Here is a 72089-nt window from a genome sequence, read left to right as displayed (position 1 = left end):
AAAATGGAGATAAGCAAGATTCTAGATGTAATGTTCAAAACACTAATTATAAGGGTACTCAATGATATTAGAATTTCAACAAAGATATAGGAAATATAAAAATAGAGATTAAAAAAAAATAAAGAAAATCAACAGAAGAAATGATCCAAACAGAGAATCAAATCAGCTATTTGATAGATAAAGTAGCAAAAAATACCCTACAAAATAACAAAAAGAATTTTAAAAGTGAAAATTGTTTAAGGGATCTCTGGGACAACATCAAGCATACCAATATTTATATTATAAGAGTACCAGAAGGAGAAAAGATAGAGAGCAAGGAATTGAAAATCTGTTTGAAGAAATAATGATGGAAATTTTTCATAACCTGGCAAAGAAAACAAGTGGACAAGTCCAAGGAGCACAGGGAGTCTCAGACAAGATAAACCCAAAGAGGCCCACATTAAGACACATCATAATTAAAATGCCAAAGGTTAAAGACAAGAATATAACTTTAAAAGCAACAAGAGAAAAGCATTAGATACCTGCAAGAGAGCTCCCAAAAGAATGTCAACTGATTTCTCAACATAAACTTTGCAGACCAGAAGGGACTGGCACAAAACGTTCAAGGCGATAAAAAGCTAAGACCTGCAACCAAGATTAATTTACCCAAGAAAAATATCATTTAGAATCTAAAACAAATAAAGAGCTTCTCAGACAAGATAGAACTAAAGGAGTTCATTACTACAAAACCAGTAGTTGAAGAAATGTTAAAGGGACACTTTTAAAAATAAAAAAAAAAGATATTAAAGATAAATAGCAATAACTACCTGGTACATTCATAAACAATTTATTTAAATGTAATTGGATTAAATGTTCCAATCAAAGGGTATAAGGTTGCTGAATGGATAAGAAAAGAAGACCCTAATATATGCAGTCTACAAAAGAGTCAATTCAAATCAAAAGACACATTTACACTGAAAGAAAATCAATAGAAAAAGTTGTGTGTTTTTTTGTTTTTGTTTTTTTGTTTTTTTATGAAAATGGAAACCAAAAATGCTGGGGTAGCAATATTTATATTATACAAAATAGACTTTAAAACAAATGTTATAACAAGAGACAAAGAAAAACAAAACACTATTGAAAAGCATATGCATCCATATGTTCACTGTAACATTATTTACAATAGCCTAAGTATGGAAGCAACCTGTGTCCATAAGTAGATAAATGGATAAAGAAGATTATAATCAGCTCTAAAAATGATAGAAATCTTTCCATCTGCAACAACTTGGATAGGCCTAGAGGGTATTGTGCTGAGTGAAGGTAAGACAAGCAGAGAAAGACAAATGCCAGATGATTTCATTTATATGTGGAATCTAAAAAAATAAGCAAGCAAACAAAATAGAAACAAACTCATGGATACAGAGAATATTTTGAAGGTGGTAGGAGAAGGGGTAAAAAGAGGGAGGGATTAAGAAGTACAAATTGGCAGTTACAAAATACTCTTTGGGTTATAAAGTACACCTTAGGGAATCTAGTCAATCATATTGTAACTAGAGGCCCAGTGCATGAAATTCATGTACTAGGCAGGGATCCCTCAGCCCGGATTGTGAGGGGGTAAAAACCCACCAGTGCACCATCAGGGCTGGGAAGGAACGTGGGTGGTTGGCCAGCTGGGGAGGGACCACAGGAGGGGTTCGGGGCATATCTGGCCTTTCTCTCTCAGTCCCAATCGGCCAGACAAGCTAACCTACCACTAGGAGCATCTGGCCCCTGGTGGTCAATGCATGTCATAGCAACTATTCAACCAGTCGATTGCCCTCTGGTGTTCAGTACATGTCATAGCAAGCAGTTGAACAGCCTTAGCATATCACTAGCATATTATGCTTTGATTGCTTGAACAGCTGACATGATGACCGGACACTTAGCATATTAGGCTTTTATTATATACTAGAGGCCCAGTACATGAAATTTGTGCATGGGAGATGAGGTCGGTCTTTCAGCCTTGCCTGCACCCTCTCCATCCGGGACCACTGGCTCCTAACCACTCACCTGTCTGCCTGCCTGATCACCCCTAACCAACTCTGCCTGCTAGCTGATGCCCCTAACTGCTTCCCTGCCAGTCTGCTCACCACTAATTGCTCTCCCCTGCCAGCTTGATCAACCCTAACTGCTGCCACGCTGCGATGTGTGTCCTGGGTATTAGTATCTGGCTCTGTTTTCTCTCCTGTCAGAGTCTGGAGCACACTTCAGGACCCAGAGTCAACTACCCATCCACCTATGTGTGCCTAGATATCATGCAAGACCCAGAACTGGTCAGCCCCACCCCATTGGGCAAGACCCAGACCCAGCCACACACACCCCCATCAAACCCTACCAGCACATCACAGCCCAAACTGGGGCCAGGTGGAGACACAGTGTCAGTCAAATCCCTGGCCAGCACTAGGCTAGGATGCAGTCTCTTGCTGATTAGTCATTACTGTGTGACAGTGTGATGACCATTTGCTTATTAGCCTTTTATTACTATCCTAGCTAATAAAAGGGTAATATGCAAATTGATTGTCACTCCAACACACAAGATGGCCACCCCCATGTGGGCACAAGATGGTTACAACAAAGATGGCTGGCAGGGGAGGGTAGATGTGGGCAATCAGGCCTACAGAGGAGGGTAGTTAAGGGTGACCAGGCCTGTAGGGGAGGGTAGTTGGGGGCAACCAGGTCAGAAGGGGAGGGCAGTTGGAGACACCAGGCCTGGAGGGGGGGCAGTTGGGGGGATCAGGCCAGCAGAGGAGGACAGTTGAGGATGACCAGTCCAGCAGGGGAAGGAAGTTAGGGGTGATTGAGCTGGCAGGGGAGGGCAGTTATGGGCAATCGAGCTGGCAGGGGAGCAGTTAGGTATCGATCACACTGGCAGGGGAATGGTTAGGGGTGATCAAGTTGGCAGGCAGAAGTGGTTAAGGGCAATCAGGCAGACAGGCATGCAAGTGGTTGGGAGCCAGCAGTCCTGGATTGTGAGAGGAATGTCTGACTGCCCATTTAAACCGGCAGTCAAACACTAATCAAGGGGTCCCAGATTAGAGAGGGTGCTGAGAGATACCCCCATCCACGTGCACCGGGCCTTTAGTAGATAATAATAAAAGAAGCCTAATGTGCTAATTAGAACAGATATCTTTCCAGGTGTCCTAATGGACAAAAGCTGGGGCTGTGAGGGAAGCCGGGTCCCAAGTGCCAGAGAGAAGCTGGTGCTGGCAGTCAGGGGGAAAAAGACTTATTCTTGCACAAATTTTGTGCATCAGGCCTCTAGTATAGGATAACTATATATGGGTATTTGATATATCACAGTGATCACTTCATAAGTTATATAAATGTCTAATCATTACGTTGTACACCAGAAACTAATATAACATCATATGGAAACTATAATTGAAAAATAAAAATTACTTAGAATCTTGGAGAAGGCTTTCTGTGAAACTTGGAACCAGACCTGATAGAAGATAGGCTGCCTGCCTGCTTCATGGAGGGGTACAATCAGGACACTTCTGAGTGTGGCAGGAAAAATTGGCTGGTGCTAAAACTAACTGCCATGTCCATAGAGAAGAACTGATTCTAGGGTGATATTGATGGCAACAGACAGCAAAGCAGGAAAGAATAAATTGCTTATTCCTTTTTCCTTTTAGTCTCCTCTAGCAAAGAACCACACAGGGATCAACATGGCATAAAGAAGTGTGATGTACAGAGTCTCAACTCCAATGTCCCAAATCAGAGTAAGGCAGGTGAGTCTATGCTAAGAGCCAATATCCAATAACCAACACAACATCTGAAGTAAAAGTAGTGTGGTTTTACAGCTGAGCATATCCTACTTAATAAAAGAGTAATATGCAAATTAACCATGACTCCACTACACCCACCAGCCACACCCATCAGCCAATCAGAGCGAGTATACAAATAAACCCAACCAAGATGGCTGCCACCACAGAGAGCAGGAGGGGGGCTTAGGTTTCTCAGGCAATGGAGGAAGCCAAGCTCTCTGCCTGCTCTTGCCGGCCTAAGCCTCCACCCAAGGCTACAAAGTTTCCATTATATCAATAGAAGGTAAACAAATCCAAACAGAAATGGCTGCAGCCACGGAGCTGGAAAGAGCGTGAGGCTAGTGTTGCTCCTGGCAATGGAGGAAGCAAAGCTTTCTGCATACCCTGATTGGCCCAGGCCTCCACTCCAGGCTTCAAAGTTTCAATTATAGAAGATACATAAATTCCAACAGAAATGGCTGCCAGTCATGGATCGAGCAGGAGACTTAGCTCAACTCGAGGCTACAAAGTTTCAATTGCAGAAGATAAATATATCCCAGATACCAGAGCCTCCACTTGGGTCACCAGGAGGCGTGGCTGGCCAGCAAACCATTACAGGCCCCTCACGTAGGCCACCCCATGCCCCAAGGAAACCCCAACCCTGATCTGGGACAACCCTTCAGGGCAAACCAGCTGACCCCACCCATGCACCAGGCCTCTATTCTTTCTAATTAAAGAGTAATATGCAGATTGACCATCACTCCAACACACAATATGGCTGCCCCCATGTGGTTAAAGATCTTGCCCCTATGTGGACACAAGATGGCCACCACAAGATGGCTAGCAGGGGAGGGCAGTTGGGAACACCATGCCTGCAAGGGAGGGCAGTTGAGAGATATCAGGCCTGCAAGGGAGGGCAGTTGGAGGTGGTCAACCCTGCAGGGGAGGGCAGTTAGGGGTGACCAGACCAGCATAAGAGGGAAGTTGGGGACAAACAGGCTTTCAGGGGAGCAGTTAGACATCAATCAGGCTGGCATGGGAGTGGATAGGGGGTATTCAGGCTGGCAGGCAGAGTGGTTAGGGGCAATCAGGAAGGCAGGCAGGTGAGCAGTTGGGAGCCAGCAGTCCTGGATTGTGAAAAGGATGCCCAACTGCCCACCAGGATTGGGCCTAAATGGGCAGTCGGACATCCCTTGAGTGGTCCCAGATTGGAGAGGGTACAAGCTGGGCTGAGGGACACTCCCTCACCCCCGTGCATGAATTTTATGCACTGGGCCTCTAGTATTTAAATAATTGCAAAAAGGGATTGTCTGGGCATAAGACAATAGGACATAAATCAGGAAATCAGTTAAGAGTCAATGTGTGATATTGGATTTAGGAGAGCTGATGATAGAAACTAGACAACTAAAATCATTTGTCACCATGGCACTGATGATTCATCTGTAAAATTCCTTTGTGAAAGCTTTTAGTACTTTGAAAGGAGTACTTATTTAGCCAAGTAAATAACTCCTCTGAAAGAAATTGAACCTTAAGCCAAAAAAGAGAACAGGTTTATCTCCTATTAACACAGAAACTCTGTTCAACATGTTGAAATTACTACTTCAGGGTGCTGAAGCTTTTAGATGTCTACATCCTTTCTCCTATCTTAGAAACAGAGCAGTGATTTTATTCCTCCAGTTATATTTGGAATACCACTTTAGAGACATTAAGTGAAGGAGATTTCTTGCTCTGATTTTCCTAAACACAGAACTCTACTAGTAGTCTCAGTATGTCTGGGCAGGATCACATATTGGAACAGTATGTTCTATCCTCTATGGCCTGGAGATTCTTACATTTGCATCAGAAAATAAATCACACATTCAAATGCCATATTGCTCTGTTTCCTTCCTAATTATATGCCCATTACTTTTTTAATCATAGCTCTCCTTAACTGCTGGAAAGAGAAGTGAATGGAGACTTCTACATCCTACTGTGATTGAAATTTTATAGCTATGCTTGACTGTCAGATTTCATTCCATTGGGCAGAAAAGTGATATTTCCTAGTAATCAATATATTTTACATTTTTCTGGAACACACACACACACACAGTAAGTAAAATAAACTTCTGTAAAAAGGGCCAAAGACCAATAAAATAAGAATATTGTCAGAAAACATGAAATGAATATATAGCAGCATAAGAATCAGATGCATATGTAGTGTATTTAGAAATGTTAGGAGCACAAAAATAAAGTGTAAAGAAATCATAGCCTGCCTCATACACTCACGTAAGAGTGGAATGAGTCATAGCAACAATTGGGTAGTGACTCAAATAGTAATTTAAATGGAAATTTGGAAATAAGAAAATGAAAAGAGGAGATGACAACTCTGTAAACCTTGATTATCTGTTCCTGCAAAACTAGTGGACCTTGGTGTGGTTAATTAACCTCTAACAATGAACAATTACTGGGTATCTCTGCACATCAGTGTGATGAGATTTTCCTCTCATTCTAAGGTGGGTAAAAAAAATAGATCTGTACTGGGTCTCTTCAACCCACTGCTTCCTAAAGGTTCTGAAATTTCTTTTTTGGGGATTATAAACCCATAGACATAGCTAATTAAAGGGCAGAATCACTCTAAAAGATTGGTTACTTATTAATAGTCCTGATAAACAAAAACAGAAACCACATTTAACCACAGTTGATAGTTTCTGGAAAGAATTTCTTCTAAATCACTAAGTTCTCAAAAACATATATAAAAAAGATTATCCCGGGCTTCTTCATCAAACAGTAGTCTATGTTTCAGCCCTTGCAGGATGTAGCATGACTGTGGAGAAAATCAAAAGCATAAAATGGATGCATACAATCATTTGTCTCCTTCAAAAACATGGAAGGTTACATCTTGGGGGCGGGGGCGGGGGGAACGAGGGAAGGGAAGGGTTCCTAGGTGTGTTCTCCAATGAGATCACTGTCTCTGGCTGTAAGTGTACTTCTAGCTGAAGGAATTACAAAGGAAGATCGAATTGCCTTCTCCCAGAAGAAATGTAAGATGATCCTTGGGAAGAGAAGAATTATCTTGAAGAGGTAGCTGATGGCTAGAAGGTGTTTTGTTCCTATACCCTGGACACTGAGGCCTGAAACAGACTATTTGGGCAATTGGTTCATTAAACTCCTGCCTATGGATTCTTGAAAACATTCTTCTCTTGGCTTCTGTGTCATTCTTATACTACAGATATTTCCCAGCACTTCACATTTTCCTATATCCATGAAGGATGGACTGCTCCAAAGTCAGGTCTTCGATTTTCATTCTATCCCATGAGTTTAAATAAATACCAAAGGCAACACTTCCAAGTTTGCCTTATCTCCCTCCTAATATTCACATGCAATCCCTATTCAATATATCTACTTGGATAAGAGATATCTTAAATATATATAAATAGAATTCTATAGCTCTTCTACTCTTTTTCCAATCTGTTCTTAAGGCATCCCAGTCTCAGTAAATTATACTATCCTTACTCAAAACCTAGTCGTTACTTGTCACCTTATAATCAATCCAACTCTAAATACCATGTATGTCCCCAAATCCCCCCATTACCACTGCTCTCCTTCTGATTCTAGCATTACCATTACCCCCAGATGAGGCCTGTGATCTTAAAATGATCTCACTGCTTTCACTCTTGAATATCTATAGCCTACTCATGATGCAACTCTTCCTGAATGGTTATTTAAAAAATAAATCAGCCAACCTGCATGGCTCAGTGGTTGAGCATCTATGAACCAGGAAGGAGGTCATGGCTTGGTTCACAGTCAAGGCACATCCCCAGGTTGCTGGCTTGATTCCCAGGAGGAGATATGCAGCCAATTAATGATTCTCTCTCATCACTGATGTTTCAATCTCTCTCACCCTCTTCGTTCCTTTCTGAAATAAGTAAAAAATATATTAAAAAATATATATAAATCAAATGACACCACTCTTACTTAAAGCTAGCCAATGACTGTGTGCCATTCTAATGAGTAAAATTCATACTAATTTTATAGTTTGTAAAACTCTATATACGTCCCTTCCCTTCCCCTCTAGCCTTACCTCACATTTCTTCCTCCTTTGACTTTACTACATTCAAGTTCCATAGTCTTCTGTTTTTTCCTCAAAACCTCCAAGCACACATATATTCTTTGGCCTTGACATTAGAACACTTTTACCCTCAGATCTTTGTGTGGCTACTTTCCTGTTTTCATTCATGTCTCATTTTAAAAGTCACTTCAGACTTAATTTAAGAGATCCTATAAAAACAGAATTACTGGATAGAAAGATTACTGGGAACACTGTAATTGATTTAAAAAATGTAATCTGTAATGTATGACCTCTTCAGACTTAAGCTAAGAGATCCTATAAAAACAGAATCACTGGGCAGAAAGAAGCTTTTTAACATCTTGTCCTTAGGAGCAAAACTTTGGGTCCCTGAAGAGCCCAGAAAACATTTGTTACACATGAGGCTGAACCTCTGAAAAACTTCCTTATCTTGAAAAGTCTTCAGAAAGTGCTATTACAAAAGTGTCATAATCTTTGCTATTTCTGGAAAAAGACTGAACCCAGATAAATGCATGTTTATATCACTTCAAGTTTAGACTCTACTTCTTTTCATGAAGAGCAGAAATACTGAACAGGGTGATATGTTGGAAGTGCACAAATAAATTGGCCTGAACCTCAAGACTGGACAGCCCTATATCCAGGCCTAGATAAGATGGACACTTGTTCTGAGAACCACGAAGCCAAGCAGCCCTCATCTGAGCAGTGACAATACTAGTATAGCTCAGTTCACTGCAGAATAGAACCATTCTAACAAAAGTAGTTCCTGTGCACTTCTAACATATCACTCTATTCAGTGTTTCTGCTTTCATGAAAAGAAATTGTTTATTTATCTGTTTTACCTATTTGTTTACTTAATTACTTATTTATATATTTCTGTCTCGTTACTTAATGCAAACTTCAGCCAAAACCGGTTTGGCTCAGTGGATAGAGCGTCGGTCTGCGAACTGAAGGGTCCCAAGTTCAATTCTGGTCAAGGGCATGTACATTGGTTGCGGGCACATCACCAGTAGGGGGTGTGCAAGAGGCAGCTGGTTGATGTTTCTCCCTCATTGATATTTCTAGCTCTCTATCCCTCTCCCTTTCTCTCTATAAAAAATCAATAAAATATATTTTTAAAAAATAAAATAAATAAAATAATAAATTAATTAATAAATAAATGCAAACTCCAAGGAGCAAGAACTGTATCTCTCTGGTTCACTGCTGAATCTGTAATGTCCAGAACAATGATTAGGATGTAATGGGTGAAATATATGCTGAATTCATCAATGAGTATTCTGAATTTACAAAAAAGAGGCATACCAAACTACTATAGTAGACATGAAGCCCATATTTTTTAAAATCCTGATTAAATAAAAAATTAAAATAGAGAAATATTGTTTGGAGCAAGTGTGACAAAAAACATCCTAAAGGCTATCTGACATAATGCAAGGTTTGAATATTATAAATAGTGTGTCTGTGTGTGTGTGTGGGGGGGGATACAGTAAAAAGAAGAATGAAATGAGAGAATTCAACTTTATCTAAATAAGAACTTGATCAACTAATAAGCTGCTATTTTTCCAAGAAGGCAAGTCCAATCAATAGCCATTTCCTATATTCCAATATTATGTCTAATATAGTTGAACTAACATTGTTGGGTTCACTTTAAGCCATAGCAAGACACATGTAATTGCTACTTTGACAAATTGCTCAGTTTTGACTAAAAACTACCTCTGCTAACATTTTCTATGTGTACCATAACTTTAGTAATGCATTTTAGTCATTTAATCATTTCTAGCCATGATACACCAATTCTATCTTTCTGGTGGAAAGGATAGAGAAATGATTGGAGAAAAGAACTTCTTGCTCTAGAACACTAACATTCTATGGATTACCAGAAAAAAGATGAACTCTGGAGTGTTACTAACCTAGAATTTTCTTGAAGATTAGAGGCCCGTTGCACGAAGACTCGTGCAATAGGCCTTCCTCCTCCTGGCTGCAGGCACTGGTTTTCCTCTGGCACCTGGGACCTGGGCCACAGCGGACCCAAGCCTTCAGCCTCAGCGAAGCCACGCCTTCATCCTTCAGGCTTGGCTCTGGCTGTAGTGGAGCCTTGTTCTTTATTCTTCAGTCTTCAGTCTTCATTTGCCTGCATATGCAAATTAACCACCATCTTTGTTGGGTTACTCACCAGCACTTGAGTGCATACTCACTCCTGATTGACTGGTGGGTATCAGGGAGGTATGGTAAATTTGCATCTTTCTCTTTTATTAGTGTAAATAAGCCAATTAGAATAATTTTGTTCAACTGATATCTTCTGATGGACAATAAAATAAGAACATTAAAATATTAAAAAGCATTCATTAAAAACATATTTTATGACTATATAAGAAAATGGTCATAACACAATATATAATACCATGATATGAATGCTATAAATGCTATTTTTATACTCTTCTGTATTTTTAAATTTCCCTAAAAAAATACTATTTTACAAAGAAAAATTAGATTTAAATATTTTAGATTTTTAAAGATCTGGAGAAATATTTATTGTTAAATGAAGAACTTTATTTTATAAATTAAAAACATAACTTTGGATACAGGGAAAACTCAGAATTTGCCCTTTGATGTAATTCCCAATAGCAAACACTGAAATGGGAAGGAGCTTGATAGTCTAAAGAACAGCAGATGTGAATACTCTCCTCCACTGAATTAGCCTGTGAATTTTTACCATCTGCTTGCAGAAACAAAGTTTGCATATGCCAAGGTGATGTGTGGAGTGAGGAAGAGATGCAGAAGAATGCAGGTGTGAAAAAGTTACTTAATTTATTAAAATATGATTATTGTGTTTCTCATTTTTATACACTGTTTATGAATGGTGTGAGGAGAATAAAGGTTTGTTAACTCTTTGATAATAGTTTATTAGCCTTTTCTTACTATTGAATGAAAAAAAAATGTGACCTCAGAAAGAAAGTGAATGAAAGAAATCTCATTAACCCCCTTATTTGAGACTTGAGAAAATTAAATTACTTGTCAAAATTATTCAACTTTGTTGGTCTTTGCCGCTTATCACAGACTGTTTTATAGCCGTGTCAATGTCTGCAAATAAAATGTGTTGTTTTTAAGAAAGTGTACTTTTAAAATGCTTTTAGTTCTATTGACAGTTTTTCATGTTGAATTTATTTAAGCCACCTATTTTGTATTCAAGCAGATGTTCATGAAATATTTATATTGAGTTTATATAGCTTATAATTGTATGTATTACAGGTAGTTTTAGATGAATCTGCAAATCTCATTTTATTCTCACTTAAATAAATGTACCCAGAATAATATTTAAATTACAATTACACATTTAATAAATATATATATAGTAACGTTAACAACTCCTGCACTTTCAATCATTGATAGGAAAATATAATCTGGAATGCTTTGGTTTTGCCTCTAGTAGAAAATGCAAGTGCTATAACTTTTTGTTAGCAGTCTATCTCTGCGTGGTGTTTTCTACTTATGTTTATTTTTGAGATACCCTTCCATCCCTTGTCAGTTCAGTGCTTTACTGCCTCTGTATCTATCTTTTTGTTCATCAGGTTATAATGTTATTTATTTTCCATTAACAAGTGAGATGATGTGGTATTTTTCTTTCATTGTGTGGCTTATTTAATGTAAAATAATGCTCTCCATGTCCATCCATGCTGCTGCAAATGGTAAAAATGCCTTCTTTGTTATAACAGTATTCTATTCCATTGTGAAGGTGTACCACAGTTTTATAATCCACTCATCTGTTGATGGGCAGTTAGGCTGTTTCCAAATATTAGCTATGGTGAATTGTGCTGCTATGAACATAGGGGTGCATATATCCTTTCTAATTGATGTTTCTAATTTCTTGGGATATATTCCTAGAAGTGGGATTACTGGGTCAAATGGGAGTTCCATTTTTAGTTTTTTGAGGAAACTCCATATTGTTCTCCACAGTGGCTGCACCAGAATGCATTCCCACCAGCAGTGCATGAGTATTCCTTTTTCTCCGCATCCTCGCCAGCACTTGTCATTTGTTGATTTGTTAATGATTGCCATTCTGACAGATGTGAGATGGTACCATACTGTCCTTTTGATTTGCATCTCTCAGATAATTAGTGACTTTGAGCATGTTTTCATACGCCTCTTGGCCTTCCTTCTGTCTTCTTTCAAAAAGATTCTATTTAGGTCTATTGCCATTTTTTAATTGGATCATTTATCTTCCTTTTATTAAGCTGTATAAGTTGCCTGTAGTGATTAAGATTAAACCTTTATCAGTGATAACATTTGCAAATATGTTATCCCATACAATGGGCTTTCTTGTTGTTTTGTTGATGGTTTCTTTTGCTGTTCAAAAGTTTTTATTTTTATGTAGTCCCATTTGTTTATTTCCTCTAGTATTTTATGGTTTCCCGTCTTATTTTTAAGTCCTATAGCCATTTTGAGTTTGTTTCTGTGTATGGTGTAAGTTGGTAATCTAGTTTCATTTTTTTGCATGTATCTGTCCAATTTTCCCAACACCATTTATTGAAGAGATTGTCTTGACTCCATTTTGTGTTCATGCCTCCTTTGTCAAATATTAATTTGAGCATAGAGGTTTGGGTCAATATGTGGGTTCTTTATTCTGTTCCATTGGTCTATATGTTTGTTCTTATTCCAGGACCAGGCTGTTTTGAGAACAGTGGTTTTATAATACAGCTTGAAATCTGGTATTGAGATTCTACCTACTTTGTTCTTTCTCAGGATTGCAGGGGCTATTCGGGTTTTTTTTTTTTATTGCAGATGAATTTTTGGAGAGTTCTTTCTAGGTCTGTGAAATATGCCTTTGGTATTTTAATGGGGAGTGCATTGAATCTATAGATTGCTTTGAGTAGTATGGGCATTTTAATAATGTTGATTCTATCAATCCATGAGATTGGTATGTTCTTCCATCTGTTTATGTCTTCCTTTATCTCTTTTTTCAATGTTCTGTAGTTTTCCGTGTATAGTTTTTTTTTTTTTTTTACCTCCTTTGTTAAGTTTATTCCTAGGCATCTTAATTTTTTTGGTGTGATGGTAAATGTGATTGGTTTTTTTGTCTCTCTTTCTGTAAGTTCTCTATTGGTATATAGAAATGCCATAGATTTCTTGGCATTAATTTTGTATTCTGCTACATTGCCAAATTCTTTCATTACATTTAATAGTTTTCTGATGGAGTCTTTAGGGTTTTTAAGTACAATATAATGTCATTGAAAATAAGGACAGCTTTACTTCTTATTTTCCAATTTGGATGTCTTTTATTTCTTCTTCTTCTTCACTAATTGCAAAGGCTAATACTTCTAGTTCTATGTGAACAGGAATGGTGAGAGTGGGCATCCCTGTCTTATTTCTATTCTTAGGGGAAATGGTTTTAGTTTTTGCCAATAAGTATGATGTTGGCTGTGGGTTTGTCATGCATTGCTTTTATTATGATGAGGTGTGGATCCTACTATTTCCATCTTACTGAGAGTTTTTATGAAGAAAGGGTGTTGGATTCTGTCAAGTGCTTTTTCAGCATCAATTGATATGACTATGTGATTTTTATGTGATGTATCATGTTTATTGATTTGTGAATGTTGTACCATCCTTGCATCCCTGGGATAAATTCTACTTGGTCATGGTGTATGATCTTTCTAATGTACTGCTGTTTCCGATTTGCTAGAATTTTGTTGAGGATTTTGGCATCTATGTTCATGAGGGATATTGGCCTGTAATTTTCTTTCATTGTGTTGTCTTTACTGTTTTTGGTATTAAGGTGATGCTGGTTACATAGAATGAGCTTGGAAGTGTTCCTTCCTGTTGAATTTTTTGGAATAGTCTGAGGTGGATGGGTTTTATTTCTTTTTTGAGTGTTTGTTAAAACTCCCCTATGAAGCTGTCTGGCCCAGAGTTTTGTTTGCTGGAAGCTTTTTGATGACTGCTTCATTTTTGTCCATAGTTATTGGCCTATTGAGATGTTTACATTATCCTGATTGAGTTTTGGAAGGTTGTATTTTTCTAGGAATATGTCCATTTCTTCCAGGTTGTCCACTTTGTTGAAATAGAGTTGGCCATAGTATTTTTTTTTTAACAATCTTTTGCATTTTGGTGGGTCTGTTGTTATTTCTCTTCTTTCATTTCTGATTTTGTTGATTTGGGTCCTCTCTCTGCTTCTTGGTCAGCCTGGCTAGAGGTTCATCAATCTTGTTTATCCTTTCAAAGAACCAGCTCTTGGTTTTATTCATCTTTTGTATTTTTTTCCCCTTCTATGTCATTCATTTCTGCTCTGATCTTTATTATTTCCTTCCTTCTGCTTACACTGGGATTTTCTTGTTGCTCTCTTTCTAATTATTTGAGTTGTATGGTTAGGTAATTTATTACCATTGTTTCATGTTTTTTGCAGTAGGCTTGTAGAGTATGAACTTCCCTCTCAGGACTGCTTTCACTATATCCCATAGATTTTGGATTGTTGTGTTTTAATTGTCATTTGTTGCCATGATGTTTTTTATTTTTTCTTTGATCTCTCTGGTAACCCAGTCATTGTTTAATAGAATGCTGTTTAGTCTCCATGTGTTTGATTTTTTTTTATTATTTTTATTGTAGTTGATTTCCAATATTATGCCACTATAATCTGAGAAGATGTTTGATATGATTTCTATCTTACTGAATTTGAGGAGACTTTGCCTATGGCCCAACATATGGTCTATCTTTAAAAATCACCCATGTGCCCTTGAGAAGACTGTATATTCTGTGGCTTTGGGGTGAAATGTTCTGAAGATGCCAATTAATTCTATCTGGTCTAGTGAGTCATTTAGGATTGATATTTCTTTGCTGATTTTTTGTTTAGAGGATTTGTCCAATGGTGATAGTGGGATATTAAAGTCTCCTAATATGATTGTATTGCTGTCAATCTCTCCTTTGATATCCTTCAGGAGTTGTGTGGGTGTTTTGGTTTTTTTTTGTTTGTTTGTGGTTTTGTTTTTTTTTTTGTGTGTGTGTGTGTGTGTGTGTGTGTTTTGTTTTGTTTTTTTAAATATATTTGGGTGTTCCTGTGTTGGGTGCGTATATGTTTATCAGAATTATTTCTTCTTGTTGGATTGTTCCCTTTAGTATTATGTAGTGGCCTTACTTATCTATTTTTATGCCCTTCACTTTGAGATCAGATATAAGTATTGAAACCCCCACTTTTTTTCATGTCCATTCGCCTAAAAAACCTTTTTCCATCCCTTCACTGTCAGTCTGTGTGCATCCTTTTCTGAGGTAGGTTTCTTATAGACAGAAGTTTTATGGGCCATGTTTTCTTATCCAATCCATTACCCTATGTCTTTTGATTGGGGCATTTAACCCATTTACATTTAAAGTTATTATTGATAGGTACTTGTTTGTCACCATTTTTATTCTTTTCCCCTGTGTTCCTTCTTCACTTCCTATTTCTTTCTTTCTTTTCTTTCTTTTTTTTTTTTTTTCCAGCAGACCCTTTAACATTTTTTGAATTGCTGGTTTGGTGATAATAAACTCCCTCAGTCCTTTTTTGTCTGTGAAGTTTCTGATTTCACCCTCTATTTTGATTGATAGCTTTGCTGGGTACAGTATTCTTAGATTCAGAGCCTTCGTTTGCATGACTTTGTATATTTCATTCCATTCCTTTCTGGCTTAATGTGTTTTTGTTGAGAAATCAGTGGCTAGTCTGATGGGGGATCCTTTGTAGGTAACTTTCTGTCTCTCTCTGGCTGCTTTTAAGATTCTTACTTTGTCCTTGGTGTTTGATAATTTAATTATAATGTGCCTTGGTGTTGGTCTTTTGGGGTTCATTTTGCTTGGGACTCTGTGAGCTTTTGGGATTTGTGTTTTTTTCTTCTCTATATCAAGAAAGTTTCTTGTCATTATTTCTTAAAACAGATTTTCTATTCCTTACTCAGTTTCCTTTCCTTCTGGCACTCCTATTATGCAGATGTTGTTTTGTATGTGTTGTCCCAAAGTTCTCTTGTGCTCTCCTTCTGCTTTTTATTTATTTTTTTCTAGAAGCTGCTCTACTTGGGTATTTATTCCTACCTTCTCTTCTACCTCACTGATGAGGTCCTCTGCTTCTTCTAGTCTACTTTTGATGCTTTCTATGGAGTTCTTTACATCAGCAATTATATTTTTCATTATTTTTGGTTCTTCTTCATTTCCTCTTGGTTCTTACACATATTGTTGAATTTCTTTTCATCCACCTTAAAATCATTTCTCTGAATTCTTTCTCTGACAGGTTGCTTGCTTCCATTTCATTTACTTCCTTTTCTGGTAATGCCTGCTTTTCTTTCATATGCTGGCTGTTTCTTTGTCTCCCCATGCTCTCTCTTCTCCAGGTGTCTGGTTATGTAGTTCTCTCTCTCCTTTTTGTGTGGGAGTGTAGAGCTCCTCTGAATCCACGTGCTTGTGGCACTTGGGGACCAGTGTTCTTGAGTTTGCAGCTGTTCAGTGGGTGTGATAGTTGTAGATTCCATGGGTTTCTCAGTTTCCTGATAATATCCACTTTTCCTTCAAGATGGTGTGGTCTCAGCATTTGAGCAATTCCCTTTTGGAGGGGACCCAGCAGCAGTGGGGGCTGCTTGGTCAGGGGAGCCCTGTCCCAGAGTCCCCCACAGTCTCTTGGAGTATAGCCCTCCCTCAACTCACCAACAAACACTCCCCATGCGACCACACACTCCCTCTTTGCTTTCTTACTCACACACTATCTTGCAGTCTGCCTTCTGTTGGCAGCCATCTTCGAACTGTCTACTTTATTCCTTATATTTTTTAATAATCTGTAGTGAACATATATGTTAGTGTTTGGCCAGTGATAAGGGCTGTGAAAGAATTCACAACTGAGAGAAAAGATAGGTGCAGGGAAGAAATTTATTTTGCTTTCCATTGGAGGAAAGAACTGAGTATTTCTAGTCAATAAATGGCAAGGAAGAAAGAGTGGTTTCTACTTTTATTTTACTTATTTATTTTTCTTAAATCTTTATTGATGGAAGTATTACATATGTCCCCTTTTCTCCCATTGCCCACCCCATGCCCTAGGCCTTCAACAACCTATCATCTGTGTCCATGGGTTATGCATATATACATGCATGTTCTTTAGTTGATCTTTTCCTACCCACCCAGCCTTCCACCCACTCACCCACTTTTAAAGAATGAGCTGTTGTTGTTGCTAAGCGACATGGAAGGGAGGGGGATTGTGTTGAAGTAGACCAGATCCCAGAGGTTTTCTCTGAAACATTGCAATTTCTTTGCTTTCTAAGAGACTATCTGGCAGATGTTCTAAAAAGGTATCTTATCAGTATTTTCCCCAAGCCTATAAAAGAAGCTTGGAACAAAAGTTATAAAGAGTTCTGAAAATCTTATCTTAAAGGGAGTGGGGAAGGAAACTTTCTACTAATTAAAGACACCTTGATGTGAATTAACATCCCCTTCCCCCAGTTGAAACTGTAGGGAGAAGGGAGATGCAAAAATGCAATCTTAAGGGTATAATATTATCTCTTCTCACTATTTGAATAGAGGAGCCAGCAATCTAGAGGTTTAATTACCAGATGCTTCTCATAAATTGTGGAAGGCCATAACAAAGAAAAGGCAGACCTCTTTCTGTCTTTACAATGTTTATATACAGAAGAGTAAAATTATTAAACATTTTCAAAATTCTTAAAGCAACTCTGCAGCTATTCACTGAAAACTCAGACATCTTTGTATAATTATTCCAGAGTTGCCTCAAACTAACACACCCTGCTGTCTCCCCCAGGTCTGACAAATCAGAGATCAGATGGTTCATTATATTAAAAATATCTCTGAGGACTTTTGTTTACCTACTTCAGAAACTGAAATGCCAATCCTTGCCAAAAAGGATGTGTAAAAGCTGGTCACTTAAAGTATATCATTCTAATAATCCTCATAACCTTCTAATAATTCTCATAATATATTCTAATAACCTTCTAAATCCAATTATCTCTGGAAAATTTAAATCTGTATTTTTATCACTTTAAAAACATGATTTCATAACATTACATTCAGCAGTCATTTTGGTACCATCTGACAAACAACTTGAACTCTTATAGTTGATATTTTTAGAATATCTCTTTTCCAACAGCTTTCCAGGCTTCACTGTTATGCCTTTTGGGTTAAAATATGGCAGAAAAGCCTGTCAGTTTTTGTTCAGAGAAGAACAACTAAAGCAGAAGTCACTGTGAGTGATCAGTTTGTCAAACTTGTCATCAATTCTGGTGGAAAAGGGGAAATTTGAAAACCCATCACAGAGTTAGTCAACATTAGGGAAAGAAATGTTCCAAATGGTTGGTGTCACTGAAGGACATTTGGAAACAGTATAGTATCCTGGTAATGAGACTCAGAATTTTATGAGTTTGGAATCTTATTGTGGGTGGGTTCTTATCTCATGAAGTTTGAAGAAGAAATTCCTGAACTAAAATATTTTTTTTAAGCATAGAAGTATAGAAGTTTATTGCAAGCTTATACAAACTCTCCCTAGGGAGTGGTCCCCAAAGGAGACCCCCTGAGGAGGGATTCTCAAATGAGAAAAACCTTCTCTCTCTCCCTCTCTCTCTCTCTCTCTCTCTCTCTCTCTCTCTCTCTCTCTCTCTCTCAAAAAAAAAAAAAAATCTACTCCTCTGAGTCTCTGTCTACTGTTTTATATATGCTGGTAGCTTCTTTGTCTGAACCTAATACTTTCTAATTGGACCCTTCCTTAATTTATGTTTCTGTGCTCTCCTAATTGGTCATTTTCCTTTATTCCTTACATGGTATCCATTCCAAAGTTTCAAATCTCAAGTGGTGCCCCACTCTTCATCTTCTTCTTCCCCTTATTTTGTAACATTTCTCCTTCCTTTGTGAATGTAAAATAAGCAATCTGGTGTCTTGGAGCTGTCTCTGTCTGTTATGTATGTCTTCCTCTCCCATGGACCCCCCTTCCCTAAAACTGCCATTCCTGTCTCTAAAATTCCTTTCAGTGGGAATAAAAACTGGAAGTCCATATGAAACCTCTCTCAATTATGGCTTGTCTATCCAGATTAACCTCTAAGAATTCAATATTCACATACATTAAAGGAAGATGAAATTAATATTAATGCCAATGGAATTATGTGAGGCTCATCATCTGTGTTCAACATATTCAGGAAGTACAATAAATATTTAAAAAGGAGGGGGGAAAAACGTTTAAAAAAGTACATAACTTGGTGTTTATTTAAATTCACTCTATTGACTTCCCACGTTTTTAGATTTTTTAAAAAGTATTAATTATATTTATAAATCTTTTAAGTTCAGTAAAAAAATAAACAACAACAAAAAACAATATATTTGCAGTCTGGAAAAAATATTTGTCTCTAAAAGATCATCTATTGAAGTCATGCATGTAAAATCCAACAATTCAAAATTTTGAAGTTAAAAATAACAAAATCAAGTAGGCTACTCAAATTGAAAAGGGGGAAATGCTGCTCAACGAAGATAAGGTCCAAGTAAGGAGAGAGACAACTCCTTCAACACACTTTTTCATCTCTCACCTCTCCCGATACCTACCACTTCTCACCCAAGGTGGGAGAAATGGAGAGGGGAACAGAGGTACTCCAGGGAGACTTAAAAAGTTTTCATTCGCTTTTATCAAGAGCAGGAAGCATGGTAGACCATGGAAATGGTACCATCCTTTGGTTGTAGTAAAAAAGGGGGGCACTTAAAAATGAAAGGGCAATTTTGGAAAAAGTAAGTGAACTGGCTGTGTCTATACCAAGAAAGAAAATAGGGGAATTCCAATTTCTACATCTTACAAGTTAAAGATTGCATATTGTGGACCCTGAGAAAGAAGATAACTTCTAAGAAGGGCTCCTGGTGGCTAACTGGGATAAAATTAAAAAAAAAAAAAAAAGCCAAGTAGCCATTTCTAAATAGGTCCCTTTCACAGAAGCCTCCACAAAACTCCCTGCTTCCTGCACAGAATTGCATTCTATTATAGCACTGTGTTTCTGCCATCTGAGCCAGTCCTTATAAACGAGTTCCTGAAATCTTATTTCAACCAATGGAACTCTGACTTTCCCCATCCATTGGAGCTTTATAGCTAAATTCCAGTCAGCATATTCACAAACTCATCCAAACAGACCCATTCTGACCAATCAGGAGAGTGCCTTTGGACCAATCTAACTTAGCCAAGGTCACATAGTAAGTGGCGGTAACATAATTCAAACCCAAGGCTCATACTCTATCAATTTGCTATATTATTCCATAAGGTTATTTTAAAACAACATGCTAATTAAGGAAAGAATTTACTTCTAATAGTATAATAATATTTTAACAATTTTTCAAGAACACTGTAAGTGGATGAAGTATTGAATCTTTTTGTGGTAGCTGTAGATAAAAATGTATGAAAACAGAAAGAGATGTGTTGTGTGTGTGTGTGTGTGTGTGTGTGTGTGTGTTTGTGTGTGTGTGTGTGTGTGTGCACGCGCGAGCTTATTAACATCTGTTTTCAAGACAATTACAACACATATAGAAAGCTCTACCTGGTGTAGTTCAGTCGTAGACATTGGCCCAAGCATGGAAAGCATTCTGGTTCATTTCCCAGTCAAGTGTACATACATGGCTTGCTTTTCATTCCCTGACCCAGAAAGGGCACATGTGGGAGGCAACCAATCCATGTGTCTCTCACATTGATGTTTCTCTTTCTTTATCTCTCTCCCCTACTCTCTATAAAAAAACTAAAAAATAAAAAAAGTCAATGAAAAAATATTCTCAAGTGAAGGTTAACAAAAAACAAAAAGAAAAAAGAAAGTGCCCTGTTATCCAGAATAAGAATGCCCCAAGCTAGTAGCTCTTGGTAATTGCTATTTAATAGCCTTCAAAATGACTAAAAAACTATCTCTTTCGTTACCTGACTACCCAAGCTTTTGTTAAAGATTTTTGGGATCCATTTATGTAGAGTGTTTGTTAACACAGTAAATAAGTACCCCAGGGATTTGTTAAGTAGCTTAAAGATAACTTTTATATCTTTGCACCATGCATACAAATTTCTTATGAATAACATTTTAAGTCTAATTTGATCATATATATTGTTCCCAGAGCTTTGGCTTAAAATTTTGTAGACAAAGAAAAGGACTGACCTGTATATTTCTTGCTCACATAAAATGTTATCATTCATCGGCAGAGTTCATGCTGCACCCAGTTGTTCAAGGAGCCTGCAATATGGGACTTTCAAAAGTCATCAAGGGCACTGAAATCCAGCTGAAAGTTAGGAGAAAAGAGAACATTGAGAATCACATAAGAGGTTTATATGGATCAGGCTTGAAAGTGGAATATAACTTTTCCACTCACATTTCACTGCATGATTCAGCAACTTGGCCTTAAATCTTCCTGGCTTGAAGCTTCTAAGCAAAATCTCTAAATAAATGTTAACAGAGGCATTACTAGTAAAGATCCCTGGCACCGTGTCGTTACATACTTTAGCAAACAAACTGAGAGAAAGAATGTGCAAAATATTTTCAAGTCTGTACACGGTATAAAATACTGATAAGTTAATTCCTTTTTGCTTTGGAATAAAAACACAGAAAAACTCATTCTTTTTATAATTGCACCTAAATTGCTGTTAAAATGTTACATATTATCAGAAAATGGTCTCTTTGAGTAATATTATGTTTTAAAATAATTATTAAAAGTGATATGTGTATAAATTCAAAGCATAAGCCCTATAATGAGCCAGGGTATGGTAGCTAATGTTTCAGTATAGGAATCTATAAAATGGTGAATTAAATAAAAACATTTTAGTGTCTGTTGAAGGAATAATGGTCATTAAAATCTGAACTTCAGGGAAAACCTGGGCATTACTGAACACTTTGCTAAGTCATCAGGCCAGTAGGCAGCTATGAACAAAGGCTCACAATATATTGAAGATCATTGTAAAGTATTCTGAACATAAAAATAGAACATTAGCCTACTCCTACACAACATGGCACAAGTTACCTTGAATTTTGCTCTACTTGTTGAAGATAATATCCAAAGCTGAAACTGTTATTTAAACCAATCATTTTATAAATAAAAATATTAAGAGAAATGCAACTTTTACATTCCCTTAATGTTGCTCATCCTATTAGGTGACTCATACATATTTATAGCTTCATGCATAATCTGTGTGTGTGTGTGTGTGTGTGTGTGTGTCCCAGATGCACATACATTCCTCACAGACTCGCTCTGTTCAGTCTAAGCTGCTGGACAAAATTAAGTTCCTCTAATTCAAGACTAGAATTGCCAGATGCTCAAAAGAAACATCTGTTCCTGAAGACCACAGGTGATAACAATTTTAAAAAGCAGAATAATTTTACATAATGAAGTAAATTCAACAAATGTGCAAATATAGCTCATCTATTTTATTTCAAAGACACTAATTCATAAGGAGAAATAATGAATTAGTAAGATTGACTATTATGTTGTAGGAGTCTGTTTCTGTTTTTAGAGGTGTGTATCAGACAATAGATTATTTTTATCAATTTTACTGTGAGGGAGTAGATCATGGCAAAGTATCAACAAAAACAAATTTCACTTATATTCCAATTTTGCCTTGGTTTGTCTATACATGACTAGGGTGGTAAAAATCACCCATCCTGCTCTTTGGTCATAAATATGGTACACTCACCTTCATCAAAGCCAACTAAAGCCAATGCAGAAAAGTATTGCAAAGCATCACTAAATTAAAAACTTAGCCCTAGCTGGTCTTGCTTAGTTGATAGAGCATTGGCTTGCAGACTGGGGGTGAAGGGTTCTGGGTTCGATTCCTGTCAGGGGCAGTCTGGGTTGTGGGCTCAATCCCCACTTAGGGGCATGCAGGAGGTAGTCATCAGTGATTATCTCATCATTGATGTATTTATTTCTCTCTTCCTCTCCCTCTCTAAAATCAATATATCTTTTGGGGGGAAAAACCTTGAATTTTGTGGTGGAATATTTTCTGGTTTGGCTGTTCAGAAATAAACCAGAACGTGCAAAGTTTCTAAGTTGCAAATACTAGGGAATGGATATTCTTTGAGTCAATGCAGTGTTTCCTAAAAATTCTTGGTTCACAGTACCTTCCAGTGTGCTGATGGTACAGCTGTGTCAAGTAGCTTCACAATCACTGTCCTCAACAGCCTGGCTCCTTCTACTGGGAACTCTGACTCTTGGCCACCCCAGCAGCATTGCCTTACTTGCAGCGCTTATATTAGCCCTGCTTGTATTCTTGAACTAGTGCCTGCTTTCCACAGACCCTGCCCTCCTCAACTTCAGCCTTCCCACTCTTTTTTTTTTTTTTTTTTTTTTTTTTGCTTTGAAACTGCCTACAGTGACTCTGGTTATTTGTTTATTTTAAGACTAAAAAAATGGCAGCTACTCTAATCACATATATTTTCTTTTTCCAGAAATTTTGTCTCATGTCCAATACCGTACCTGTATTGTCTGTCATTTTTCTCTTAGTTCTCTAATGTTTCCTTCAGTCTCTCAGAGATTTTGTGTCAGGTCTTCCTATTAATTATCTATTTAAAAAAAAAAATCTTAATCCTAGCATTCCTCCTACTTTCAGGCTGCAAATATCTTTCCATTGCCCCACCCCCACCCCTGCCTAGAAATCCATGATTTAAAAAAAAAAAAAAAATCCTAGTGATCTTCCTTCTGGCTTGACATCCCAGAATTCTTAGAATTCTTGAATCTACTAGACATATGGAAAAAATACTGTCATACTACCTCCTCCTTTTCCTCTTCCTTCTTCTCCCCTTCCTCTTCCTCCTTTTTTTTCTCCTCTTCTCTCCTCTTCTCTCCTCCCCTCTCCTCCTCCTCTTCCTCCTCCTCCTCCTCCTCCTCCTCCTCCTCTTCTTCTTCTCTTCTTCTTCTTCTTCCTCTTCTTCTTCTTCTTCTTCTGCTTCTTCTTCTTCTTCTTCTTCTTCTTCTTCTTCTTCTTCTTCTTCTTCTTCTTCTTCTTCTTCTTCTTCTCCTTCTCCTTCTCCTTCTCCTTCTCCTTCTCCTTCTCCTTCTCCTTCTCCTTCTCTCTCCCTCTTCCTCTCCCTCTCCCTCTCTCTCTCCTTCCCCCATGCTCCACATCCACCTCCACATATTAACACAGAGAAATGTTTCTTCAATTGTTAATCAATATGCACTCAAAACATAGTGCACTAATGAGAATTTTTTTAGTTTTATTTTATTCTCTGAGAACTACATGTTTAAAAATGTTGAAAAACATTAAAGTTATAAAGAAAAAAATAGAATAATCTTGTATCCTTTATAAGATCACATTAAGTGAAAACAAGGATCATATTTAATAATGAATACACTGAAATATTTTTAGTGTCCAGACCCAATATTAAGGATATTTGAGGTAATGAACTTATTTCACTAAATGTGAGCTCAAGTCATACCTTTCAGACACTATGTCTGTTGTACAAAGTTCTGGGGCAGGACCTGATAAGGGAGGATCAGTGGGAGGATCTAATTCACTTAGCTAAGAATGGACCAGAGATCAAAGACTCTTTGCAAACAGGTTCATCTATGTATGCACAGCCTTGTTGAGGCTCTTTTTATTAGCACCTTCAGATGATCTTCATAGTTGCCATATAAAATCATCAAAGGTAAAGGTGAAATGAAGAGAACTCTCCTCTTGAGGTTCAACATCAGAGTTTTAGGATATAGACTACAAACTTCCAAGCATATTCTCCTTGATAAAACACACACAAACACACACATACACACACACACACACACACACACACACACACACACACAGAGTTGTTGGTTTGAAAACTGGTCCCCATACACAGAAGAAAAGGAGAAGCCTAAAAAAGAAGCTGAACATTCCAGATTGGTAGGTATCAAAACTTACTTGTTTTGGGTAGCAGAAAAATTAGTAGATCTCCACACTTGCCTGCCAAATCTTAAAAGTTTATGTACAGGCCTTCAATGAGTTCAGTGATGTACACCATCCAGATGGGCTCAAAAACATATTATCGTAAGCCGTGTCCTTGAGGCAATTTCTAGTGTAGGGGAGGCATCTGAGCACACATTCCAAGAATGGGAAGGGGTGAGGCCTCTCAGATTTCCCATTCAAGGGTCAACCTGAAGTCACATTCTCTTGATGACCTCTGCCAACACAGTTGCTTTTATTTATTTATTTTTAAAAATATGTTTTTATTGATTTTTAGAGAGAAAGGGAGAGATAGAGAGATAGAAACATTCATAAGAAAGAAACATCATTGATGGGCTGCCTCCTGCATGCCTCCTATTAGGGATCAAGCCCCCAAGCTTTGCATGTGCCCTGACAGGGAATCAAACCAATTACGATATTTGACCTCTTGATTTATGGGTCAACATTCAACTACTGAGCTACATGGGCCAGGCTACTTTTATTATTTTTTTCAATTATAGTTTACATTCAATAATATTTTGTATTATTTCCAAGTGGATACCACAATTATAAGACAAGTATGTACTTTACAGAGTGTTCCCTTTGATATGGTAAGTACCCACCTGGGCCCATGTATAGTTATTATAATGTTATTGACTATATTCCCTATGCTGTACTTTTTACATCCTCATGATTATTTTGTAACTACCAATTTGTACTTCTTCTTTTTTAAAAATATATTTTATGGATTTATTTTTTTACCGAGAGGAAGGGAGAGGGATAAAGAGAAACATCGATGGGAGAGAAACATTGATCAGCTGCCTCCTGCACACCTCCTACTGGGGATACCAAGGTACATGCTCTGACTGGAATCGAACCTGGGACCCTTCAGTCTGCAGGCTCTATGCTCTGTCCACTGAGCCAAACCAGTTAGGGCCCAATTTGTACTTCTTAATCCCTTCATCTTTTTCATCCAGCCCCTCAATCCTCCTTCTGTCTATCAACCATCAGTCTGTTCTCTGTTACCTATGAGTTTGTTTCTATTGTGTGTTTTATTTTGTTGTTTAAATTCCACATATAAAAAACCTGTGAAAAGTGCTATAATCAGTAAGTCAACAAACACCAGTTACTTTTGAATCTATACTTGTGTCCAGAACCACTCTGATAACTTACATCCTATCTCATTTTACTGGCACCTGAAATCTCTAAGAGTTTGGTCGGCAAGCTCTTGGAAATGACAAAGACCAGCCTGACTCCCATTAAATTTCCCTGACATGATGTAGTACAGTATTATGAAAGCAGACCATACCCGAATTTAAACCTGATGGGCACTAGAAGATGCCCAGAATACAAAGATAAGTCACATGGGGTCTTTTCTCATAAAGATTGTCTACTATAATGGTTCTCAACTTTTACCTTTCTTACACATAAAAGGGAAAGCTGTTTAAAATGTGGGTTATTGCCCTCCATCTCAAGTCCTGGTGGACATTTTTAATAAATCTTTCTCAGTAATGCTATTCAAGGATCATACTCAGTAATGTACTAACTTAATTGGAGGAATCTGAAAAAAAAAAAAAAAGGGAGAAGGGGCGAGGGGGGAATGATGATGAACAGGGCAAAATAAAATATCTTATACCAGAATTATATGCAGTTATACCTGCCTTGTGTATACATGACATGTAATCTTTAGCTCATATCCACAATTGGTAATCACATATAAAATTTACACATTTGTTTTTTATTTGCAGACTTGCTGAAGAAAAGTCATGCTTGTGCATACAACTTCTGAGGTCAACTTGTGGATTCCTGATTGAAAATGCACAACTCAGAGTAATATACAAACATGATAATGGAGAAAGAGCTATTAGTCAGATTTATTATTTTTCTCTTCTCTTTTTCTACTGACAGAAAGAGTGGCAGTGACACATCTCAGTTATATATGGTTACCATAGTAACAGAAATCATGATTACCAGGGAACATTGCTGCAAAAAACAATAAAATAACAATTCAGTGGAGGTCAGAGGCACAAATTCACTGAATCTACAAACAAACAAGACAGCTGCTCAATCCATTCAACAAGAATTTTGCAGTTGCAATTGTGAGGTAAGTAAAAGAACAGTGAAATAAAACCAAGTGTTTCATTCCTGCTTAATGACTCCAAATGCTCAGAGGTCCTTTGGACCTGGACTTTGAAATTGCTAAACCAAGAATTCTTGGTAGAAAAAGGCAAGACAATAGCCTAAAATGTTTGTAATGCAGGGACTCAAAAATAAAAATTCAGAAATAGAGTGAAATTCTTAAATCTGACACCTTGTGATCCAAATAGATTTACATATAGGGTTATCTATTGAAAAGAAAGCTGGACTTCATTGTTCAAGTTATCTAACAAAACAATTTCTGTCCTTCTAAAAGGACAGCTTAATTCTTTCTTTCTTTCTTTCTTTCTTTCTTTCTTTCTTTCTTTCTTTCTTCCTTCCTTCCTTCCTTCCTTCCTTCCTTCCTTCCTTCCTTCCTTCCTTCCTTCCTTTCTTTCTGGTTAAAATAAAAGAAGAATTTATTTATTTATTTATTTATTTATTTATAAACTTTTATTGTTTAGATTATTATAAATGTTTCTCCTTTTTCCCCCATAGCTCCCCTCCACCTGGTTCCCACCCCACCACATGCCCTTACCCCCTCACCTACTGCCCTTGTCCATAGATGTAAGATTTTTGTCCAATCTCTTCCCACACTCCCCACACACCCTTCCCCAAAAAATTGTCAGTCCACTCCCTTTCTATGCCCCTGATTCTATTATATTCACCAGTTTATTTTGTTCATCAGATTTTTTATTCACTTGATTTTTAGATTCACTTGCTGTCACTTTGTTGTTCATAATTTTTATCTTTACCTTTTTCTTAAAGAATACCCTTTAGCATTTTATATAATACTGGTTTGGTGGTGATGAACTCCTTTAGCTTTTTCTTGTATGTGAAGCTTTTGATCTGACCTTCAATTCTGAATGACAGCTTTGCTGGGTAGAGTAATCTTGGTTGTAGGTTCTTGCCATCCATCACTTTGAATATTTCTTGCCACTCCCATCTTGTCTGCATAGTTTCTGTTGAGAAATCATCTGACAATCATATGGGTGCTCCCTTACAGGTAACTAACAGTTTTTCTCTTGCTGCTTGTAAGATTTTCTCTTTGTCTTTTGCCCTTGGCATTTTAATTATTATATGATGTGTCTTGGTGTGGTCCTCTTTGAATTCCTCTTGTTTGGGTTCTCAGCACTTCCTGGATTTGTAAGTCTATTTCTTTCACCAGGTGGGGGAAGTTTTCTGTTATTATTTCTTCAAATATGTTTTTAATCTCTCTCTCTCTCTCTCTCTCTCTCTCTCTCTCTCTCTCTCTCTCTCTCTCTCTTATAGTATCCCCATAATTCAGATGTTGGTACGTTTGAAGTTGTCCCAGAGGCTACTTACACTATCTTCATATTTTTGGATTCTTCTTTCTTTTTGCTCTTCCAGTTGGGAGTTTTTTGCTTCTTCATATTTCAAATCTTTGACTTGATTCTTGGGATCCTCTAATCTAGAATCCTCTAGTCTAGTGTTGAATTTCTGTATATTATTTTTTATTGCAGTCAGTGTATGCTTAATTTCTGACTGGTCCTTTTCCTTTTTTTTTTTTTTTTTTTTTTTTTTTTTTTTTTTTTTTTTTTTTTTTTTCTTTTTTTTTTTTTTTTTATTGGCATTCTCACTAAGATCCTTGAAGGTCTTACTAAGTTCCTTGGAGGTTTATAGAAGATTCTTGAGTAACCTTATAACTGTGGTTCTGAATTCTATATCTAGTAGTTTGCTTTCCTCCATTTCTTTCATTTGTGACACATTTATTTGTCTCCACATTTTGGCTGCTTCCCTGTGTTGATAAAGTAGCCTTGAGTGGTAGGTGTTCTATAGAGCCCAGTGGCTCAGCCTCCCCAAACACCTGAGGTGGACACTCTTGGTGTACCCCTTTGTGGGCTGTGTGCATGGTCTTATTGTGGTTAAGCCTTGATTGCTGTTGGTATCACTGGGAGGAACTGACCTCCAGGCCATTTGGTTATGAGGACCATATGTGTCTACAATGGAAGAACTGCTGTGCTAGAGACACCCTTATGGGGCAGCACTTGCTTCAGTGGGGCTTTTGTGCTCAATGAGTCTGTCCCTTGAGTGTGTCACTTATGGATGTGAAGAGTTGTACGTAATATGATATAGTCTTACACTGACCACTGGGTACACTGGCTCTTGGATCTCCAAGGAGGTGCAAAGCCAGCACCTCCTGAGGCCACCCTGTAGGAGCTACAGAGAGATCTACAGATTCCTCCTTTTTGCTTGTGGTTTGAAAGTGCCCAGATGAGGCCCAGCTGTGAAGCAAGGCAGGCTAGGCCTTCTTTTGGAAGTTTTGGAGCTTTCTGACCCAGATGCAGTTTGTTAGATTTTAGGCTGCAAAAGGACAGGCCATTCATATGCAAAAGCTTCTGTGCACAGCTTGGGTAGGATTGTAAATTGGGTGGAGTGGGGTCTCAGTGAATCACTAGGTGGAGCAAACAGCAATGGCTGACAGTAATTTCTGCACTGGAGAGATCCCCAAGACTCTTTGTCCTGTGCCCCCACACAGGAACAATGATCTCTATGAGCACCTTTGAGAGAAATCTGCCCTCGCATTCTGGCCCAATGTCAGACAGTCCAGTTTCTCCCCATATGAGTCTGGGTCCCCACAGTCTTGCTTAGAACTGGAGTTCAGAATAATTGGGAGCTTGTATCTCCCTCCAGATTGAAAAACAACAACAACACACCCAACTGCCAGCCCGTTTCATGTGCGCCTCCATACCTCTGCACCTCCTACCAATCTCAATGCGCTTTTTTCTCTTTTTCTGGTTGTAGAACTTCCATTCAGTCAGCTTTCCCATGGTTTTGGATGATTGTTGTTTTGTTTTTTAGTTGTAGTTTTGATGTGGTTGTGAGAGGCTGTAAGTACAGGTATTTACCTATGCTGCTATCATGGTTCTCCTCCTAATTATTTCTTATTTTAAACATTGATTTGAGAGAGAGAGGAAGGAAAAAGTAAAGAGAAGGAGATACACATATACATTGAGGTTACAGAGAACCATCTATAGGTTGCCTCCAGTAAGCACCCGGACCAGCTTGTGCAGGAGGCAACCAATTGATGTGTTTCTATAACATTGATGTTTCTCTCTGTCTTTCCTTCTCTCTCCATTCTCTCTAAAAAATCAATGGAAAAATATCCTAGGCTAAGGATTAAAAAAAGATAAGTATAGCTACCTTGCTTTGTTTAAGGGATGCACCAGCTGACAATCCACCCAGCAGACCGTAGTGGTTCCTCTTTCTCCATGTTCTATTCAGCACTTGAACATTATCCACATAATTAATTTTTGGGTGTAAAGTATACAGTATCTCACTGAATTTGATTTTACTGATTTCTATTGGAAATTAATATTTATCATATACTTGGTCTTTTTAGTTTCCCCTTATGAAGATTATTATTTGATTCCTTTGTAATTTTTACTTTTACTTTTCTTACTTTTTTTCTTGCAAATTTATAGATACTACAGGCCTGGTAAATGAAATTCAGGGGGGGGGGCAAAGGGGAGTTGTCCCTCAGCCCAGCCTGCACCCTCTCCAATCTGGAAACCCTTGGGGGATGTCTGACTGCCAGTTTAGACCCGATCCCTGTAGACATCCCTCTCACAATCCAGGACTGCTGGCTCCCAACCACTTGTCTGCCTGCCTGCCTGATTGCCCCTAATCACTTCTGCTTGCAAGCCTGATCACCCCCTAACTACTCCCCTGCCAGCCTGATCAATGCCTTATTGCTCCCTTGCCAGCCCTATTGCCTCCAACTGCTGTCCTCTGCCAGCCTGGTCACCCCCTGATGGCCTGGCCACCCCTAACTGCCCTCCCTTCCCTGCAAGCTCAGTTGCCCCCAACTGCTCTCCCCTGCTGGCTTGATCACCCACAACTATCCTCCCCTGTCAGCCATCTTGTGGCAGCCATCTTGTGATGACATGGTGGTGGCGATCTTGTGATGACCTGGGCATGCCCATCTTGTGACCACATGGTGGTGGCCATCATGTGAGGGTGTGATGGTCAATTTGCAAATTACCTCTATTATATAGGATTGCTTTTATTTTTCTAGCTATAAATTTTTTGTTGATTATAGACATAGCAAAAATCTTACAGCTTATCATGGTATGCTTTATCAATCAGAATTTATATATAAAAATATAGACAAATCCATCAATCTCCCCTTTACCTTATATTTTTTACTCTCCACTTTGAGAGTCTTATTTCAAAAATTGTAACCATCTTAAAGTCACAGAAATATTCTGTTTTTTTTTATTTGACTTTGCAGTTTTACTTTTCATATTTTAGTTTACTTTGCAGTTTATATTTATGCATGAGATAAGATTGTGAGAAAGAGATTCAACCTTACTTTTTATTCATAAAATGAGTCCCCTTTAACAAAACAAGTTATAAAATTTCCATATTTTCCCACTATCTATGATGACACATCTATCTTATAATAAGTTTTCATTATTCTTGGGCCTGTATCTATCATGTAACATTCATCCTTTTGTCTGTTTCTACACAGTAACACTGTTTTAATTAAAATAGCTTTTCTTCTAATGACTTTCTCAGAATTATATTTATTCATGAATTTAGTCTTCAGAGAACTTCAAAGTAAATTTGTCTATTTGCCCAGGAAATACTGAGGTGATTTTCCATGGAATAGCATTAAATAGTTAAATCAGAGGTGCAAACTTTTTCTGTAAAAGCCAAATAGTAAATATTTTAGGCTTTGTAGACCATACAGTCTGTATTGCAAATACTCACCTCCGCGGTTGTGGAACAAAAACCACTTAACATATGTATAAATAAAGAGTATGAGTATTTTCCTATAAAACTTTACTTACAAAAGGAGAAAGTGTACTGGATGTGATCTGCAGGTTTTAGTTTACTAATACCTAATATAGATTAAAGTGAGGACAATTAATACCTATACAATGTTAATTATTGTTGTTGGGTTTTTTCAAGCTGACAATGATCTTTAAAAATTTATCCCTAAAAGATTTTTAAAAATTTATCCCTAAAAGACTTTGTATGCTTTATTACTTTTTGTAATTCCTAGACAATTCATAAGATATTTTGTGGTTGATATTGTTATTGTAAATTGAATCTTATTTTTTTTAAGTACACTTAGTTACTACTGGTCTAGGAAAACACTAATAATGTTGCATATTGTTATGGTATTACAAAACCCTTTGGGAACTTATTAGCTGAATGGATGTTTTTATGATTCTTTCGAGGTTTTATATGTTAAAGATATCACCTGTAAATAATTATTCTATCTACTTCTTTCTAAATCTTATGGCTTTAAATTATTTTATTTATTTAATTAGTTGGGACCTCTAGTTCCATGCTGAACTGTAGCAGTGATAGCAGAGATACTTTTTTTTTTAACTGAAATTATACATAAAAGTCTAAATTTTATAAAGAATCACCACATGTGCTTTGTAGTTTGAGTGATAGCCAATACTAAATTAAGGTAGTTTCTTTTTTTAAAAAAAAAATATTTTTTTTATTGATTTTTTTACAAAGAGGAAGGAAGAGGGATAGAGAGCTAGAAACATCGATAAGAGAGAAACATTGACCAGCTGTCTCCGGCACACCCCCTACTGGGGATGTGTCCACAACCAATGCACATGCCCTTGACCGGAATATAACCCGGGACCCCTCAGTCCACAGACTAACGCTCTATCCACTGAGTCAAACTGGTTTGGGCTAAGGTAGTTTATGTTCCTAGTTATCTGGGAGTTTTCATAGTAAATGTGTGTTAAACACTAGCAAATGTTTTTGGTTTTTTTTTCTGCATCAGTGAGTTTATTTTTTAGTTTATTAATGTGGTGAATTATGCTGATAGATATTTCTGATATTCAACCATCCTTACCTTTTTTGAAAGAATCATTATGATATATTAATTTAAGCAAAGTATATAATTTAGAAAGATACTATCTTTACTTAGAAAAATGTGTACCTGCTTCTAAGTGGTATTGACTTAAAATTATCTTTTTTTAACTTTTTATTGAATTTATTGGAGTGACATTGATTAATAACATTATGTAGGTAAGTGTACATTTCTATAACACATCATTTATGTATGTTGTATTGTGTGTTCACCACCTGAAGTCAAGTTTCATTCCATCACCATTTATACCCCCTTTACCCTTTTCTAATCTCCGACAATCCCCATTTCCTCTGGTAATCACTATATTGTTGTCTGTATCTATGAGGTTTGTTTGTTTGTTTATTTATTTATTTATTTTTGCAGAGAGGAAGGGAGAGAGAGAGAGAGTTAGAAACATTGATGAGAGAGTCATTGATCAGCTGCCTCCTGCACACCCCCTACTGGGAATGTGCCGGCAACCAAGGAGCAGGTCCTTGACTGGAATCTAACCTCGAACCCTTCAGTACGCAGGCTGATGCTGTATCCACTGAGCCAAACCAGTTAGGGCTTTGAGATTTTTTTTAAAAATTGTCTTTTAGTATCAAGTTGTACTAGTCTCATAAAATGAAGTAGATCACTTCGTAAAGTATATAAATGACTAATTACTATGTTGAAACTAATATAACATTTCATGTCAATTGTAATTTAAAAATAAATTATTTAAAAAGTAAAAAATAAGCCAAAACCGGCCTGCAGACTGGAAGGTCCCGGGTTCGATTCCGATCAAGGGCATGTACCTTGGTTGCGGGCACATCCCCAGTAGGGTGTGCAAGAGGCAGCTGATCAATGATTCTCTCTCATGGATGTTTCTAACTCTCTATCCCTCTCTCTTCCTCTCTGTGAAAAATCAAGAGAATATATTTTTTTTGAAAGTGAAAAATAAAATGAGTTAAGCATTTTTTCCTGTTCTTTGAGGCAATCTAAAAACAAAAAACAAAACAATTTTTTCTTTGAAGTTTATAAAATGAATCAGAAAAGCTATTTGGACCCAGAAGTGAGTGATGAGGAATATTTTATAGAGAATAAATGATTATCATTTGATTTCTGCTATCACAATTTAATATATAGTTTCCATTTCTTCCTCTGTCAAATCTAACATGTTATAAAATTTATATATTTATTCTGGGTTTTTCAATTTCATAGCACTTTTTTTTCAAAATATTCTTTAATTCTTTATAAAATCATCATAAATGTAGTTATACCCCTCTTTTCACTTAATTTTTGTTTTCTCTTTTATAATTAGTCTTACCAGGAATCTTATTACTTTTTTTTAATAAATCAGCTATTGTCTCAAATTTTCCTATTTTTTTTTATTTTTGTTTTTCTATAATTTGTTAATTTCTGCCTCTATCATTGTTATCTTTCCTTCTTATTAACTTAATTTACACTGTCGTCTTTATACTAGCTTCTTAAATATCTTTGTAGTTTCTTTCTTGTCATCTACTACCCTGTTTCAACGAAAATAAGACAGTGTCTTATATTAATTTTTGCTCCCAAAGATGCATTAGGTCTTATTTTCAGGGGATGTCTTATTTTTCCATGAAGAAGAATATGGTACACATTTATTGTTAAATGAAAATAAAGGAAACTTATTACCTGTATATGGTACGGTAGTACGGTAGTTGTCAACAAAAACCAGACAAACTGTGAATCCTACAGTATCAAGAATTTACTCATTTAGCCGGGACCGGTTTGGCTCAGTGGATAGAGCATCGGCCTGCGAACTGAAAGGTCCCGGGTTCGATTCCAGGCAAGGGCATGTACCTTGGTTGCGGGCACATTCCCGGTAGGGGGTGTGCAAGAGGCAGCTGGTCGATTTTTCTCTCTCATCGACATTTCTATCTCTATATCTCTCTTCCTCTCTGTGAAAAATCAATAAAATATATTTTAAAAAAAAAAGAAGAAGAAGAAGAATTTACTCACTTATTCAATGACTATCATGTCATCATCTTCTGGAACATCATCATAACAATCCAATTCCTGAATTTCCTGGTGAATTTCTTGTGACTCCATTTCTTTCAGAATCAGTGGACCAAATCTCTTATGTTTAGCAATAGCACTGTCTTTAAATGAGTACTTCTTGTCAAGGTAGCCTGCTCGCAGTGCATTTGCAATGCAACTGTCTGTGATTTTCTCCCATGAATTCTTCACCCAAGTCACAACTTCTTGCAGTTTAGGTTCCACAAAGTTTCCACACTGATTTCTCTCCATTCTATTTTCAATGTAGTCATTAATTTCCATGTGCAAATTGTCTTTGAATGGCTTGTTTATTGCAATATCAAGAGTGTGGAGATAGGCCATCTTTCCTGCAGGAATCATTATCTGATCTATTTTTCTTTTTTGAAGAAATGTCTTCATGTCCTTAGCGCAGTGAATGCTGGCTGCATCCCAGACTAGCACACCTCTTTGGCTCCCTCGCATAACAAGCAGCAGCATTAAATTGACCCACTTCCTTATAACTGCTTGTGTGGCCCAGGCTTTATCAGTTTCAAGAATAAAAACACCCAAAACATGTTCAATCTTTTCCTTCTTGCCCTCAGAAATGATTAAAGGTGGGATTTTAGTGCCATCCAGATGAACTGGCAAAATGCAGGAAACACGTGCACTTTCATAAGCAGTGGAGGGAATGTACACTAAGGAGGCAACCTGCTGTTCAATTGTTTGAGATGATTGGCCCATAAACACTGCAGTTTCATCCATAGCAATCATGTTGGAAAGATTGTATTTAGAGAAGTCAGCATCATCAATAAAGGACTTGAATGCAAGTGCTCACTTAATAACCTGAGTATCTTCCAACCTAAACAATGTTTTAACTGTAGATCTTAAAGACAGTTCACTTTGCTGAAGGAAATTATCCAGCCAGTGTTGTGATGCTTTGAAGTCTTCGGGGGCTATGTCAAACTGTGGTGCCATTGCAAGGGCAAATTCTTGAATCTGAGCCCTATTCACAACCAAAGCCTCTGCTCTCCTGTCAAGAACCCATTCACAGATCAGGTCTTTCAGCTTGGAAAACAATGGTTGCAGACCTGATCCACACTTGTGCTTTTTAACATTGTTCAATGAGGTTACCATACTCTGCTCACCATTTTCAGACCAATCGGATACTCAACATCTTCTCTTTGCAGAAAGCAGTAAGATTTTGGCCCCAGGAGTCTTCCACGGAGTAGCTTTTTCTTTTTGAGCTCACTTCTAGGGGTAAGAAAAAGGAATTGGGGGAGGGGGTCACTTAAAATGACACAGGGGGGTCAGAGGAGGGAATCAAAGTGGCACAGGAGAATCAGAGGAGGGATTACCATTTTAGTAACCCCTTTTGATCCTCCTGTGTCATTTTGATTGCCCCCTCTGATCCTCCTGTGTCATTTTAAGTGATCCCCCTCCTCCCACCCCTGTGCCATTGAACACCTTCACCAGACATCCCCCCTACCCCTTTATCAGACATTTACCCCCTGGGGCCTGCCTGGGGACTGTCACTGGGCTTGCTGGGGCCTGGATCTGGGCTGGAGCAGGGTCTGCCACTGACTAAGAACCCTCAGTCATCATGAGGGCGGCCTCGAGCATCAAGTAGTGTCACCAGAGACAGACTAGCACTCACCACCTTTGTCATGTGCTGTCTGTTCTAATCCTCCTGTTCTTATACACGCATCTGCGAAAGTCTCCTCCTCTCTCCTGCCCCACGCTCACCACTCATCCGACCTCTGCTCTGCCTCCACACAGCAGTGAGGTCAGGACTCAGCGTAATGTCACTGGTTGCTAGATGCCAGTCAGGGCAGCCCTAGTGACCAGTTTATGGTAAATTAATTTTTATTCTGAGACAGAGCCTGGGGGAGGGGGTTATTTTCAGGGGGATGCTTTATATTTCACTCAGAAGGAAACCTGTAAATAGGTCTTATTTTCAGAGGATGTTTTATTTTCGGGGAAACAGGGTAGGAAGAATTAACCCAAGTTTCAAGTAATCATTACTCTGTTCCACAAATTTTAACTAAACATTTTATAATTTCCTCTTGAAAGAATGAGAGGCCAAAAAACCAGGAATATAGGCTTTATTAGAGGAGAAGGACCCTGCTGGGCTGTCTTGCAAGGGGAGAACAGCAACACGTGCAGAGGTGAACATGCCTTTAGAGGGGAGGAATGTGAAGGGATAGGGCTTAGGGTACTCAGCATGTGCTAATGGGTGGTTTCATATCAGGCACATGGTTAAGCACCTAGGTACTTAGGAATCAAAAGCTTAAGGTATTTGGCAGGTGCTGATTGGTGGTTCAATGTATAGTTCATATAAGGTGCCTGGTTAGGTGCTCAGGAATGTCCAGGCTGCAGGTACAGGTTATGTCATACTCCATCCACCAGTTGAGGGAAAGGAGGATCTATCACCTCTTTCACATAAAAATTATTTAGTAATACTTTTCAAGATATAGAGGAATAGATTTTTTGTGCTACTCTTTTATTATTGAGTATAATCTGCTATGGTCAGATGACATTATTGGTACAATGCCAATGTTTTGAATTTATTAAAATTTATTTTGGCTTAGCATATATTTTTAAATATAAGATCACATGGCTTTCAAAAGTAATGTGTATTTATTTATAAACTTCTGGTTGGAAAACTCAAGTTATAAAATTGTATATATTTTTATGTAAAATATTCTACTTCATTTTTGCTTTGTCTTTCAATTCCTATAACAGATGCATTTTTTACAAAAATTCTCACTAACATTATTAATGTCTGTTTACCTACCTCTAGAATTGGATGTTTTATATGTTTAAAGGTTATATCATTATGTGATTATATGTTCAATCTGTTATCAATTATCTATTTTTTTATTATTGACAATATTATAGATGTTCCCCATTTCCCTCTTGCCCCCCCTTCACCCAGCCCTCACTTTCCCTAGGTCTTTCCACACTATTGGCTATGTCTAGGACTATACAAATATGTTTTTTTGTTAATCTCTTCTCATCCCATCCTTCCTCCCTCTGAGATATTTTTTATTGATATTACCATACCACTTTGTCCATCTATGTCATTTTCACCTTCCATTATAACTTCCTCAGCTTTTAAAATATCCACTCCATGGTTTTTTATTTTATTGCTTACATGGTAAGAATATATATTACTACCCTTTCAGTTTCAAACTTATGTATTGTGCTGCCTATAGACAACGTATTGATGGATCTTGCTTGAGGACATTTTGTTTTTATAATCTGACAGTATCAATATTTTAATTGTCAATTTTATACCCAATTGATTTACTGAAAATATTGTCACATTAAGATTTGTTTCTGACAATCTATTTAATATTTTATATTTACCAATCTGTCTTTTTGTCTCTTCCTGATTTGTTATTAACATTTTTTAAAAAGTTACACATTAAATTTTCTGATGATTATCACCTCTGAGTTGTAAAAAGGTTTATTTTATTTAAAGTTTTCTATCAATGCAAAAAAAATCTTATTGTTTCTATTTTTCTTTCATATAAGACAAAAACATTGGCTACCTCTTGTCTCCTTCTGACTTACTCTGACCTTCTCCATGCTAATAAATTCTTAGAAACATACTATCTTTTAAGAAGACTCAATCAAGAAAAAAGAAGAAAATTTAACAGACCTATAATTCCTAATGAAATTAAAAATAATAATAATAACAAAAAAAAACCTCCAACTAACAAAATTCCTGGACCTGACAGCTTTACAGGTAAATTTTACCAAAGACATAGAGAAGAATTGGCAGCTATCATTTTCAAGCTATTCCAAAAAATTTAAGAGGAAAGGTTATTTTACAAGCCAGAATTACCTTGATTTCAAAACCAGAATTACCTTGATTTCAAAACCAGATAAATTGTATCAAAAAAAAAAAAAAAAGTATAGGCCAGTATCCCTGACAAATATAGATGCAGAAATCCTAAACAAAAGATTAGTAAATCAAACTCAGTAATACACTAAATGTCCACTTTTTACCATTTTTATTCAACATATTATTGAAAGTCTGAGGAGCAGCAATCAAGAAAAAGAAGAAGGAGAAGGAGGAGGAGGAAGAAGAGAAAGAGAAAGAGAAGAAGAGAGAAATATAAGGCATCCAAAATGTAAAGAGAGAATTAAACTGTCATTATTTTCAGATAACATAATACTATAATCCTAATTAGTCCAAAATTAATCTCTTAGAACTGATAAATTAATTCAGTGAAGTACAGGATGCAAATTTTTATACACCAACAACAAACTATCAGAAAGATAAATTAAGAAAACAAACTCATTTACAATTGAATAAAAAATAATAAAATACCTAGAAACAGATTTAACCAAGGAAGTGAAAAACCTTGGAAAATTATAAGACATTTAAGAAAGAAAACAAAGATGATATAAATAAATGGAAGCATACTGTGCTCATGGATAAGAAGAGTCAGCATCAATAAAATGTTCATACTACCAAAAGCAATCTACAGATTTAATACACTCCTGATCAAAATACCAATGGTATTTTTTTTTTACATAACTAGAACAAATTATCCCAAAATTTGTGTGGAATCACAAAATACTCTGAACATCCCAAGCAATCATGAGAAAGACCAAAATTGGAGGTATTATGCTACCTGATATCAAACTATATTACAAAGCTATAGTAATCAAAATAGCATGGTACTGACATAAAATCAGACACATAAATCAATTGAACAGAATTGTAATCCCAGAAATAATATCTCACTATATCATCAATTAATCTATGACAAGGCAGGCAAAAATATCCAATTGGATAAAAACACTCTCTTCAATAAATGGTGTTGGTAAAACTGGCAGGTACATGCGAAGAAAAAGAAAAAGAAGAAGAAGAAGAAGAAGAAGGAGGAGGAGGAGGAGGAGGAGGAGGAGGAGGAGGAGGAGGAGGAGGGGAGGAGGAGGAGAAACTAGACCACTTTCTTATGCCATACAAATAAATAAACTCAAACTAGATTAAGGATTTACATATAAACCTGCAACCATCTAAAGTTTAGAGAAGAACATAGGCAATAAGCCCCTTGACATTGCTTTTAGTAATGTGTTTTTTGGGTTTTTTTTTAATATTCTTCCTCAGACAAGAAAAATAACCATGAGTGGAGGAGAATCCAAGATGGCTGCCGAGGTAAACACCTAGCCACAGCCGCACACAACAATTTCAATAAAATATAACTAAAATATAAAATGGACATTACCCAGAACTACAGGAAAGTCGACTGACTGGAAATTCTACAACGAGAAGCAAGGAGAAAACCAGAAGGAAGCGCGGAGGAGCTGTAAAGCCTAAGGTATGGAGACACACGGCGCGCAGAGAGGACGGAGCCAGAGAGGAAGGGCGGGGCGGCTAAGTGCCTGGCTGGCATTCCCTAGTAGGAAGGAGATAAAAACTCTGACTGTGCTGGGCCCCAGTTCCGACTGCTCTGGACCCCAGTTCTAGGCCAGACCCCGGGGACCCAGGCTCACACAGAGGGAGCTGGGCTGTAAGGCAGAACCCCGGGGGGAGCGGCGAAAGGAGGTCCCGGCGGCGCGTGTGCACGCAGAGAAGGGACAGTTGGCTGTGCCACGGGACTGCCCTGGCGGGAAGGAGACAGGGCTCTGAACACCACCTCCGACTCCACTTCTAACTGAACTGAACCCCAATACAGGGCTCATTGGGAGAGAGCCTAGACTGTTTGGTAACAGGTGAAAATCGAGGGCACCTTTCTCTCAGAGGTGCTTGCAGCGAGTACTGAAGGACCCTGAGACTCAGGAGCTGCATAGGGTGTGGCTGACAGAAGCCAAGGCTGTAGGCTCCACCCTGAAACTCTGCCCCATCAGGGAAACTGTGAAAATGCCGAGACAAAATAGATCACAAACGAAAGAAATGGAGTACAAAAAGCAACTGGATATAGAGTTCAAATATACGCTTATAAGGTTTTTCAAGAATTTCCTAGAAAAGATCGATAAGACCTATGAGGATAAAGCAACTGGATATAGAGTTCAAATCTATGCTTGTAAGGTTTTTCAAGAATTTCCTAGAAAAGATCGATAAGACCTATGAGGATATGAAAAGCGATCAACTAGAATTAATAAGGAATCAATAAGAAATAAAGAATACATTGTCTGAAATAAAAAATATTATACAGAGTCCTAAAAACAAAATGGAAGATCACAAGAATCAAGTCAAAGATTTGGAACATAAAGAGCCAGAAGACACTCCTCCACAGAAGCTAGAAGGCAAGAGAATCCAGAAAATTGAAGATAATGTAAGAAACCTCTGGGACAACTTCAAGCAAACCAACATCAGAATTATGGGGGTCCCAGAAGATGAGAGAGAGCAAGATATCGAAAACATACTGAAAGAAATAGTGACAAAAAACTTCCCCCACCTGGGGAAAGAATTAGTCTTACAAGTCCAGGAAGCACACAGAACTCCAAACAAAAGGAATCCAAAGAGGACCACACCAAGACAAATCATAATTAAAATTCCAAGAGCAAAAGACAAAGAGAATATTAAAAGTAGCAAGAGCAAAGCAGGTAGTTACCTATAAAGGAGCACCTATACGATTGTCAGCTGATTTCTCAACAGAAACCATGCAGGCCAGATGGGAATGGCAAGAAATATTCAAGGTGATGCATAGTAAGAACGTACAGCCAAAGATAATCTATCCAGCAAAGCTATCACTCAGAATCGAAGGTCAGACAAAGAGCTTCACTAATAAAAAAAAAAAGCTAAAGGAGTTCATCACCACCAAACCAGAATTATATGAATTGCTGAAGGGGGTTCTTTCAGAAGAGAAAGTAAATAAAGATAAAAATTATGAACAACAAATACGTAACTATCAACAAGTGAATCTAAAAACCAAGGAAATTAAAAAAAAAATCTGATGAACAATATTAACTGTTGAATATAATAGAATCAGAGGTATGGAAGGGGAGTGAAATGATGATTCTTGGGGAGAAGGGGAGAGGGGGATGTGGGAAGAGACTGAACATAAACTGTGCACCTATGGATGAGGACAGTGGGGAATGGGGAAAGGGCAGAGGATGGGGTGGGAACCTGGTGGAGGAGAGCAATGGAGGGGGGGGGGAGGAACATTTGTAATAATATGAACAATAAAAATTTATTTAAAAAAAAATAAATAAAGGGGGGGGAAAAAGAAAAATAACCATGAGTGAAACATTTTGACCATCTGTGTTCAGGCTTTAGCTAACTATAACCACAGACAACATCTGAACAAAACTAAATGGCTGTTCTTATAACACTAAATTTTATTGTGATTTGTTATACATCAGTAGTAACTGGATCAGCCTCTTCTTGTCCTCAGGTTCTGATCTGAAATCCTTTCTGGAACCTGTAGAATCCTGCATGAACTGGTTCGAGCTAGTCTTTCAGCCCCTTTTGGTGCCTTTTTCACCGGGCTTCAACCACACTGACCTTTGCTTATTCCTCATAAGGAATTTTGCTGAGGCTTTTGATCTCCCTGCCTAAAATGCACTATTCACCTGGCTACCATCAACTCAACCATCAGGTCTTCTCTATCATTTATTTAAGAAAACTGAAAAGAGCCCTGGCCAATGTGGCTCAGTTAGTTAGGCATCATCCCAAACACAAAAAGGTTGCTTTTTTGATTCCCAGTCAGGGTACATGCTGGATTGTGGGCTCAATCTCTGGTTGAGGGAGGAGAGGCCTGCAGGAGGCAGCTGATCAATGTTCTGCTATCACATTGATGTTTCTCTTTCTCCCTCTCCTTTCAAAAAAATAAAGTCCAAAAAATTAAAAGGACACAGGTAAAGAAGAAAGGTTTATTTGTTGTTGTTTTCGCATGTGAAAAAAAAGAGAGAGAGAGAGAGAGAGAGAGAGAGAGAGAGAGAGAGAGAGAGAGAGAGAGAGAGAGAGATCCAATGATGGGAACAAGTTGGTAGAAAGAAACAGGTTGATGATAGGAAGAGGAAAATATGGTTAATGGAGAAGGATGGACTTCAGGCATTAAATTATTGCCTCAAATATGGAAGAGAAAGAAGAAAGTATACGTAGTATATGGATAACCTCTGCATTTCTTGCAAATCTACTCTACCCAGCTAAGGGTGACCTGTAGGGACTGCATCATCAGGCTCCCATGCCTTCTGGTTGTCCTTAGGATCAGTCAACAGAAAGTCCTGGCAGGGGATTGATAGGAGGAAAGAGAGAAAAGTGGGAATATTTAGTCCCCTAGCTCCTCCATATGGGGTCACTTTTGGCTGGTTGCCTCCCTCACCTTGTGATAGTTAGCAAATCTTCAAGTGGCCCTCTTCACCCTGGGATTAGTGGGATTCCAGGAAGCTACTCCCTTTCCTCCTTACTGCATCCCTTGTTTATTACCACAAGGTTATCCACTATTCTGTGGGATTCCCTACACCTGGCAAATGTCTTTGTAAGTAGTTTGATTATTAAACCATTCTTAAATTATTCTATGTCAAGTAGGACACATGTTTCCTGCTGGACCATGTCAAATACAGGGAAGAATGTTGATGAGTAAGTAGAGGGAGAGTGCAAGGAGGTGTGAAGGAGGCAAAAAAAAAAACCCCTCAACATTTGACACTATTTTGGTTAAAATAGAAAACTGAGACATAAACCACTAAAACAATATTACAATTAAATCAAGGAGTAAAATGAAAGGGCTGAAAAGTTATCTGTTTAAATATATAAAGATAATGCTTATAGAACAAAGTACCTCTTCCATTAAACTATGGAATAAAACTTTTCTTTTTCTTACTTAAAACTCTTAACCAGCAGAATCAAGTTCACAAGGGATATGTAAAACAAACAAAAAATAAAACAAAACAAAACTAGATAAGTTGTTTGATTCCTTTTCAGTTACCCACATATGGCAACTTAGAATATCACTCTTACCATGCATATCACAGTAGCTTCTGCTAGGTAGAATGCCTTAAGTGTTTTTTTCCTCTTTTTTCTGAACTAAAAAAATAAAATTACAACATATTTTTAATAAATATCAAATTAAGAACAGATACTCTCTGCCTGAAATCCACTGAGCCTGTTTCAACTCTAGGAACAACCCTGGTTCCTAAAGGAGGAATAGCAAAAGTATAAATGAGAAATTCTAGTCCAAGTTAATTTATCATCATTTTCGATATCCCCACTAGGCTTTTTTTTTTTTTTTTTTTTTTTTTTAACCCTCACCTGAGGATATTTTTTTTCTATTGATTTTTAGAGACAATGAAAAGGGAGAAGGGAGGTGAGGAGAGAAAGAGAAAGAGAGAGAAGTGTAAGAGAAACACATTGACTGGTTGCTTTCTCCGTGCTGGGGATCAAACCTACAACACAGGTACATGGCCAGGAATCGAACCTGCAATCCTTCAGTGCATTGGCTAACACTCTAACCACTGAGAAACACTGGCCAGGGCCCCACTTAGCTTTTCTAAGGCTTTTTACATTTTCATTTTGCTGGAGAGAAATGCTAAAAGGATGTATACCATTGGCGGAACTTTTAGCCTGTGCCAGACAGTGTTGTAAGAAATTATATAATCATACTATCCTCATGACAATCCTATTATGGAAGACATTATTACTCCTATTTTCATAAAAAGAAACAGAAATACAGAGAGATTATGCAAGTTGCCAAAGTCACATACTTACTAGCTGTATAACAAAGAAAGCCAACAGGCCAGCAGGATCATCAGGAACAACTTATAACTGGAATGCTTGAGAGATGAACTTTCGTTTTCCTTTCTTTTCTTCATTTTTTAATTTTTCTTTAACTGCCAAGGAATGGCCTTCAACTTGGGAAAGATTGGAACTGTTTTGACCTCACCTTTCTTTGGAAAGTAATAAAAAAATTCCATTATCTTCCTGCTACAAGTTCCATGTAAAGAAAGATAACCTCATCACATTCATTGTCATGACACTCTTTGTTGTAACTTGCCAGGTTGACGGCATTATATACAATTCTAGGAAAGCAGATCTATATTGGGAATCAGGTAAAGTAGATGTAATTACTTTTAACATAGCTATAATTTTTTAAAAACATGAATTTAAAAATGTTGGAGAGGTTGTGGATAAATTAGAACCTTTGTGCATTGCTGGTGAGAATGTAAAATGGGTGCAGCCACTGTGGGAAAGTTGGAGGTTCCTCAAAAAGTTAAATGTACAATTACCATATGATCCAGAATTTCTACTTTTTTACATATCTCCAATAAATAAAATCAAGGACTGAAAGAGATACTTGAACACCAATCTTCATAATATCATTATCTATCTATATATATATATATATATATAAAAGCCTAACATGCAAAGTGTCCCCTCAGGAGTTTGACAGAGTTCAATCGCTCGCGATGGCATGTGCTGACCACCAGGGGGTGGCACAGAATGAAGAAAGGCCCCGGCCAGGAATCGGCAGCCACTAGGAACCCTACCTGTTCACAATAATCAAAAGGTGGAAGCAACCCAAGCCTCTGTTGGTGGATGAATGAATAAAGAAAATGTGATGTAAATATATAATGGTAGATTCAGTCTTAAAAGGACAGGAATTTCTAATACATGCTACAACATGGGTGAATAATGAATATATTAAGCTAAGTGAAATAAGATTTTTTTTTAAAAGTAAAACTATTGTATGATTTCACTTATAAAAGGTATCTAGAATAGATAAATTTATATACACAGGAAATAGGACAGTGGTTATCAGGAGTCAGGGGATATGGAAGTAAGAACTATCCTATCTAATAAAAGGGTAGTATGCAAGTTGACTGTCACTCCAACACATAAGATAGCCGACTCCATGTGGCAACACAAGATGGTCGGCAGGGGAGAGCTGTTGGAAGAGACCATGCCTGCAAGGGAGGGCAGTTGGGTGGGACCAGGCCAACAGGAGAAGGCAGTTGGGGGGTACCCAGGCCTGCAGGGGAGGGCAGTTGGGGGGACCAGGCCTGCAGGGTAGAGCAGTTAGGGGAAATCAGGCCTGCAGAGGAGGGCAGTTAGGGGTGACCAGGCTGGCAGAGGTGGGCTGTTGGAGGGAACCAGGCATGCAGGGGAGGGTAATTAGGGGCAATCAGGCTGGCAGGCGAGGGCAGCTGGGGGGAATCAGGCCTACAGGGTAGGGAAGTTGGGAGAGACAAGTCCTACAGTGCAGGACAGTTGGGGAAGGGGGGAACCAGGCCTGTAGGGGAGGGCAGTTAGGGGTAACTAGGCTGGCAAAGGAGGGCAGTTAGGGCCAATTGGGCCAGCAGGGGAGTAATGAAGCTTCAGTCAGGTTGGCAGGGGAGTGGATAAAGGGTGATTAGGCTGGCGGGCAGAAGCAGTTAGAGGCAATCAGGCAGGCAGGCCATCAAGCAATTGGGAGCCAGCAGTCCTGGATTGTGAGAGAGATGTCCGACTGCCCATCTAGGATCTGGCCTAAATGGGCAGTCAGACATCCCTCAAGGGGTCCCAGATTGGAAAAGGTACAGACTGGGCTGAGGGACAACCCCCGCTCCTCATGAATGAATTTCGTGTACCAGGCCTTTAGTTGTTTAATGGATGTAAAGTTTCTGATTGGAGGATGAAAGCACTCTGAAGATATATAATGATGATGGTTGCACAACATTGTGAATGTATTTAATGCCATTGAATTGTCCACTTAAAAAATGGTTAAAATGGTAAATTTTATGTATATATATTTTACCACAATATAAAAGTGAATTTAATCCCACCTCTGGCTGTGTCTTACTCAGAGAACTTCAGAAAAACATTAAATTTCTCTGAAATTCAGCTTCTTGATTTATAAATCAATGGCATGTTTTGATTAATCTGAAATTACAAAGAAGCTGTTTATAGAATAAGTAAAGGCAATATATTTTGTGCATCTTTGAAGTGCTAATTTAGAGCATTTAAACAAAGTTTACATAAAGATTCAAATTTGCTTTTACTTTAAAAAATCAAAAAGGCATTTGCAGTCAAGAATGTGAGAAATTAAAAAGAGTATTATTCCTATTTTTCCTTTTATTTAAATGCTTTATTGTTTAAAGTATTACATAAGTCTCCTTTTTTTCCCCATTAACTTCTCCCCAGGGCCTCCATCCCCCTCTAACATATGCCCCCCCCACCCACCCACCCACACACACACACACACACACACACACACGTCTGTGTCCATTGGTTATGCTCACATGCTGGCATACAAGTCCTTTGGTTGATCTTTTACCCCCTCACTCTCCTACTCTTACATAAACACACACACACACACACACACACACACACACGTCCAACTGCCAATTTATATAATATTTTGAAATAATGAGATAGCTGAAGTGATAGGTAATCCAATTATCTCAAAATATAAGAAGAAACAGATGCCTTCAGGAATTCTGGAGCTCTTGTTTATCTGGGACAGACCTAACTGGACAATAATAGGAAAATTTCAGTTATAATAATTAGTGAGTTAGTGGTCAATGGTTATGGGCCAGCAAGAGAATGCGGAGCCCCTTGGGGATACAGCTATAACAAAATTATCACCTCTTACAGAATTTTTCTTCACAAACCACTTGTAAATAAGCCCTGAGGAAAAATCCCATATAATGCAGGTCTGGGGGAGGAGAACAGCTGTACAAATTGCACAAAATCCCATCACCATGTTTCCCTCCCAACCCTCTCGCACTCAGTGTTTTATTAGTGGGGCAGGGATATACTGTCAATTGTAGGGCATTGGTGAAAACTCACTACTGTTGAGAAAGGAAACAGAATAAAAATTCTATCTGTTGGGAAGGACAAGAATATATATACTTAGCCCCGAACTATAGCTAAAAGAGAGACAGGAGCACTGAGAAGCATGGAAATCCAGGACACAGTTTTTGTCTAAGAATGAACAGAATTAAACAAAATTTAAATGGATACCACTCCCAGACTGCACTATAATGATAATAAACATAGAGTAAAAGAATTACTGAATTACAAGGGAAAGTCCTGACTGGAAGTGCAGCACAAAGACAAGGTCTAACACTGAGGGTAAAACAGACTTGAAGAAAAAATCTGGCAAACCAGTCCCACCCTGAATACAAGGAATCATTGGAAGAATTTGAAGGCTGAGGTTATTGGGAAGGGATTATAGCAATAAAATAACCACAAATTTAGCCCAACTCCTGACTACATGAACCCTAAAAACAAAGGAAAGGTATTACCATCTCCAGGCATTAAAACTAGTATTTCAGTCTCCATTTCCTTATACAAAGTGACTGGTTATAGATATGAAGTTATGAGGCATATAAAAAAGAGGGGGAGGGGGAGACACATACATATACATTGCCAAGAGAAAAAGCAAATCAACAACCCATCAAAGCCATGACAAAGATATTGAAATAATCTGATAGTGTATTAAAAATAACTATTGATAGTTGTCAGGCTGCCCTGGCTTCTGTCCTGTCAGCTCCCCCAGTGAGCTCTGAGCATTGAGTTGCTCCCTTGCAAACTCAAGCTTGGACTGACCCTTCTTCTGATGAAAGACAGGTCCCACCTGACTATTATCTTCATCTGACCCAGAATAATGAACAACCAGAGTTACCTATTTCCCAGGAAACCATAGTAGTTGAGAGAGCAGGGCAGGGCAAAGCGAACTCCTGACTAGAACCCTGACTCCACTGTGGGATAGGGCGGAGCTATCCTCCATTTTGTGTAACTGGACCCTAGTCCTCACCCAACCAATCAGGGTTAGCCAAAGCAGTGACATCACCACCGGTGTAAAACCCCGGAGCTTGGTGAAATTCGCTCTCTCTTCGCCATGAGTGGGACAGATCCCATGTTAGCATGGAAGAGGCTCTTTTGTTTATTACATCGGACTCTTATTGCATCGGACTCAGCTCCCTGGTAGTCCTTGGGCATCACGAAGTCTGGGTGTAACAGTAGTCATCACGGAAAGTTTTTGTTCTTTTTTCTAAATATATTTTATTGAATTTTTACAGAGAGGAAGGGAGAGGGATAGGGAGTTAGAAACATCGATGAGAAAGAAACATCGATCAGCTGCCTCCTGCACACTCCCTGCTGAGTATTTGCCCTTGACCGGAATCGAATCTGGGACACCTGAGTCTCCAGGCCAACACTTTATCCACTGAGCCAAACTGGATAGGGCCATCGCTGAAAGTTTTGAGGCAAGTGATACTATTGTTGGAGTTTTGATTAGGGAATATATTAAGCCTGAGCATAGTAATATACAGATTTGTCCTCAGGCTCAGAGCATGAGTATAAATGGAGGGCCACATGCCACATGTGTAAAGGACATAAGTCAAAGTAACAAACTATTAAATAAAATATGGTCCATTCCCTTATACTGGCAAAATAAATCTTTAAACCAAGGTGGAAGGTGAGGTACAAATATAGAATTCTTGAAGTGCTCAGATTTCTATGCTGGGATATGGTAGAATCTGGTGCCTGGCACTTCTCTTTTCAGACCAGGCTCTGTTCCATATGACAGGGGTTTGATTATCTGCACAGGAACATGTTCAGGCTCCATCCACATTTCTACTCCCACCTCATAAACAACTGTCTTACAAACAATTACCCCTTGCACAACTTTCAGGCCTAAAAGTAAGCACAATAGTGATATGGTCTCATCAGGAGAATGTTCTTGGATAACAGGGTGGCTTAGGCCAAAGAAATGAGTTCTATCAGGGGCAGAGGAGCATTGGTTGGGAACATCCTATTGGCTTTGTGGATTCCTTACCACATGAAGTACAACCAAAGTGGGCCGTAAGCCTCCCTCTAAACTTTAGGGTCTAAAGCATGAAATCAAGGCGGAGGGAAAAACAAACAAAATGAGTATTGAATCAACATGACTGCAAAATCTGATGAGGCATTTGCACAACAGGAGCTCTGAGTTGTTCTGTGATTTTTCTTGATGTAGGGAAGAATTGCCCTTGAAGGATTTTCCTCTCCCTGTATTCTATGGAGTTCAAACTGAGCTGACAGTATTAAAAGTTTCTCTGTACTATAACTATAGCCAAGAAAGAATTTATCAGAAATCAGGATGCATTTTTATAGCATGAAAGCAAAATATAAAAGACAGAAGTGTTTTTAATTTAAAAAAAAAATCTGAGTTCTGGGGAATGAGGAGGAAGATAAGCTTCACCAAGAGCAATTGATGTTTCATCTTATTCTAATTAGATGGCTATCAATACTCTTTGAAATGCTGATTTGTCAGGGTGGCTCCTTCTTGCCTAATTTAGAAGTAAATATTGGAGGAACAGATTGCAAATAAATACAGAGTAGGCATTTTCACTTAAGTAGCTGTGTTAGAAAGTTCTTTAATGACAGGAAGATAATAACTTAAAGGGGGAAACTGGCAATTAGTTAACTCCCTTCGATTTACACAGGGCCAACAGTAGGCTTGATTGAACTCCTTGAAATAATCCTTGGGAGAGAACTACAAAGTCAACCCCCTGCCCATGACACTAGCTTAGAACCTCACAGGCCCTGTTATTGTTTTCAATATGACCCACCTCTTCTATGGCACCAGCTTGTTCTTTTTCTCTTACATAGTTCTTAAAAAGTAAAGGCTGAAAAGCATTCGCCTCCCCCTGTGCACAGAAGGAGAAAGAAAGTCGGGCACCATCAGAACCTACTGTCCAGGGATGATTATGCCCCCAGGGAAGGACATCAATTCTAAGCCTTTTGAAAGTACTGGTTACTTCCCTTTTACAGGAAAAACAAAAGCATCCCTCTTCTGAGTGCTAATTGACCCACTTAAGATGGGTATAAAAGGAACTGTCTCAAGGAGAAAACTTTCACAATAGATTATTTATTTCATTGTGATGCTGCTCTCAAGACAATGATACTATGAAAGCAGCAATGGTGGGTCAATCAGAAATCCTGGGGTCAACTGCAGCTGTGCACTTAATATCTGTGTGACTCTGGGTAACTTAAGTTTTCTGAGTCTCAAATTTCTTATCAATGAGTTATGTTAATACCACTACTTGGTATATTGGGTGATTCAAATTAGAATTAATTAGGATTATCCTCACATTATTATTGTCAGGATATGATACAGAACAACACAGATATGAATTATTACCTTCTGAAATTTAAAGTTTAGTAAGGAACTTATAGAAAGCAAGTAGACAAACTGACAGAGTGCTGAGGAGGGTGAGGGATGATGAACCTGTATTCGATAATCAGGGAAGAAGGTAGCATATAGACTAAAACCTGAAGAAGGGCAAGTGCATGCCAGTTATGAATAAAAATTGGGGTAAAGAGTCCAGGCAGACTGTGCAGAAGTTTTGTGGTGAGCTAAAGAAAATGAAGCAAGATCAGTGACTCTGGAACATACCAAATGAAAGTTTAGGGTATCATGAAATGGGGATAGAAAGAGATTCTAGAAGTTCTCTTTCTATCTTTCACATATGCTCTGGGGGGAAAAGATTGTGACAGCTTGTACAGAGCTGGAGAACGATAGCACTATGGCTACTACTCAATAATAACAAAGATTTAAATTTTAAAATTTGGCCTAATCATCCTCAACAAAATTCATATCCTGATGTACATTAAGCCTACAACACTCTAATATTCTCCCACTCACAAAATATCCTATATAATAAAGAGGCAATATGCAAATTGACCCTCTCTCAAGATGGCTACCCCCATGTAGTCAAAGATGGCTGCCAAAAGATGGCTGGAAGGGAAGGGCAGTTGGGGAGATGACTAAGCCTACAGGGGAGGGCATTTGGATATGACCAGGTCAGCAGGAGAGGGCAGTTAGGGGTGACCAGGCCAGCAGGAGAAGGCAGTTGGGGGGATCATACCTGCAGGGGAGGGTAGAGGAGGGCAGTTGGGGGCAATTGGGCCAGGAGGGGAGTAGTTAGGCATCAATAAGGCTGGCAGGGGAGTGGTTAGGAGGTAATCAGACTGGCAGGCAAAAGCAGTTAGGGGCAGTCAGGCAGGCAGGCAGGTGAGCAGTTAGGAGCCAGCAGTCCTGGATTGTGAGAGGGATGTCTGACTGCCGGTTTAGGCCCAATTACTATGGGATCAGGCCTAAACCAGTAGGTACCAGATTGGAGAGGGTGCAGGCTGGGCTGAGGGACAACCCCCACCCTCACCTCCCAGTGCACAAACTGGGCCATTAGTAGTAAGTTTAAAAATTGAGACTACTTTATGATATCTGTGAAAATCATTTGTGCCCAAGTCAGTTGTCCAGACCTCCCAAATAGTTCCATCTCCAATATGGAAGTTTGAGTCACTGAAATTACTTTGAAAGATAACTTAAGCAATCTCAAATAATAGGTCCCATTGTGATATTTTTATTCTATCCATTCTTTGCTACATGTCAACCAATCTGAGTAGTTGATTCACCCAGTTGGAAATAACCTTTTGAGGCATTATCCCAGAATTTCTCGCTTATAGAAATTTCACTTTATAGCCCCAACCTAAATGTCCATGCCCAAATCTCTGCCATAAAAACTAGGAACAGTCAGATAAACCCCCAAATTACTATCTGGCTCTCATCTTCCCTTTCATACCAAAATTCATTGCTAACCATCTCCTGGATAGCCTCATCAGTCTATCCCACTGAGAAATTCAAGATACCCAAAGCAGTATTGATCACCTTTTCCCAAACCAGCTCCTCCACAGTAAAGATGACAACATCCACAACTACTTAAGCAAGAAAGTTGCAACTCACATTGACTTCTCTCTTTTCCACATTCAGTCAATCATCAGCCCCTTTAGCTTCTACTGAGAAAGCTAAAAAGGGCTAATTCCAATATAACCCTGATATTTGGGGAATACTGATCTGAATCCATGCCAGCAAGTACACTCTTGATAACCTATAATTAAGTCACTACCTCCTTCCCAGATACTGCTCTTTGCAGAACCTGTCACTGTGAACAGTGCACTGTCCCAGAGGGAAGGTCATTAATGCTGGCACCAGGCCAGACTATCAGATATGGCCTGGAGACCCCCAACACCTGGGGCCTTCTTGCAAGGCCCACAAAAAGGACTGGAAGCATAACCCATATTTGTAGGACAAAGACCACAGAAAGATATAAAGGGAAGCCCCATGCATGTTTCTTCACTCAGATTTGGAAGGCTGTTCCTGAGTCCACCAGTATATTGAACAGTGTCCCTCCTCTTCTTTGAAGTGTCACTTGGTTTTCTTTGGACTTCTGCAACACTACTACCTTGATACCTCTTGAATCTTCCCTCCTCTCACCCACCCATTTAGGTCAGGACATCATTTCATGCCAAAGTCTCTCAGTTTCCCATCTGGCCCACATAAATCTATCCTACACAGATATATCACAATGGTCTTTAGCAAACCTAAGTCTTGTCAGTACTCTGCTTAAAATTACTGTTATTCCTAGCTTTAAAAATAGTCATATGCCCTAACTTGACAAGTCTTTTTTTTTTTTAAGTTTCAAAGATTTTTATTGTTGATTTTTATTCTCTATTTCATTTTTAATTTAATTTTATTGCTTAAAGATTACAAATAGTAGTGAATATGTCTCCTTTTTTCTCCCATTGACATTCCCCTGGCCTCTCCTACTGAGCCCCCACCCGCCCTAGTGTCTTGTATCCATTGGTTATGCTTATATGCATGCATACAAGCCCTTTGGTTGGTCTCTTACCTCTCACCTCCCAACTCTTTCCAGTGTTTCCACCATAGTTTGATAGTCAGTTCCATGCTGCTCTGCCTCTGTATCTATTTTTGTTCATCAGCTTGTAATGTTCTTTATTATCCATAAATGAATGACATCATGTGGTATTTTTCTTTCACTGACTGGCTTATTTCAGTTAGCACAATGCTCTCTAGTTCCATCCATGCTTTTGCAAATGGTAAGAATTCCTTCTTTTTTACAGCAGAGTAGTATTCCATTGTGTAGATATACCACAGTTTTCTATTCCATTCATCTGCTGATGGGTACTTAGGCTGTTCCCAAATCTTAGCTATTGTAAATTGTGCTTCTATGCATATAGGGGTGCGTATATCCTTTTTGATTGCTGTTTCTGATTTCTTGGGGTATATTCCTAGAAGTGGGATTACTGGGTCAAATGAAAGTTACATTTTTTTAAAAAAAGTCTTTTTAAAAAATATATATTTTATTGATTTTTTACAGAGAGGAAGAGAGAGGGATAGATAGTTAGAAACATCGATGAGAGTCATCGATCAGCTGCCTCTTGCACACCCCCTACTGGGGATATGCCTGCAATCAAGATACATGCCCTTGACCGGAATCGAACCCAGGTCCCTTCAGTCTGCAGGCTGACACTCTATCCACTGAGCCAAACCGGTTTCGGCTGAAAGTTACATTTTTAATTTTCTGAGGAAATGGCATACTGTTTTCCACAGTGGCTGCACCTGTCTGCATTCCCACCAGCAGTGCACTAGGGTTCTCTTTTCTCTGCATCCTCTCTAGCATTTGTGGTTTGTTGATTTGTTGACAGGTGTGAGATGTACCTCTGACAGGTGTGAGATGTACCTCACTTGTGTTTTGATTTGCATGTCTCGGATGATTAGTGACTTCAGCATGTTTTCATATGTCCTTTGGATTTCTGAATGTCCTCTTTTAAAAAGTGTCTTATTTAGGTCCTTTGTCCATTTTTTATTGGATTATTTATTTTCCTTTTGTTAAGTTGTATATGACTTAATTGTAAATGTTGAAGGTTAAATACTTATCAGAGATAACATTGGCAAATATGCTCACTCATGCAGTGGGCTCTCTTGTTGTTTTGTTGATAGTTTCTTTTTCTGTGTAGAAGCTTTATATTTTGATGTAGTCCCATTTGTTTATTTTCTCTTTGGTTTCCATTGCCCTACAAGCTGTATCAGTAAAGATATTACTATGACAAATGTCTGCTGTTTTGCTGCCTATGGCTTCTACTAAGATTTTTATGGTTTCCCATCTTACATTTAAGTCCTTTATCCATTTTGAGTTTATTTTTGTGTATGATGTAAGTTGGTGATCTAATTTCATTTATTTGCCAGTATCTGTCCATATTTCCCAACATCATTTATTAGAGAATGTCATGTCTTCATTGTGTGCTCTTGCCTTCTTTGTCAAGTATTAATTGAGCATATTGGCTTGTGTTGATTTCTGGGTTCTCTGTTCTGTTCCACTGGTCTATATGTCTGTTCTGGTGCCAGTACCAGGCAGTTTTGAGAACAGTGACTTTGTAGTATAGCTTGATATCTGGTATTGTGATCTTCTACATTGCTTTTCTTTCTCAAGATTGTTGCAGCTATTCCGCATCTTTTTTTTATTCCAGATAAATTTTTGGAGAATTTATTCTAGATTTTTTAAGTATACCATTGTTATTTAAATGGGATTTGCATTGAATTTATAGATTGCTTTGGGTAGTATGGACATTTTAATGATGTTGATTCTACCAATCCATGAACATGGTATATTCTTCCATTTGTTCATGTCTTCCTCAGTCTCTTTTTTTCAGTGACCTATAGTTGTACACATACAGGTCTTTTACATCTTTAGCTAATTTTATACCTAGGTATGTAATTTTTTTTGGTGCAATGGGCAACTAGGCCTGCAGGGAAGGGAGTTAGGGGCAATCAGGCCTGCATGAGAGGGTATTTGGGGGCACCAGCCCTGCAGGAGAGGGCAGTTAGGGGCAATCAGGCTGGCAGAGGAGGGAAGTTGGAAGCAACCTGGGCGAAGGGAAGTTGGGGTAATAGGGCTGGCAGGGGAGCAGTTAGGCATCAATTAGGCTGGCAGGGGAGTGGTTAGGGGGTGACCAGGCTGACAGGCAGGTGAGCAGTTGGGAGCCAGCAGTCCCTGTGGGATCAGGCCTAAACCAGCAGTTGGACATTCCCTGAGATGTTCCAGATTGGAGAGGATACAAGCTGACCTGAGGGATACCCTCCAAGTGCATGAATTTCATGCACCAGACCTCTTAACTTGTATGAATTTTTTAGGTAGTTATATTCACCTAGAAGGATGCTCAGTGGCAGGAATGTAAATTTAAAAAGAGTTAATATCTTTAGAGCTATATCAAATACAAAATGAAATAAATACATAAAATGCTAAAGTAGCATTAAAATCAGCAAAAAAAAATAAACACCTTATCCTATATAATAAAAGAGAAACATGTAAATTGACCATACCTCTGCTATACTCACCAGCCAATCAGGAGTGAGTATGTAAATTAACCCAACAAAGATGGCAGTTTAATTTGCATATGCAAACTCCAAGCGGCCTGGCTCCTGGGAACATCATCAGGACCCAGGCCACTTCTAGCCTGTAGGCCTGAGTGGCCTGGGTCCCAGAATGCCCCCAGCCACTCCAGGCCTACAGGCACAGGCACCAAGTGGATGTTCCCTCCTGATGCTGCTTGCATGAGCACTGGTGCCAAATGGTTGCCTGGGTACATACCCCTAGCCCAGTGGACCTAACGCAGGAGGTCCTCTGTGCATGAGCTGCAAAGGAAACATCTTTTCTTTCTTTTTTAAAAAAATATATATTTTTTTTTGTTGTTTTTTGTTTTGTTTTTTACAGAGAAGAGCAGAGCGGGATAGACAGTTGGAAACATCAATGAGAAAGAAACATCAATCAGCTGCCTTCTGCAAACTCCCCACTGGAGATGTGCTCCCAGCCAAGGTACATGCCCTTAACAGGAATCAAACCTGGGACCCTTCAGTCTGCAGACCAATAGTCTATCCACTAAGCCAAACCAGTTTGCGCATAAATACCTTTTCTGACCATGCATTGGCTAAGCTTCCTCTATGCCGCCACTTGCAATGTTCTTGGTAACTTGAGTAATAAGAATCCAAGAAGGTGATCTAGGGTTTTTCCACCATCCTCCTGGAGGGAAAAAACAAAGGTCCACTGATGGAGGAGCTAAAAAATGTCATATCCTGCCCTAGCTGGTTTGGCTCGGTGGATAGAGCTTCAGCCTGCCAACCACAGGGTCTGGGCTCGATTCTGATCAAGGGCATGTACCTAGGTTGCAGGCTCCTCCCTGGTCGGGGCCCAGGTCAGAGCTCATGCAGGAGGCAACCAATCAAAGTGTCCCTCTCACACTGATGTTTCTTTCTGTCTCACCCTCTCTTTTTCACACTCTCTAAAAATCAATGGAAATATCCTCAGGTGGGGATAAAAGAAAAAAAAAAAAAGAAAGAAATGTCATATCCTATGAAAGACACATCTTGAAAATGCCTAAAGTTTTCATTTTTTCAGGGTGAAGGGACTGGAGTTCATGTTAGAAAACACCTTGGCAGCTGTGATGGCTGGCAGTGGCTGCAGCAGCGGAGTGATGAGGCTGTCAACTTCCTCTGATCAGCTTGGTTGCCTCCCACAGAGGCAGGCCAGACTGTGCCTTAGTAGCTGTCAGCAGGACATCCCCTGAGGGTTCCCAGTCTATGAGAGGGGGCAGGCTGGGCTGAGGGACCCCTCCCATCCAGTGCATGAATTTCGTGCACCCAGCCCCTAGTATATTATAAGAAATTACATGAAAGCCAAAGGTATGTGAGAAATTGTTTCACACCTTTCCTTCTGTCCCCATCTTTGTCATGGTTCACTGTTAAAACATTATATTTCTTTGTCCCATTGGCCATGATACTTGACTTAATGAATCAAATGTAGAATGAGATGATGATATGCCAGCTCTGAACAAAGAGTATAAGAGGTACGGCAAGTCTCAGTTTGCTCCCTTTGCACTTCTGCCTTCTGCTATGAGAATATCTCAAGATGTGCCAAACCTAGCAAAGCACAGTATAACCATGGCCAACACTCAGATTTGTAAGCAATGAATATAAACATTTATTGTCTTAAGTAATTGAATTTTGAAGTTGTTATGCAACATTATATCAACAAGATGCTGGGTAATCTTAATATATAAAGAGGTAATATGCAAATTAGGCCAGGATGCCATAATGGGATGACCAGACAAGAGGAGGTTGCATGCACATGTGAGGCCTGGAGCGGAGATGGAGACAGAAATGGGGACCTGCCCAAGCCGGTGCAGCAGCTCTGGCAGCTCCAAGCAGACACAAACAGGGGGGTGGGGCAGGGTCCCATGGGGGCGGTGCCTGGGCTGGATGAGCCACCATGCGGCTCAGGCAGCCCCAGAGAGGACACAGGCTCGTTGGCAGAGCTGGCGAGGGGGGGGGGGGCACTCAGGAGGAAATTTGTGTGAATTGAATTTTTATGGTTTATTTTTTGCTAAAAGTTTCTCCTTGCCAGTCAATGAGGAATAACTAGAAGCTAAATGGAAGAAAAATGGATAGTTTCATTTTAGGAAAAACTTAAGAAATTCTTAGGTTCTTTTAATTATAGGCCAAATGTCCCAACTTAGAGACCAGAGACATTAGACCCTTAGTACTATATTAATACTATATTTATGTCCAGAGGAGTTCTAATTTCTTTTGAGATTTATTTTTTTTTATGAGTTAGCACAACAACACTAAAATGTTGATGATAAATATCATGGTATATATATAAACAAAGATATAAAAAGGTGCATATTTGGCTTAATATAACAGATTAGTCTCCTAGAAAATTTGAATGTAAGATACTCAAAAGTATATATTTAAATTATTTTGTACATTTTCTGACACATAGCCTGTTACCTTTACATAAATATTAGCACAAAACTGCTTTCTGAGAGTCAAACTTTAAACAAAACCGATCATGCATTCAGAGATGAAAAACTATGTAGTCCCTCCCAAGAGAAAGTGCACTTTTGTTCTAAAAGGAAACAACTGCAGTAATTGAAAATTCCTAAGCTCAATAGAGAATGTTTCTTTCTGAGAATTGGTTCCAAATTTATAGAAATGAAAGATGCTGAGGTCAGAGTGAGTAGGTCTGTTATTCAGAACAGGTGTCCCTGCAGGAAATGTGATAGAATTGGAAAATACCCAGCACGGAGCTGTCTGTAGGCAGGCTGGGCCCTGTTCTCCAATCAGGATAAATAGTGGCTTTTAGCATTCCATTTAACAATTCTGATTGAAGTCTACAAGGGATCAAGAAAATGTATACTTTATCCTCCAGGATCAAAAAATTCTAAAAATCAGGGTCAAAGAATGGAAAATTTGTAGATAATCAGAAAACTTGAAAGCCCTATTCACCCAAGCATAATATATGGTAAAATTTGGCTAAGAAGAAAGTATTAGCTAGAGTATACTCTCAGGTTGAATTATCAATAGAAAAATTATAAATAACCCTGTATATATTCAAAACATCAGAAGCATTCCACACAGGCTGTTCTTAGGTTTCATTCTATAATTCCAAGTAGAATCTCTGTTTGAGCGTATCTGTTATAGGATTTGAATCTTAGAAGGCCAAGCTCAAAGGACCTTGTAGATCACCTAAGATCTTTCTACTTCTCCCATCTTTTATACGACCATTTACATTTTATATGCAAGAGAGCTAAGGTCAAAAGAAAGAGGGGGCTTGCCCTCTGGCTGAGTAATTTTACATTTGAACTAAAGCACATGTGTCAAACACAAGGCGCGCGGGCCAAATCCGTCCCTCCAGGCCTTGCAATGTGGCCTGCACCGCGCTGTCATCACTGCACTCTGCTGCGTTTCCATCACAATGACAGTTTATGACTATTCAGTAAACCATTCGGCCCGCGATTTAGGCTGGATTTTAGATTTTGGCCTCTTCTCTGATTGAGTTCGACACCCCTAAACTAAAGGATACTTCAAACCTGTTAAGGTCAGTCCCTCTTAAGATAGGCTAGTATGCCAGACCCGGAGAGGCAGCAGCTGGGCCCAGAGAAGTCGGCCCGGACCAGCCGGTTCCAGAACAGCCAGTTCGGGAGCATCCAGGCCCGGAGCAGCAGCATCCAGGCCAGGAGCAGCAGCGGCCAGACCCGGAGCAGCTGGTTGTGGAGCGGACCAGAGCAACAGAGGCCAGGCCCAGAGCAGCCGGGCCCAGAACAGCTCGCTCCTCGCCTGCCCATGCCCCAGGGCTGCTTCTCAGACATGGCTGGAAACTTTTGGGGGTACTTGAGGGTATGCTGAATCAAGTGATGAAGGCTTAGATCTGGATGTGTTGAGTTATTATAGCACTGGGGTGTTGATCTGTGAGTGCCTTGTATGGGGTCTGGATGAAGTTGGTTGATCTATTTGGAAATGTCTTTTGTGTGAAGTATATCCTTGGGCATGTGGAGGTATTACTGATTTGAGAAAATGCTAAGTACTTGATTTACTACCCGAAAAATTTAAAATTCTGAAAGTTTAAGGTCTCTTACCAAAAAGAGGTTTTAAAGCTAACACCTTAATTTTAATGGAGAAAGGGGAGGACAAGCCATTCCCACCAAGAACAGGTAATCCAATTCCAGCCAGCAGTTATCTTTAAACAATGTGTTCATTTACATTTGAATGGCCACGCCTTTTGATAGCCTAAGGGCAAGTTTACATGTAAAACAAGTTTGCTTCTCAGTTCCCAGGGCAGAAAAAACAAGGTTTAAAATTATTAGATTTTAAAATTTATTCTTAAAAATATAAAAGTTTATTAATTAAAAAAAAACAAGGAAATTAAAAAACCTGATGAACAATATTAACTGTTGATTATAATGGAATCAGAGATAGGGGAGGGGAATGGACTGACAATTCTAGGGGAAAAGGGGAGTGGTGGATGCAGGAAGAGACTGAATGTAAACTGTGCACCTATGGATGAGGACAATGGGGGGTGGGGAAAGGGCAGAGGGTGGAGTGGGAACCTGGTGGAGGGGGAAAGAAATGAGGAACCTTTGTAATAATATGAACAATAAAGATTGATTAAAAAAAAAAAAAAAGATAGGCTAGTATGGTTGTTAAATACTCCAAGTGTGGAGTCAAAAGACCTGATTTGTCATTTTGACTGCCATTTATTAGCTGTGTAAATTTGAATAAGTCATTAAGCCTCAGTTACTTCTTTATGTATGAAATAGGAATAATAACATTTGCCTCATAGGTAGCTGAGAATATTAAGTAAAATCTTATTGTAAAATTATTACTGTAAAATACTTAGCATTGTTATTATTATTATTATTATCAATCCTTTAACAACATTACAAATGTATGATGACCCACCTCAATTCCCAGCACTGTTATGCAGAGACTTCTCAGATCCCTAGTTAACCCCTTTTCTCATTCTCCATAGACCATTCCCAAATCTGCATAATTCATCAATAGCTCTATTTTCTTCCACCAACTCAAAGTTAACTTATTTTCAATAAGGGTAAACAAAAGGATGGACAACATTTGATTATTCAAGATAATCTTCAGTCTCAAAATAGAAGGAAATCCTGTCATTTGTGACAACATAGATTTATCAAGAATGTTATTATGCTGAACAAAATAAACAGAGAATGACAAATACTATATGGTATCACATGTATGTGGTAATATATATGTATAACAAATCATCACATTGTATGCTTTAAATATATTATAATTTTATTTGTAATTTATTCTTCAATGAAGCTGGGAAAAATAGGGTAGATCTTATGTTATTACCACATATTTTTTTAAGAAAGAAGGGACAACAATGATCTACATATTACAAAATTAAAAAAAAAGTTGTATTTTAGAGAAAGGTGAAACATATTCAATCACAGAAATTAGAAAAAGTTTCATAAAGGATGTGGCCTTTTATCTGGGTTTGAAAAATGAAAAGAACTTGACATACAATTCAGGCTATGGGACATTCCTGGTCAGAGGAATCAGCATGAACCAAGTTACATAATTAGAAATGCCCAGAACATTTGGGTTCATAACAGCACAATCTACAATAACTGGGATTTGGAAACAGCCTAAGTGCCTGTCATCAGATGAGTAGATTAAAAAACAGTGGTAACTGGTTTGGCTCAGTGGATAGAGCATCAGCCTGTGCACTGAAAGGTCCCAGGTGCAATTCCAATCAAGGGCATGTACCTTGGTTGCAGACACATCCCCAGTAGGAGGTATGCAGGAGGCAGCTGATCAATTTTTCTCTCTCATCGATGTTTCTCTCTATCTCTCTTCCTTCCTCTCTGTAAAAAAAATCAATAAAATATATTTAAAAACAAACAGCAGTACATCTACAAAATGGAATAACTATCCTGTGGTTAAAAAAAAAAAAAAAAAAAAAAGGAATTCTTACCATTTGCATGGATGGAACTGGAGAGCATTAAGCTACACAAAATAAGTCAGTCTGAGAAAGTTAAATATCACATGATCTCACTCATTAATGGAATATAATTAACAATATAAAATGATGAACAAAAATATAACCAGAGTCATAGAAGCCTCAGACTGTCCAATCTTTGAGGGAAGGCAGGTGGTGAGAGAGTAAAAGATCAACTTGTTTGCATGAATATGAGCATAATGAATGGATACAGACAGTAGGGGACTGGGAGCACATGTGCTGATGAATGGGAGCATCCTAGGAGATGTCAATGGGGGGAAAAGGCGGCTTATGTAATACTGTAACAATAAAAAATTTAAATTAAGAAAAAACTTGCCTTATTTTCATGCTAACTTGGGCATATAATCAGACTCCTTCTCACTGGCATATTCAGCATAGAGGACAAAGGAAGCCAGGTAGAGGAATGGGATTGTTCAAGGTCACACTCAGGAAAAAATTCAGGAATGTTTGGGTGCAGAGTGATGAGGGAAGTTGCTCTGCTCACTGCTCAGACACATAAGAAATGTGTCCCCTCATAGCTGTTCTTTTGAATTTCAAATCCCTCACTTCTGCCTTTCTCTTCTTGCCTCTTTCTCCTCTTCCATGAACACTCCTTGTCCCCACCCTTACATTGTAGTTAACTGAAATTAACTGTCCATGTAACTTTCCAACAAAATCCCTGTGATATAAAGAAAGAACTACATCATACACGGTAGTGTCAAGATTCCTCTAGCAAAAAGTTGGGAAAAGTAAAGTCCCTTATCTTCTGATACCTAGCTCATGTAGACGAATGAGCTCCAGAGTAACTAAAGGATGCATCCTTGCTTCACCTCTAGCTGCATGGAATGCAAACCTTGAGTAAAGGAACTATAATTGGCTTGTCCAGTAGCAGACAAATCATAATTTCAAAATTCTGATGTTGACTCCACAGATTAATTGCTTTCAAGCATGCTCACTACACTTCTTTGGGGCATATGACCAGCCCACCAGCCATTAGTCACCTTGTCTGTCCCTTAATCAAATGCTGGGTAATGCATTGCTCTGGAAATGCCATCGAGGCTTTTTAACATTTAAGTTCTTTGCTGAATTGCATTTTGAAGTGGCATGCACAGAGAAATGAAAAGAAAAAGAAGCTCTTTTATTTCCTGCAGTGAGGAACTATTGCAATTATCTCAGCAGTCATACTTCTTCCTACTATTTTTTCCCTTTCTTCTGTCATATAATATGGGTAACAATAAAGAGAATCAATTTGCAAAATGAAGCTAATAGTTGAGTTGACAGTAGCATTTTCAATGGAATGCTGACATAGAAAGTGCTGTTGCTTTGATTCATAGTCTTTGTTTTCATGGAATGCTAGTTAGTACAAATGTAGGCATCATCACATTTAAAATATTAAACTCTTTAAGGCAAGAGGAAATTGGTTATTTTTGAAAGAAATAACTAAGGATATGTGCAACTCCCATTTGAGGCCTGTGGTTGACTTCTATTAAAATAAATACATGAGCCCTAACCTGTTTGGTTCAGTGGATAGAGCGTTGGCCTGTGGACTCAAGGGTCCCAGGTTTGATTCTGGTCGAGGGCATGTTCCTTGGTTGTGGGCACATCCCCAGTAGAGGTCATGCAGGAGGCAGCTGATTGATGTTTCTCTCTCATCTATGTTCTAATTCTCTCTCCCTTCCTCTCAGAAAAAAAAAAAAATCAATAAAATATATGTAAAAACTAACTAACTAAATAAATAAATAAAATGAATGCATGATCATAATGTCAGATGCAACTGAATATTTAATGACAATGATGGTGATGATCATGACTATAACAACAACATGATGGCTTTATTAGAAAAATCCTATTTTTCTTTTATGCTAATTGCTAGGTGCCAAATATTCTACTGCAGATTTGGTGTGGAATCCACAAATCTTCTTATAAACACACAGGACAGTGCTGTAGTTATAGGAGATTCCCAGGGAAATTATAGCAATGAGAGGTAAACTCTGTGAAAATAAGGCCAGTGATTCTTTTTAAAACATTGCTAATTCTCTATGGTTTCCAAATGCCAGGAAATGTTAATTGTATATTGCTGCATAACAAATTACCTTAAAACTAGATAGCCCACAAATGGAACTTACTGTGTTCAGAAAAAAATGCTCTCACTTTTTAAAAAATTTGCATTTTTACTTCTGGTCAAGATGGTGGAAAAGGTAAATGCTGCACTTGCCTTCTTCCATTACCACATAAAAATTACAAGTATCTTGTACAAAAACACCCTGGAGACTAGCTGACCAGAAGTACTATAACTAAAGATATAATAAGAATTCCAGACAAGTCTGGTGTGCAAGGCGAAGATATAGATTGGGCTGGTCATATACCCATGTTGTGGCAGTTAAGAATTAGGAGGAATATCTTGGCTTCTGAGATTCCCCTAAGGACCCATAGATCCAGCCTCATACTGGGCTCCCCAGCCTGGAGAACCAGTGCTGGGAAGAGGAGACTCCCACAACATCTGTCTGTGAGAATCAGCAGGGACACAGTGTGAGTGAGACAGAGGGTGCCCTCTTAAAGAGCCTCTACACAAACTCACTTGCTCACAAAATCTACCCCAAACTCCAACAAGAGGACAGCAGCTCAAAAAGCACCAAGGACATGCAGGGAGGAAATAAATTGTCTGGCTTCAGAGCAAGGGTTGGAGGGGCAGTTTGCTCTGGGAGGCCCCATTGTTTCTTTATTGAGCCTCCCCACACACAGCTGGTAGGTACCACATCTGAATCTCCATCAACATGACTAACACTGCTCACCCCACCCTGGAGATTCCCTAGAACCTGCCCTACTCAACCTGAGCTCAAACCTTTTGGAGGGGCTGATTCTCACAAGTAGCTGGCTGTCATCAGCTTACACTGTTGACTTTCTAAAATCTCTCAAAGTTTCACAAACCCCAAACAAACTGCATCTGGCCCCAGTGTGCCCTGTACCTCGTGCTAAGTAGTTCCCAAGCCTGGCACTAGTAGCGGCTGGCCTTAGTCCAGGTGCCTCCAAGCCCATCACAGGCAGCTACCAACCACAAATAAGTATGTAGCTCCTACCAGGTGGCCCTGGGACATACACAGGCAGTGGCTGACCTTGGCCTCACCAGATCCCCTCCCAAGAGTCCTCAGTGACCATCTTTGAACAAACTAGAATGCTATCTAATTAACTTTACAAATTTCATACCCAAAAGGTAAACTCAGTAGACACAAAAGCACCACCTCAGCAAATCCCACTTCCTGGGGTCAGTCCCCATAGAATAGCATGTCTGCTGAAGTAATTAAAGTCCTCACAGTCAGTTAGCCTGGGAATCAATTCCACCCACTAATGTGCCATCAGCAATCAGGTTCAACTACATCAAGAGGGCACACAACCCATGCAAGGGCACCCCTAAAGCACCCAGCTCGGGTGACCTGGGAAAGTACAACTGGGCCTCATAGGACACTACATAAGGCAACTCTGCCAGAGATGTAGCTTATCTACCTAATATATAGAAAACAAGGAGGCACACAAAATGAGGAAATAAATAAACATATCCAAATGAAAGAACACAACAAAACCCAGAAAAAGAACTAATTGAAAGGGAGGTAAGCAATCTAACAAATATAGAGTTCAAAACCTTAGTTTAAAGAATGCTAAATGAACTTAGGAGAAGAATAGATGAACTCAGTGAGAACTTCAATCAAGATATAGTAAACAAAAAACAAAAAAAAGGACACAATAACCATAAAACAGAAGCACTGAAAAATAAAGAATATGATAACTGAAAGGAAGAATATGCTAGATGTAATCAACAGCAGATTAGATAAAACAGAGGATTGAGTCATCAATTCTGAACACAAGGTAGAAGAAAAGACCCAACCAGAACATTAAAAAACAACAATATAAAAATAAAAATAAAAATGAGGGTTGTTAAGGCCCAAAGTGGCCAGGCCCGGAACAGCCGGGCCCAGAGCAGTCGGGTCAGGAGTAACCAGGCCCAGAACAGCAGCAGCCAAGCCCGGAGCATCCAGGCCGGGAGTATCCAGGCCAGGAGCAGCCAGGCCCAGAGCAGCAGCAGCCAGGCCAGAAGCGGCCAGGCCCAGAGCAGCCCGGCCCGAAGCATCCGGGTCCAGAGCAGCAGCCAGGTAGGGAGCGGCCAAGCCCGGAGCAGCCGGGCCCAGAGCAGCCAGGTCGGGAGCAGCCAGGCCCAGAGCAGCAGCAATCAAGCCCAGAGCAGCCAGGTCGAAAGTGGCCAGGCCCAGAGCAGCAGCTGCCAGGTCAGAGTGGCCAGGCCTGGAGCAGCCGGGCCCAGAGCAGCAGTAACCAAGCCCGGAGCAGCCGGGTCGGGAGCAGCCAGGCCCGGAGCAGCAGCAGCCAGGCCAGGAGTGGCAGTGGCCAGACCCAGAGTAGCTGGTTGTGGAGTGGACCAGAGCAACAGAGGCCAGGCCCAGAGCAGCTGGGCCTGGAACAGCTTGCTCCTCACCTGCCCCTGCCCCAGGGCTGCCTCTCAGACATGGCTGGAAACTTTCGAGGGAACTTGAGGGTCTGCTGAATCAAGTGATGAAGGCTTAGATCTAGATGTGTTGAGCTAGTATAGCGCTAGGGTGTTGATCTGTGAGTGCCTTGTGTGGGGACTGGATGAGGTTGGTTGATCTATTTGGAAATGTTTTTTGTGTGAAGTGTATCCTTGGGCATGTGGAGGTATTATTGATTTGAGAAAATGCTAAGTACTTGATTTACTATCTGAAAAATTTTAAGTTCTGTAAGTTTAAGGTCTCTTGCCAAAAAGAGGTTTTAAAGCTAACACCTTAATTTTAATGGAGAAAGGGGAGGACAAGCCATTCCCACCAAGAACAGGTAATCCAATTCCAATCAGCAGCTATGTTTAAACAATGTGTTCATTTACACTTGAATGGCTACACCTTTTGATAGCCTAAGGGCAAGTTTGCATGTAAACAAGTTTGCTTCTCAGTTCCCAGGGCAGAAAAAAACAAGGTTTAAAATTATTAGATTTTAAAATTTATTCTTAGAAGTGTAAAAGTTTATTAATTAAAAAAAAACAACAACAACAAAAAAAGGAGATTGAAAAACCTGATTAACAATATTAGCTGTTGATTATAGTAGAGTCGGCGATACGGGAGGGGAATGGACTGACAGTTCTCCGGGAAAGGGGGAGTGATGGATGCAGGAAGAGACTGAACATAAACTGTGCACCTATGGATGAGGACAATGGGGGGTGGGAAGGGGGTGGAGGGTGGGGTGGAAACCTGGTGGAGGGGGGAAGAAATGAAGAACCTTTGTAATAATATGAGCAATAAAGATTGATTTTTTTTAAAAATGAGGGTTGTTTAAGGGTCTTCTGGAATAATCTACACTAATAAAAGAGAAAGATGCAAATTGACCATACCTTTGTGATGCCCATCAGCCAATCAGGAGTGAATATGCAAATTAACCCAACAAGGAGAGCGGGTTAATTTGCATACACAGGTGCTGAGTGGCCAGGGGTGGGGTGGGATGCTTGGATCATCATGATGGTGATGACGCAGGCATTCCACACTTCCCCAGCAGCTCCAGGCCTCTGGGCAGCATGGGAAGGTAGAAAGGCAGCTCCAGGCCCAAGCGAAGGTGGTGCTGGCAGCCAGGAGAAGGAAGATCCATTCTTATACAAATCTTTGTGCATTGGGCCTCTAGTCCTATATAATCCTATATAATAAAAGGCTAATATGCAAACTGACCAAACAGTGGAACAACCAGTCGCTATGATGTGCACTGACCACCAGGAGGCACATGCTAAATGAAGGAACTTCCCCCTGATGGTCAGTACACTCCCACAGAGGGAGCGCTGCTCAACCACAAGCTGGGCTCACAGCTGGCTAGTGCAGCAGCCATGACGGGATCCTCTCCCATCTCTATGGCAGTGCTAAGGATGTCCAGCTAATGGCTTAGGCCGGCTTGAGGGGCAGACCTAAGCCATCAGTTGGCCATCCCCCAAGGGCTCCTGGACTGCGAGAGGGTACAGGCTGGACTGAGGAAACACTCCCACCTACCCACCCAGTGCACAAATTTCATTCACCAGGCCTCTAGTATCAAGCATAACAATATTAGCATCATAGTATCAGGAAGAGAAGAAAGAGAGCCAGATATAAAAAACCAGTTTGAAGAAATAATGACAGAAAACTTCACAATTCTCTCAAAGGTAATAGACATGCAAGTCCAGAAAGCCCAGAGAGGTTCAGGATTGGCATAAAATATTCAAAGTGGTGAAAATCAAGAGTCTACAATAGGGGTGTCGAACTCAATCAGAGAAGGGGCCAAAATCTAAAATCCAGCCTAAATCGCGGGCCGAATGGTTTACTGAAGTCATAAACTGTCATTGTGATGAAAACGCAGCGGAGTGCAGTGATGACAGCGCGGGTGCGGGCCACATTGCAAGGCCTGGTGGGACGGATTTGGCCCGCGGGCCTTGTGTTTGATACATGTGGTCTACAACCATGATTACTCTATTCACTAAGGCTATCATTTAAAATCAAGGTAAGATAGCTTCCCAGATAATAAAAAGATAAGGAGTACATCACCACAAAAACACTATCACAAGAAATGTTAAAAAAAAGACTTCTTAAAAAAGTTAAAAACAATATTGCAAAGAAAAAAATTATCATTGACAAAGGTAAACACATAATAAAAGCAGTGGATCAACACTAATGCCAATACAAAGGTTAAAAAGCAAAATCAGGAAGATCATACATAATCACAACAAAAAATTAAGGCATACACACACACAAAATAAGTAAAAAAAATAATGACAAAAATGTAAATGTGGGGAAATTGAGTAAAAATGGTAGTGATTTTCAAAATCTGTTCAAACTTAAGTGACAAATAATTTAAAATATAATAAAAGCCTAATATGCAAATTGTCCCCTCAACCAGGTGTACCACTGGAAGTTTGACCAGAGGGCAGGGCCGGCTGGCCAACCGCCCTCAGTCCCTCCCCCAAGCCAGCCCCAGCCTGGCCACCTGTGGTGGCAGCAGGCAGTAGGAGGAAAGGAGGCCCCAGGGCCTGTGGCTGGCAGCCACTAAGGACCCTACCCATGCACAAATTTTGTGCACTGGGCCTCTAGTTTAAAATAAACTGCTATCAACACAGTTTGGTATATACAAAGCACATGGTAATCACAAACCAAAAATCTACAAGAGATATACAAGAAATAAAGAGAATGGAATTCAAACAGAACACTACAAAAAGTCTTCGATGTTCAAGAGAAGAGAGCAAGAGAATAAGAAACTGAGAACTCCAAAAACAATTAGAAAACAACAAAATGGCAATAACTACATGCCTCTAAATTATTTTAAAGGTAAACGAATTATATGTTCCAATCAAAAGACAAATAGATAAAGAAGAAGCCATACATATATCACAATAGAATATTAACCAAAGATAAAAAAGAACTAAATTGCACTGGCCCAATTTTCTCAGTGGTTAGAGCATCGGCCTGCAGGGACACAGATACAACTTCCAGTCAAAGGTATGTATTACCGTATTTTTCGGACCATAAGAGACTCCGGACCATAAGACGCACCAGTTTTTAGAGAAGGGAAATGAAGAAAAAAAGATTCTGAAACAAATAGTGTCCTAAAATATTTTATGTGCATTAAAACCCAACATCACAGTCATAAACACATGTAATCAACCCTGTAAAGTAAACAGCAGCATTTAGAACCATTTTAGAGCCGGGCAAGCACACAGAGACCACACAGAGCCGGGCAAGTAAAAACACTTTTTTTTTAAAGTATATGTGTAGGCTATATTTGGACCATAAGACTCAGGGACTTTTTCCCCCCACTTCTGGGGGAAAAAAAGTGCGTCTTATGGTCCGAAAAATACGGTATACTTCAGTTTCAGGTGTACTCCCTGCTCCTGGTTGAGGCAAGTAAAGGAGGCAACCAGTCGATGTGTGTCTGGTGTCTGTCACATTAATGTTTCTCTCCCTCTCTTCTTCTCCCTCCATCATTCCTCCCTTTTCCTCTTTTCTTTGCACTCTACCAAAAAAAAAAAAAAAGAATGAATGGACCTATAGTGTATTATACTAAGTGAAACAAGTCAGATAAACCAGACAGAGAAACACAAATACAATATGATTTCACTTATATGTGGAATCTAAAAAACAAAGTAAATGAACAAATGAAACAGAAACTATTTCATAGATACAGAGAACAAACTGGTAATTGCCCAATGGGAGGAGGGTTGGCGGGCTAGGTAGAAAAGGTGAAGGGATCATTTTGTAAATTATATAAATATCTAACCACTATCTTGTACAACTGAAAGTAATATAATATTCAATGTCAACTATAATTTAAAATGTTTCAAAAATGTGCATTTATTGGGTATTTTATAAGCATGACTTAAAAGTTACAAAATACCTTGGTCATAGTCATGTTTTATGTGTGGCATACTTATTGCTTTCAAAATACAGAACTGAATAAAAGACCTTTACAAATGAAAGGATTTGTACAACAGTAGTTCAGTGTGCCAGATATCAGACTGTTGCATCTCAAATGAAAATTCACCCAGCTCTGTGATGGTGGACTCGGATTCTGCAATCACTTTCCGGCTTTCCTGCAGCTCCTGGTCAGATCCTGCTAAAAGGGGCACAACAAGATTGCAAAGCCAGAGGAGGAAACAGAGATTTGCTCCTTTCTGGATTTTGTTGTTGCTGTTGTTAATTTTGCATTTTCTACTTGGTTCCTGTACTCCCTGCTTTATTTTTCTGCCCAGAAGCAGCTGCTTTCTCCCAATAGGCATTTTTTTCAACACTTGTGGTTTCCTCCTCATTTGCATGCCCACAGAGGCAGGAGCACCCACTATCCAGTGTCCTGCCTTACAAGTCAGGGCACCTCCTTTGAGCTTAACACTAGTCCCAACTAAGCAGTGGCTCTTTCTCAGAATTCTGAGTTTTAGCTCTATGGTATATTTCTTCCCTAGTTCTAATTTTTAATAATTTCAACCTCTTCTCTTTATTCTATGATACCTCTATAACAATTTAGTTTATTTTGCTTTCATTTAGCTAGTTAAGCATTCCTTATATTAAATTCTTTTTGGTAAAATAAAGCAAGTATTATGGATTCTATTTCCTGACTGATATGCCTTTTATGTACTAGTACCGTATTTTTCGGACCATAAGACGCACTTTTTTCCCCCCAGAAGTGGGGGGAAAAAGTCCCTGAGTCTTATGGTCCAAATATAGCCTACACATATACTTTAAAAAAAAAGTGTTTTTACTTGCCCGGCTCTGTGTGGTCTCTGTGTGCTTGCCCGGCTCTAAAATGGTTCTAAATGCTGCTGTTTACTTTACAGGGTTGATTACATGTGTTTATGACTGTGATGTTGGGTTTTAATGCACATAAAATATTTTAGGACACTATTTGTTTCAGAATCTTTTTTTCTTCATTTCCCTTCTCTAAAAACTGGTGCGTCTTATGGTCCGGAGTCTCTTATGGTCCGAAAAATACGGTAATTGCCCAAAAGAACCAGGAATGTGGTATAATGGACACTATTGTTTGAAACATGAAATTGAGGTGAAGTCAAAAGGAATGCCTCACCGATGCTTAAGGTCATTTAAGGTCAGAAACAAAAATAATCCTATATAATAAAAGCTTAATATGCTAAGTATCTGGTTGTCCAGTCATCTGTTCATCCAATAAAAGTGTAATATGCTAATGATATGCTAAGGCCACTCAACTGCTCACTCTGACATGCACTGACCACCAGGGAACAGATCTTCGACAGGTAGGTTAGTTTTCTGCTGGGGTTTGGCAGATTGGGACTGAGCAAGAGGGGCCAGACACACCCTGCAGCCCTCCCACAGGCCCTCCTCAACTGGCCAATCTCTTGTGTCTCTCCTCAGCTCTGATCATGCACTGGTGGGGTCTCTCAACCTGGCCTGCACCCTCTCACAATCCAGGACCCCTCAGGGGATGTCAGAGAGCTGGTTTTGGCCCGATCCTGCTCAGCACAGGTGCTGCCCCCTGGTGATCAGTGCACTCCCACAGGAGGAGTGCTGCTCAGCCAGAAGCCAGGGTTATGGCTGGCAAACGACAATGGGGACTGGGCCTAAGCTGTCAATCAGACATCCCCTAAGGGCTCAGGGACTGTGAGAGGGTGCAGGCTGGGCTGAGGGACTCCCCCCCAACCCCTGAGTGCACTAATTTCATGCCCAAGGCCTCTAGTCAGTCATAAAATGGGGGAAAATTATGTCCACTGCTTTAAACATTAAAAGATAAGCCTTTAATAAGGTTTTAAAAAATAAAATCAGAATCCCAAGGAAATAG

This window comes from Pipistrellus kuhlii, unplaced genomic scaffold (genome assembly GCF_014108245.1).
Source record: "Pipistrellus kuhlii isolate mPipKuh1 unplaced genomic scaffold, mPipKuh1.p scaffold_m20_p_3, whole genome shotgun sequence".
NCBI classification, from domain to species: Eukaryota; Metazoa; Chordata; class Mammalia; order Chiroptera; family Vespertilionidae; genus Pipistrellus; species Pipistrellus kuhlii.
The sequence above is the reverse complement of the archived record's forward strand: the minus strand, read 5'-3'. Positions refer to the sequence as shown.